General features: G+C 40.4%; 1 protein-coding gene across 3 annotated transcripts; it reads right to left on the bottom strand.

The window, feature by feature from the left end:
* Positions 1–11,243: 11,243 nt before the first annotated feature.
* LOC308059280 (arylsulfatase H-like) lies at positions 11,244–63,848 on the bottom strand. 3 transcript variants are annotated; one of them, XM_080376352.1, is made up of 11 exons: positions 28,645–63,848; positions 25,938–26,039; positions 24,634–24,780; positions 23,548–23,669; positions 22,008–22,130; positions 18,449–18,872; positions 17,571–17,707; positions 16,167–16,301; positions 15,380–15,542; positions 14,971–15,092; positions 11,244–14,369 (listed from the first exon to the last, which is right to left on the bottom strand). In XM_080376352.1, the coding sequence occupies exons 2-11, from the start codon at positions 26,015–26,017 to the stop codon at positions 13,999–14,001; spliced, it is 1,824 nt and encodes a 607-aa protein (XP_080232478.1). In that variant the 5' UTR covers positions 26,018–26,039; positions 28,645–63,848; the 3' UTR covers positions 11,244–13,998. The 3 variants fall into 3 exon arrangements, with proteins under 3 accessions (XP_080232478.1, XP_080232480.1, XP_080232479.1); XM_080376354.1 differs by lacking the exon at positions 28,645–63,848 and adding an exon at positions 28,401–28,610; XM_080376353.1 differs by lacking the exon at positions 28,645–63,848 and adding an exon at positions 28,173–28,374.
* Positions 63,849–70,667: the final 6,819 nt, after the last annotated feature.

Here is a 70,667-nt window from a genome sequence, read left to right as displayed (position 1 = left end):
TGGTTAACTGTTTGACCTCAGTTTGGGGAAAAAAAACCTCCCAAGAAACCTCAAGAACTCACCCCATTAAGCATACAGGAAAATATCACAGATCTGGCACCTTAATTATATGCTAATGACATCCTACCAGGAAGAAAACCTTCAGATGTCTGAAAGAAAAATACATGACTGAGAAGGGTTGTATATGCTCATAGAACATTTTCTGGCAACTATTCCCTCTTTCTTTTTGTCTTTTTCTTTTTTTTTTCTTTTTTTTTTTTTAGCATTTGAAAAACAAACCAAACCAAAAAAGCAAACTGAAGAACTAGGTGAACCTTTGACATTTATGTCTGATTTTCAGCCTCTGGACACGAACTGAAAACAAAACAAATCCTGCTGCAGAGACATTTGTCAAATGTGCAGAATTTCAATGACCCTTCTGTTCATAATATTTTTCTGATTCACTTTTAGCTAAGATTGCAAATGGTCTTTACCCATCACCTTCTGGTGAACTTGTCTGCAAAATACTTATTATTTTCCTAGAAATTTATTTGCTCCACATAGAACCCCTCCCCCCCCCAGCTAGTACAAATATGTAGCAGATTTAGTGAGGGTATACCCAGATATGCAATCCAAGTACCTGGTATGATTTTTGTTGACTTACTGGTTTTCTCAAATTATTATTTCCCAAGGACTTTGCATTACACCTGAATGCTTAGAGAACCCTCTACTGACAGCAGAAGCTAATAACAACTATCTGGACAGTTTTTCTGACTCATATTTACATCCATTCACATGTGGCCACATTTATTGGCACTGAAATTATACTGTATTTGATTGTTGAAAGCTTTTGGCTGGGGATCTTGGTCCGCACACCACTTCAAGCCTTAGTCTGGCTGGTACTGAAAACCAAGCCTGAACCTGCTGATGAGGAAGCCCGTAACTCATCTGCTGGACCCCAAAGAGGCAGGAGGCTGCCTGATGGGCCCAAGTGTTTCCTTCAGAAACCTTTGCAGGCTGGAGATATGTCGCAGGGCTCTGGGGGAGGGGGTAGCTAGGGCAGGGTCCTCACCTTGTGGAGCTCACTGCAGGAACAGAGGGGCTTCATCTCTTGTTTCAAGGTCTGGTAAAATGGTACTGCGCAGACATCAAATGTAAGCAGAGTCAAAGCTGTTTGCATGTGTAATATTTGCAAGAATGAAAGGAAAGGAGTATCTCCAATCAGTATCTGGAAATAATTAGAAAAAAAAAGAAAAGAAAAATCAGGTCAGGAATTACTATTTAACATTCATGGACCAAAAAGATGAAGAAAAGCCTTCATCATTATAAAAGGAATCCCAAAAATGATGGTAGAAAACTTGCCTTTGTCTGCACCATGTGGAAAAAACGCTTGAGGCCAGAACAGCGGGTCCAGTCCTAGGCAGCACAGGGCTCACATAACAAAGGCTGGGCCTGGCTGTGCAGGGAAAATAACAAAAATGGTGATGGCAGAACAGATACTGTTGTGAAACATTTAGTGCGTTTCCAGAGAAGTCACTATTCTGGAATAAAACTATTTCTGTTCATTAAAAGTCCCCCACCCCCCCACCCCCCAGCAATTATTCTAGGATAGCCTGTGTGAGAAACCTAATGTGACACTTGCTGTTCCAGTTATTTTCTCCAAATGGGCAAGTCTCTACTTAAAAGCCTAGTCCTGCTGACTTCCCAGGGACATCTCATACATGGAAATGCTGCAGACTTGAGATCATTACCCTGCTTGTTACAAAACCATGAAATTATTCAGATTTCACTCCCATTTTGTTCCCCCTTTTTCTGGGATGGCTATTTTTGCCTTTCTTTAATACGTGATCTATAATTCTTGGTGAAGGCTATGTAATAATCCCTTTAGGTTTTATTTAACATTTGGGAAATAGTCCTGATACTTGTACAATAAATTGGGGTTTGTTTTCTCCTAGAGGACATAAAATAAGTTTACAAGATTTAATTTATTAATTGAATGAAAAAAAATGTTGTTTGAACTGCACTAAAAATATTAGCCTTGTGTGTGTCACAAGGCATAGCAGTCATGGGACACAACAGCACAGTTTTCAAGAGACATGGAAAGGAGACAGCTGAATCTAACAAAAGGTTTTCTTCATTGCCAAAAGATGTGCTGTTTGCTTCGATATAACCAGGCCATATGGGCTAGCCAAAGGCACATCAAAGCTGTTTGAGGTGCTTTAGCTTTACTTTGAGATGGTCTTGCCAAGATAAGCCTCATCCTCCTGCCACTGGAGTTAACTTTAGTGGGTTTGTTTAAGGATAAAACAGAAGGTCTGGGCTCCTCTTTGATACCTCTCAGGGCTGTCAGCTTTTGTCTGGCAAAAAATATTCCCCTTTTCTGTCTTCCCATTTATTAGAAATGGAACCATCCTGATCTGGGAGCACATTACAGCAATCACTGAGCAGAGCTACACAGCTCAGCATGAGCGACCTCAGCAGTTCCCCTCCACCTAAGGGAGCATGCCCCAGCCCTCCTCCACCATCATCCTCCTCCCTCCTCATCCCAGGCCATTCGTTCTGGTTGCTGTACTTCAGGTAGCCCTGACAGCTGAGCCGAGCTGGCTGGGCAGTTGTCTGATTCAGACTCACCAGCAGAAGACAGCAAAGCAGCAAGCTTTTTTTCCCCAAGTTCATGACCCAGTTAAGTGACTCCCTCACCTGCCAGAGTGAGGGCAGAGGAGAGGGAGGATGGCATGGTGGGGAGCAGGTGAAGAAGGAAGCCAAGATGAGGAATGGAAATTCTTTGTCTGAGCTGGGCTGGCCTTGTGGCCTCTTGTACTTGGAGTTCCTGCAATGCCCAGGAGCGGTGGATTCCAGCACCACATGCTCTTGGACGTGCCACCTTCCATGCCGCATCACTTCTCACTACCCCTGCTCCATCTCTGTTCCTTGTATTGGGGGTGAGATGCAAATGTCTTTCAGAGCACCACAAAGAGCTGGGGACTTTCATATCTAGAGGTGCATTCCTCTCCTAATTCATAGCTAGAGTAGCTCAAGGACAGGTAAAATAGATAGGTAGGTGCTCTTGTGGTGAGGACACGTGGTGCTAGCAGCCCTGTGGGGTAAACCAAGCATATTAAAGGGTAAGATGGCAATTAGACCTTTGTTCTGTGAAATTCATGATCAGTCTTGCATTATTAACCTTTTTAAAAGAAAAATTGCCAGGCGTTATTAACACCTGACAGACCTTGTATAACAAGTTTCTCTGCCTGGGCAAGCTTTTGAGGACAAGTTCTTCCTGCCACCTCCATCCCAGATGAGGAGATGTGGCCCTCACTCCTTATAAGCATTATTTGCTGTTCCTTTTGCCAGTTAATAGGGAAGATACTGTATATACAGAGCCATCCCACCCATAGCATGGCTGTCTCCAGCTGGGGCTAACCTTGCTGCTTCCAGAGGATCTGCGTTAATACTAAGAAAGAAAATGTGTCTGCACGTGCCCGTGAATTCATGGGGAAGCCTGTGTGGGCTTGTGGACGTCTATGGCTGTGCATGCAAGTGTGTCTGCACGCAAGTGTTCACAGGCTTGTTATGTGCAAAATGGCAAGAGAGACACAGACTCTATGCTTGAAGCAGCTGGCGTCTGCATGAGTGAGAATGAACAACAGGAGCTCCTATTCAATCAAGACAAACAAATGGGGTCAGGGAAGTTCTCCCAAAGTCTCTGCTGAACACTTCAGCTCACACAGCAGCACTAAACGCACCGCTCTTCGCTCGCCTCTGCTTGATGGGGCTGCTAACTCTTTCCAGATGAATGTTGTTTATTTAGCTTATTGATTAAACCAGCTGCCGCAGCTAACAGGAACCTCACATTTTCCAGAAAAACAGATATGAAACTTTAAAACTGGTGACCGTTCCCCTCTGCCCCCCTTTCAAGAGGGTATAACTGCTCTTTGTGAAGAGGGCCAGCTTGTGTTACACAAGGCTGCACAGCTATAGAAGCACGAGTCTGAAGAGGAAATGAAACCAAGTTCTGCTTGAAGGAAATTTCTGGAGCTTGGGTGGCTGTTTCTTTTTTTCTTTTAACACAAAATTACTAATTTCCTTTAGTATGAAAACCGAGATGGCATCGAAACTACAGTCACTAAATCAACTTGATTTACAAGAATCTTTAAACTACCTTGCCACATAGATAAGTGACATGATACGCTAGACAAAATGCTTTGGGCTTGAATGGAGGACAATGAGGCATTTCTTTCCCGCTGTTGCAGCACTGCCTGCATTGGGAATACTGCTTTCGGTGACCGTAAGAAGTTACCTGCAGACTGACTTCCCAGGGGGGTCATCACTGGAGCACCCGGTGAGCACTCAAGGGCTAAGGTCCCATCTCCTCGTGGCATAAAGCTGTCTTCCCCTATCTCTGCTTCCCAAGAGGGGAACAGAGAGTGATCTGGAGAAGCCAACCCAGCAACCCAGCAATGTACCTGGAAATTGGCCTCGTCTTTTGTCCCTGTGTGGTGCCCTAGGCACAAAGCCAGCTTTCCTCACTGCTAGCCATGCCTGTGGCCTCTGCTTTTTGGTGGGAGGTGACACAGTTTCTTTCTTTAAGGAAGTTGTTGACACATCTGAGCTCCTGGATCGGTCAAGCCTGATGTAAAACTGCATTGCTCCTGTTTTTACTGAAATCAAAGGCCACTCACTGCCTTAGCTGGCACTCGGGAGGAGGTTGGGGCGCAGCAGGTATTGCACAGCTGCCTCCTGCCCTAGTCTGCCTGCAGCCGCACCCATCCAAACTGTGACCTTATTGTTGGTGGGTCAAGGATTATGTACTGTCTCCAGCAAAGGAAACTGAAAAGTTCTCCTTAATTTTACCAGCAGAAATCAGAGGCTCCGGCTGTTCAGTCTGCTGTTCCCTTCTGCTTAGAACATGCTCATCTTATTGCATCCCTCTGCCATGTGCAAGCAAGGTCTTCGGTTCCCAACCTTCGAATGCCTTCAACTGCCTTTGCAACACAGCTGAAAACCTCTGGAGGACAAAGGGGCAAAAGGATGAGTATTATTATCAGACTGCTGAGTCTGATAATGGCTCTGGAGCCATAAAGCTGTAGAAGTACCTCATGCCCTGCCATCTCAAAGGAGAAGCTGAGCAGAATCTAAACCAAACTGTCAAGAACATAATTTCTTTTTTATGCCCCATCCAAGAGACAATGAGAGCCAAGTAATCAGTTACGCATTAGGATACCCACCACAAAACCAAACATACAGTATAAAAGCTACAGGATTTCTTATGGAGCGATGTCCCTGATCCCCACTCCCTTTGCTGATGCTGCGGTAGCTCCAGCTGCTCTGTGTCCCGCATTACACCCGTAGCAGATGAGAGCTGTCATGTGCTGCAGTTCCTCTGAGGCTATATGAGTCCAGAATGTATAACGATTTAACTCTGCCCACTTTTCCCTCAGTAGGACACCTCATTGCTTCCTCACTGCACTGCTGGATTTCACAAAGCTTATAGCCCACAGTTACCTTGGAGACTCTTACCCTTTCTGAAACTTGGCTGGAATGCCCATCAAAAGTTACTGCAGGGAGAGACAAATTGACAGGCAGAAAGGCAAGCCCATCTCCATAAGTAAAAAGAATCAAACCACGCATGAGGACTGGCATGTTCAAATGCCAGCTTGTAGGAGACTCAAAGCCATGTGACAAGGCAGTGCCACCAGCTCTCCTGCACACCACTCTGATGCTTGGTGAGGCAGTTCTCCATGAAGCAACCACCCTTTGCTTGTTACACTTCCAGAGGGAGGCACTGGGGTTGCTGCAGACAAACGTCAAGCAGCCTGGAAGGAAATTGCCTTCATGTTCCTTCCTGATAGGGAGCTAACCTCAGGGAGTATCCAACTGAAAGCTATATGTTTTGAACGTGCTCCCTTCTGCTAAGGAAACATCCAAGGGAGGACATCTTTCCTGCAGCTTGGAGGAATTCCAGCAGCCTGATAAAACCTGATGGCTGTGATATACAAAAAATCCCAGAGGAAGAGATAGCTCACAGTGATCTCCCTGCTGACTGACACGTGGCAGTGAGCATTGCATATTTCCTCAGGCTCCTACGCTTCAGTATATTTCTTCTCCAAGATTTTTTACCACACAAAGCAGAGAGACAGCAAACAAGTATTTTGCTGAGAGATGCTAATTTATCTGTAATACATCTAATTGAAACCCTGATTGTCCTCATTTCTTTTTCTGCAGGAAGGAAGGATGGGAGTTACAGCTGTGCTATAAACCAGTATGCATTAAATGATTGAATTAGTGAGTATTTTCAAAGTTCACTTAAGCAGCTGCCCAAAGTTCACTTCCCCTGCCTCTGCTGGCAACATTCCTGCTAGTTTCAATGGAAGCAGAGGAGAGCTTCAGAGCTGACACCTCGAACAGCACCGACTTGAGTTACCAGAGCAAGAAAATAGAAATGAGCCTGGATAAAAAGCAAGACTTGCCCATCTAGGTTTAAGTGAGTAAAAGACACAGGTTAACCTAAACACAGTAAAGCAGAGAGAAATAAATGAATGCACTGCACTATTCAATGCTGTTGAAAATCCGTTAAGTTTTTTTCAAGTTTCACACAGGATATCTGAAAATTTTGGCACTTTGCAGATTGTCCTTCTTTTGCAGTATGCTCATATCTAGGCACACGCACACAGGCAGCCAAGCTCACCAACAAATACAGATAAGGTTTCTCTTCTCCCCATTTAGTACCTCCACATGTTGCAACTTTTTCAAATCCCATCCTCAGCATAGAAGTCTGAAAGGCACAGAACTGTGTAAAAACAACCTCTCGGCCATGCCATCTGGGCATGCTTCTTCATCATCATTTTTTCTGTCAGACAGCTCTTACCAGAATAGAGAGCACAAGTGATGGGGACAATGAACAGGCCTGGGTCTTCCCTTACCTTTTTACATGGAAGATCCACCAATCCAAACCAGTAGCACAGTAGTGGAAGAAGAAACCAGGTTTGCATGCAGGTCTCGAACCCTCCTGTGAACCCTAGCACAAGCTATGCACGGGTTTGGATGAAATCTCCCTCACAAAGCTCTTCTTTTCTTTCTGGCAGTGGCACCCAGTCTGCCCTCAGTTCCTTCTGCATGTCCTTTCCACCTATCTGAAAGACTTCTCAAGAGAAAACAGAGTGCAGATTGGTACTACTCCCATCTTGTGCTTTGTGACTGAAGTATGACCTTATTCATTTAGAAACAGGAGATGGATGAAGAAATTAAGGGAACAAAACACAAGCTCTTCACCCCAGAGAAAAATGCCCTCTTCTGTTTCTGAAAATCACTTTTCCATTATAGCATCCTGAGGTTTGAAAGCACAACAGGTTTTGCTTACATTACTCGATTGTTTTCTTGTTAAAATAAGGGGGAAATGTTCTTGCTGGCTTGAAGGGAGCCAAGCCCTTGGCTGGCTGCTGTGAACCAGCACTATTCCTGTACAGATAGACTGATTCCACTAAAACTGCAGCTCCTGAGGACTGGGGTGCATTACAGAGGCAGCAGGTGAAAGGCACACTTATTAAAGGACATATTGTTAAAGCAAATGAAGGCAGATGGCATTTCCATTGCAGGGAACACAAACCTCTGAAGAGCTTCTGAACATCCTGTGAGTTTTAATGACCCATTCAATGCTTTAGTGATTTTGCCCTTCAGTCACAATTCAATAGCTTTAAACGTGCAGGAAACCTACTGTCTGTAAGGGAGTATATTTCTTAGGTCTTTACTAAATAATAACTTAATTTGGCTTGCTTTCTTTTTTCTGTGGTATGATTTTTGCAAGACAGAAATCCAGGAGGAAGGTAATGGACTTCACCAGCATCCACGTACAATTTGAAGCACTAGTGACTCCTGTGAAAGTACTTTTTTTTCAGGCAGTAGCTCTATGCAAGTGTGTATTTTCATCAGTATCAATGTCATCATCTGTGGTAAGGCAGCCTCAAGATGTCTCAGCCGGGCTCAGGGTTTCAGTCTCCCAAGCTTTGGTGACAGCCAGCTAGAGAGCTGTAGCAAATGAAAGGGAGGCAACAAAGAGGAAGGACGGTGAGAAGCATGGATGATTGCATAGGAAATTGTTGGCACAACCTTGTGAAGAGTCTTTGAAAACAATACAGTGGTTTAAAACCAACACACAAACCCAGTAGCCACCCCATCCTCACAGTGGATTTTTGTTATTTGTACACTGAGTGTCCATACAGACTCCCTTGAGGAAAGGAGCATGAGGAGGAATGCACACAAAGCTGTGGTTTAACTTCCTTAACCAGAACAGGGCACAACAGGCTCTGTTATCAGCCTCCAGAGATCAGATGTTTGTCACAAAATTATACCAACTTCAGTTCTTCTCCCTACAGATACAACAACCAGCTGTGGGATCCAGACTCCCAAAATATGTGAAGCCATTTACTGACAGGCTTACCATGGTATTGTCTTTATTTTTAACAATAACATTCAGTTCTTCCAAGCAGAGCAGAAAACATAAGAAAACAACCCAAAACAAAACAATCTTCAAAGATAAGGATGTGATCATTCCCCCAGAAAACCTGTCATGTCACCAGGGCAGAGACGTAATTCTCTTAAGGGCAGAACAGGCAGCAATTTAAGAGCTACTAGGGCTCCTGCTACGGTTATTCTGAAGTATACTTGAGAAACAAAGGAGGAAGCAGAAACTAGGAAATGCCTTTTAGATCACCAGGGAATAAAATCTCACCAGCAGGAAAAGCATCTTGAACAACCGAGGCAGTGCTAGCTCCGTGCCAGTTCATGGTGAGAAGTTGAAGTTGAAGGTCTGGTCCCATGGGAGCCAGCTGGCACTGGCTAGCTTACTGACTCGGGTAAATTCAGCATCTCCTGCCCTGTGTGGCAGCAGCTACTTGCTTGGTCGTATGGCCAAGATTTTTTAAAAAAATCTGGGAAACAGTATATTTTTTCTGGCACATAAGCTATCCAGGTGGGTTTTTTCTGAGCTATCTGGATTAGGTAACAACCTCATCATCATCTTGTTAAGGCTGCTTTCTGCTGTGTTGGATGACTCTGCTCTGTGTCCTGTCAGTGTATTATCTTTCTGTGTATCCTGGTGAAATTTACAAACGCTCTGTTGATTCATAAACTTTTTAAATGGTGCGTCTTCTTGCCAATGTAGAAATGGATCTGCTTCATCTGAATGACATTCCTTGGTGACCCAAAGGCTTTTCCTCTCAGCCTGATGTAAACTTCTGTTAGAAGTTGTTTTACCCCTGAAGGTACCTGATTTAACAACAGTTGCCAAGGGGTTTCTTTAGTTTGGGCCAGTAACTCTCCACAAGGGCAGAGTAATCCAAAGGACACCACTGTTGCGTGTTGCAAACCTTGGAGCCACACTGTGACTGTGCTGGAGCCCTGACCTCCAGCAGATGCCCACCCTTTGCCACCCAGGAAGCACCACCACAGCTCTGCCCATCTTGGCAGACCATATCCTATAGGAAGGCAGCTCCTGCTGACATCATGACCACAGCTGGTCCTGGCAGGAGACTGGGTTTCTGTGGCATATGAAGGCACAGATCCCAAGTCAGTGAAGAAGTGAGGTTGTTTACTGCATACGTAAGTGCTGGTTATATGCAATCACTTGTCTACTCAAGTTCTGCCCTGGAATGTGCCTACGTGTAGCAAAGCACCTGGGAATTTGTCTATGTGTAGCAAAGCAGTTGCTCATTATGAGCTGTTCACGTGCTTGCAGTTTCACTGCCAAATTTGGCCACTTATCTGTTCGCTAACAGTTCTGCCAATTCAGCCTTGTTTCTCTACAAGGTCAAATTATTTTCGTCCCTTACAATTCCCCTTTTGTTGTTTGTTAAATTGGATAAGGTTAAGGCTGTGTCATAGCTACGATCATGTCTCGCATCAGGTTCATCAAGCACTGTAGACATACAGCAACGGCCAAAAACCTTAGTAATATAACAAACCCAAACATTAATATTTTTTGTATCCAAGGACCTAATTCTAGGGTCCAATCCCAACCTTCAAAAGGATTCCATCCAGAATCTTCCTTCAACTTAGATGCCAAATCATACAGCTGTTTCAAACTTTGATGAATTGATACTGAATTATCACTCAAATTCATACAGCACATTCCATCAGACTCCTCATATCCATGCCCATGAGCTAATACCAAAAAATGAGTCTCAGCTCTATTTTGCAAAGTGGCATGTCGTACTGGTTGTACATCAATCAATAATTTTTCAAGGGCCAAACTAGTTGCATTAATCTGTTTGCACTATTCTGGCTTGTTCTCTGGCTCATTGCTGATAGGAAGTCCATGATCAGCTGGTCAAATGAGCCTAGTGGGGATCCACCAAGGCCCTTGATCTGTAGAGGCACAAGCATACCCTTTTCCCCACATTATTAATCCTACCGGAATGCTCCATTGGTTAGTTTCTGGGTCTTTGCAGAGGACCCAGGGCAGTTCCCACCAAGCAGGACAAGAGAAAAGTTTATGCACAGCGCTATGCTTGGAAGAGCAGTTTGAAAAATTGATCACATGTGGAGCTTTCCACAGTTGTTCGGGTGGTGAGGTACCTGGGCTATTCCCCCTTTTTTGTTTTTACAGCATGTCTCTAAGAGACCGATGAGTTCATTCAACAACGGCCTGTCCAGTGGGTGAGTGGGGAATGCCCATCACATGGGTGATGCCCCAGTTTTGCAAGAACAGGTGGGTGCATTGTGCTATATATGCTGGGCCACTGTTGGTTTTAATTTGAGCAGGAACTCCCATGGTCGCAAAACAAGCAACCCAATGACGGCAAGTGTCACGGCTTTTCTCCCCAGTGTGAGCAGTGGCAAAAACATAGTGGGAAAAAGTGTCAACCAAAACATGAATATATTTAAGATTCCCAAATGAGGGAATATGTGTGACATCAGTTTGCCAAATTTCACTGGCTTGGAGGCCATGAGGATTAACACTGGGATAAAGGGGTAAAAGGCTGAAGTTTTGACAGTTGGGACAGCCCCTCACAATCTCCTGGTCCTGTTCTCATGTCAGGCGATACGAACGTTGTAGCACCTTAGCATTTTGGTGAAACGAGTCATGTGAAAGCTTAGCACGTTGATAAGCACTGGGGGTAACAACAGCTGTGGTAAAAAAGTCCTCCACCTTACTGCCTTCAACAATGGGACCAGGCAATGAGGTGTGTGACTGCACATGTAAAACAAAATAGTCATGACAGCGATGCTCCAATAGGAACAAAAGATGCATCAACAAAACAAATAACTGTTGGTTAGAAACTGTTTTTAAAAATGAATGTTGTAATACATGCACTATTCCTACAACATATAAAGAATCTGCAAATAAGTTTAAAGATTGTTTGAACAATGTAAAGGCACAAACAGCTGCAGATAATGCCACTATTTGTGTAGAGCCAGTAACAAAGGTGATGTCTGGGTCCCAGTACCCTCGCTCATTTCTCCATGACACAACACAGCTTTTCCCGAAGGCCCTGAGCCATTGATAAAAACAGTCAGGGCATTTGGGCTAGGTACATGAAAAATATGCAATTTCAATTGTAAGGGTAAATCAGTTAAAGGGTGAAGCAATTTATGCCAAGGAATAGAAAAGGCAGTGGTTCCACTAAAGTCAGCCAAAGCAGACTGTAGTGAGAGGCTTTCTTAACTCAAAAATCAACGTCCTGTTTGGCCAAAGGCATAAAATGGTGGCTGGGCCCTGGCCATAAGTTCCTACAGATGATGTCAATCCTTTTGAATGAGGAGCACCAACATGTCAATAAGAGTTGTCAATGTTTTGGAAAAAGAGTGAGGCAAAAAGATCCGCTCCAAAATTCTCAGTGGATCCTGGTGTCCATTGAAACAAGAGCATAAGGCTGAAATGCATTATAAATCAAAACCAACAAAACAGGCAAAGTTAGTATATGATGACTCTGATGCTCCTGTATGTTGGTAGTTATGGTTTGCAAAGCCTTTCTGCCTCAAAGGTGAGTGTACATGGCGACAACAAATTAGAGTCTCCTTTTAACAGGGTAAGAAAAAGTCCCAGGTCTCATGTAGTTATTCCCAGATATGGTTGCACCCAATTGATAGCACCTGGTAACTTTTGCAGGTCATTGAGTGTTCTGACATTTGTAGCAAGGTAAAGGTTAAGGAAGAATAGCTGTCACAACAATTTTCCATCAGAGATATTTCCATGGCACTTGAGTTTGGACCTTTTCCTCTGCTGTACAGAGGTCGGCACTGCTTAATGATCATCTTAGGTCCATCACAGCCTGAGTGACCAATGAGGATGCCGATGCCGATACTAAAATGTCATCCATATAGTGGTAGATCAAAACCTGTGGGTATATTTTGCGCATAGGACTGAGGCTTTGCTACAGACATTTAACACATGGTGGGGCTGTTTAACACGCCCTGTGGCAACACAGTCCAGTGAAAACGCGTTGAGGGTTCCTGATGATTAATTGCTGGTACTGTAAATGCAAAGTGAGTGCACCGTCAGGCTGTAACAGTATGGTGAAAGTTTTCACAATAAGGCTGAGTGCCTTTCTCATCAATAGCACTGATGAAACATCTGGGTGAATTATAACCGTCTGTGAAATACCTGAAGTCACAGCACAAAATAAAACTTTCTTTTAAGCTGTAAGGCTTTGTTTACCTGCAGATTTCCTGGTGGCTGAATTGTGGGAAAGAAGGGAGGAAATTAAACCAAAATAAACCAAACATTTAGCAAAAGAGATGAACAATAGAAACAGGTCCTAGCATAACAGTTAGAAAACTAGTAAAAACGTGAAATAAAGCAAATGGGCAAATAGTGTCCTCAGATGCCTACTTATTCAGATATATCAGTGTAAATTTGTTTATGTGAAGAAATATATCTTACACCCTACAATGAAAGGCATTGCCTGCAAGGCCACTTTAACAGGAACAACTATTACAGCACAAAGTAGGAAAGAATTGAGGCAAAAGGAAGAACAGCAGCAATGAGATAAATCTAAGTAACTCTAGCTGCTTGGTGGAACGAAAATGTTAACTTGTGAATCAAGAAATACCTTAACTGTGCATGTCTTTTTTTCATAGAAAATTAGTGTTTGTTTGTTTTCATAATTATTGTTGGGCATCTTTCAAAAAGTCCTATTACTTTTTAGCAGGAACCAGTTTATGACTGAGATATGGGCAGCAAGGTAACATGCAATCCTGAAGTTGCTATCAGTGTGGCACTTCTGTGGCCATCAAGGCCACTATGACCTTGCAAGGGCTGCTTAGGGAGCTGGGTGCAATGGGAACTTTGGAAACGGAAAATCCTTTCCCTTTTGTGTTCTCCGACAAAAGAGACTGACTCCAGTCAGGGGAGTCCCACGCTTTGCAGAAAGTAAAGAGAGCCGTTACCCAGCTTGTCATGTTTCCGAGCTTTATGCCTCACCCAGGCAATTTCTCCTGATCTAGAAGCCCCAGACTGATCAGCTGCCACCATCACTGGTGCTGGAAGGGCTAGCTGCAAGGAGAGAAGGAAGTTACCTTTAAAGGTGATTCTGTGAAAAACTGTGGTCAGAACTGTTTTTGAATTATTTTGGAAGCAGTAGTCTGCAAAAAATTATTATAGGGGCGTCTTATGCATCACCAGTAAGGATAACAAAATTAAGGAAGACCTCAGTTCAGGAATCATTTAGAAATTCCTTAGAACAAAAAGCCAAAGCGAAGCTTCTAAGTATACATTCATAAACAACAAAACATGTTACATCATTATTTGTACACTCTGATCTTGGCCTGCTTCAGTGCATTTGAACTATTCATTCAGTTGTCAGCAGATATAAGTTAAAACATGTTCTTCAGATCATTCTGTCTTGATCCCTCCCTGAGAGTGTCCCATCTCAAGCCACATTTACCAAATACTGTGCCATTTATAGGAGCGATTCTCATATAGAGGCTCAATTAAAACAACCAACCAACCCACCAATCAACATCCCCAAAGAAAACGCTCTTGATTTAAGAACACTTTGAGGAAGTAACTGGTTCTTTCCTTTATAGGTTGGCAAGTTTATTATCACCTTCCTTATCACACCAACAAAATGGGAATGTCCCACAGCATGGCTGCAGCCATGGCTTCCACACCACATTGTACACAGAGAGCTGCTCTGGGACTGGAGTCAGTGTTTTCCGATGCTCTTCTATGGCTTTTCCAATCTTCTCTATTACAGTGTCAAAGTGGGGCTCGGTGTCAGCCAACAGAGGTTTGGCTTCAGAAGGGTCTCGCGAGAGATCAAACAGCAATGGAGGGTCATGATGGGTCACGCCTTCCCCAGAACATGGGCAAAATCCTCTATCGTAACAAGCCCCAGCTCCAAGAGGACGGAAGATGGGGGTCACATAATGAGCCTTCCAGATGGCTCCACCTGGCAGGAAAGAAAGAAGGCTTGCAATGATCTTGGTGGTTATCACAAGGCATTAGAAGTGTGAATGTTTTTCTAAAGTTCATTTCTGGTTGCACTTCAGCTGTATGCTTACTAGTTGATATAGCGTCGTAATTTCATCTAAATTTAAGTGCCACAGAATTAAACCAATAATATAAAATGATTTTGAAATTTCCTCAACATTTTCAGCAAATATCAGTTATTTTTCACTTTGTTTTTTATGAAGACATTAAAAAATAATTTGGAGTTTCCATGGCTTGCTTCCTTGTTAAGGTAGCAGAAGGACAGACAAAGAGCTGAGGCAAGGACTTCTCCATGAGACAAGAAGGGCATGGACTCCCCAGGCCTTGCATTCAGATAGGTGGGTGAGACCTACCCTGAGCTCCAGTAGCCTGCCTGGGACACCACAGGCCTTGAAGCCACGAACAAACGGTGCCACGCAACGCAGGCAATGCTAGTAAGTTCTTTACCACCACACACCTGAAACTGCTTGGAAAGCTGCAATCCCAGAAAAAAATGTGTTAGACAAATGTGCCCTCCCATAGACTGAGCCTAATTTTGGGGAAAGAAGTTCTGTACTCACTGTCCTTCTGGTGCCACCGCACAGCATGTAGGTGAATGCCGCAGTAATGAAAGAGGAACTCGTGCTCTGAATGCTCAACTGTTCCTTGCAGTAAAGGCATCAGATCCCGGCCATCAATCACCCTAGCAGAAAAAACAGAGACTGTCTGAGGTAAGGTGCACAGGACTGCATCCCTGCTGCACACTCTTGCTGGAACCGGCAGCTCTGAACAAGGCAGGCACTTGTAGAAGATTGCAGGTAGATGCTGAATCTCAAATGTAGAGAAGAGGTGACGGAGCTGTGGTAACACTTATGTGTCTAGAAAAGGAGCAGGAGTGAAAAAGAAAATGACAGACTTTTAGAATGTGTTTCCAAACTAGAATTTCCATTGTTTGGCGAGAGAAGGAGGAATAAAGACACTTGTTTGTACCTGTCCTGGGGTAGTACCCCTCCAGCCAGATGAACTACTGTAGGATAAATATCCATAAGGCTTGTAGGTTCATCTATGACTGCACCTGCAGGTAACACTCCTGGCCACCTGAATATCCCTGGGACACGGATTCCTCCTTCCCAGCCTCCCATAGCTTTTCCACCTTTCATTAAAAAAAAAAAAAGAAAAAAAAAAGAAAAAAAAGACGTTAATTTAAAATAAAGAGAAACATTACACAAATGTTATTGCATTATCATAAGCTATTACCTTTATGAGCCTTTCTTACCCTTTTGTTTTTACCACTAAGTTCCTTCTCCTCAGCATCAGTGAACGTATGTTCACTATATCCGACTACTCGAGTGACTTAACATACTTACTGCCCTCTATTGTTTTACAAACACTTTGTAAGAACTTAGGGTGGATAAATTCTCAGGCATGAAGTGATTTCCCAACCGCTTTCTTTTACAGTCCTACAACGTACCTGTTGTAGTCAAATCAAGGGTTCAGATACAAGATGCAACTTATATTTAATGAGAAGTTACACAACCTTAACAAAAATTAACTTGCGATCAGTTGTCTCATGAGGAAATGACAGTTTGAGAATTCATGCTTATAAAAAGCACCTGTACAAGCTAGAATTGTCTTAATTTTAAAATGCCTAATTTGATTGATTCTCAATGGTAAAACACTGCTACTACTTGATTGTACAGTCTTATCTAAGCTTTAGGGGTGTCCTGAGTACTTTACTCGTTGTTGCTGGGTTGTCACCGTCCCTGAAAGCTCTTACCTCTGTATATTCCATTCCAGCCACCCAGCTGCCTTTTGCCTTCTTGTCTTTCCAGCCATCCACCATGATCAGAGGCAAAGTAAACTAGCGTAGTATTTTTCAAGCCTTCCTTGTCAATAACACCTAGAACCTGGCCTGTAAAAACAGGAATATGTGTGTATTAAAAAGCAAAAATATTGCTTACACTACATAAATTTTAGTCTCTGACTTGAATTACATTCGTCAATGTAATTTCTTATGTATGTAGGGCTGCTTAGTTTTAAAGAAGAGTTTTTTTAAGATCAAGATTTGTAGTTGTGATTTCACTGTCTGTAAAAGCACAGAAAATGTGTATGTGCTGTAACCCCTCTGTTACTGGTATTATAACAAGAGTGTAACAACCACAGTCACAGACCAGAAGCCTGTATTGTAAAGGGTAGAAGTGCTATGTGCTGTAAAAATATGAAAACAAAGCATAACCCAAGGCCCCCAAAAGTTAGATTCTGCATCAGTGGTGGCTGTCATGAATAATGAAGAAAAATTGTCATACCCTTATCTTATATTGTCTAGCCCACAGTTAGTATTTGCATTAAATTACTGGTTGGATATCATATACATTAATAATGTAGTTCTTTTTTATTTAAAAGTAATTCCTGAGCTGTTTCTGGTGTTCTAAATTATATTTGTGGTGTGTAAGTGTTTGACAGGTAGGACTGAAACCCAATTCTTTCTGTATGTGTACATGATTCTTATCCCTTATGCAAATATGGTTACTTTTCCTCCACTATGACTGGATTATAAATAATTCTCCTTCCCCTGCAAAAAACAGGCTGAAAAATAACATTAATCTAATTTCTGGGGGTATAGTCATTAACATTTACAGACATTTCTGGATTAATGAATGGGGCTGAAAAATAAGCAATACTTGGCTGAACGCAGCACAGAGAAATAGCCTGCTGGTTTACACCTAGAATTCATTTGCTTTTCAGTTTTATCACCTTCTGATGTCTCCTACATAGAAATAGATAGGACATGACCATAAGAAGATGAAGTTACCTGATCTTTAATATCACAGAAAATTAAATAATTCTCACTTATTTAGTAAGAAGAGCAGAAGAGCTCTTTGACAGAAGCCAAGGGGATATGATTAAAACTCATAAACACTAAACAAAAAAAAAAAAAACAAAAAACCCAGACTGAACAGAAAGACTCATTTGGTCTAAGACTGGAGGAAGCAAAATGCCAACACTGTAAGCCAAGAGTGTTCATTCAAGATTGGCAAATGTTCATGAAAAGCTTAGAAGTTTTTTCCTTCTTGTTTTTAATTATCTTCTTTGTTCTTTTAATAACAACTGCATTTTTATTATATATTCAGACCTAGGTATTAGGTAGTTGGAGACATTGTTATTTGCTGTGGTGACTTACCCACCATCCAGTCCATCTCCTCCACGTTGTCTCCATACAAGCCATGGCTGCTCCTCCCAAGAAACTTCTCTGTGGTGAGGAGAGGGGTGTGGGAGTGCAAAAAGGAAAGAAAGAGGAGGAATGGCTTGTGTTTATTTCTAAAAAACAGAAATCAACACTTTATTACTATGGAAGAAGGTTTTCAATTCAAACAGAGGTCAGTTGTAATGGCAAATGGCATTATGATTTGCATATATACATTTCAACAATTGCTTCAGAAACATCTTACTTTGCAAGGTATTAAAACCCAGTGATTAGGATCTGTGTGATAAAATAAAGTTTAGCTTATATAAAATGACCCTCTTTTTTTCCCTGAATCATCGATAGAAAAGTTCCAGATTGAAGCTCCACATTCTGCTATTGCAAACCACCGCTGCGCTACTGAAACAAAGCAGGTTCATCTCCTGCCAGCTGTTTCCCACCTATCAGTCTGTATGGCAAGGCTACATCACAGCTGTAATCCTCCTTCCCCAGCCTACACATGCATTTCTGTCATCAGCTGCCATCCCTTAGAGCTGCAACGTTGGTGTCATTGATAGAAATACGTATTTCCTCAAATAGCCTGGAAATACTGAATCCAACCCATGGAAATGTGGGAACCTTATTAGCTTTAGTGAAGCTAGGAATAATGGACAACCTTAAGCAGCAGCTAATTTTTTTATTTAATAATACTATATAATTGTTCATAGTATTAATAATTAAGAGGCATAATAGTACTTCTAATCCTATGTAATATTACAAAAACCTCACATGGGAAAGTGCCATTTAATAGTTGCAAGACATGAGAGAATCAGAAAATTGTGAAACAGAAAATTGTGATCAAGGGAAATGCACTTTACCTTTCAATAAATGAAATGGACTCTCTCAAGATGAGGGACGTAGTCCTGTCTGTCACCATTGGTTGCTCAGTAACTTCGTGGTTTCTCATCATAATGCAGTTCCAGTAACGTACAAACCCATAACTTGAGAACCAGGATACAAAGAACAGGAGACTAAACCCAGCAAGGCATGTCAGTATTTTCCAGTGGACTGAAATCAAGCCGGTCAGTCTTCCCAGGGCAGCGGTGAGTGTAATGAGGCCAACCACCTGAGTGGAAAGCCAGAGTTTCCTTCTAAAAGCTCTGTCCATCTCTGGTGTTTCCGTTGGTTGGCAGTCACTTATTAGCGTAAAAGGCATCCCATAAAAATAGTCAAAGCCGTGGTTTAAAGGGTGATGACAATGGTCATTGCGGGATTCGCAGTTAACACCTTGATGCCACTTCCCTGAAAGTACAGATTATTAAAATGTAAAGAGATAATATTTAATAAGAGGCTTTTCCTCATACAAAACATTTCTAAAAAAATGGTTGCTTTTTCCCCCTGCTTGTGAGAACTTCTTCATCCTACACATATGTACTGAGTATGTAGTAATATAATGGGATATATCTTATAATTGTTGAAGGTAAACCTCTACAAATTAGAAATTATTGACAGAGTTATTGGTGCTCTGTACACACATTCATGCCCTGCAGTTTTGATCAAATGTAAAAACCTGGACACTAGAAACTAGGAAACTAGAAACCGAGAAAAATTCAGATTCTCAGAACCGAGCAAAAATGTACAGCTTTCGTGGAGACCTGTCAGGTAGAGAAAAGGAGGAAGTCCTTTTGTAAGCACAGAGCAAAATAACATTGCTCTATTGTTTACCTTCAAGGTTATGCAGACTTTCTTCTGGAATGTTTTGAATGGCTAGATGTCAGGACTACGGCAACACTCAGAGACGTGTTGGTGCCAGACTGATAAGGGAAGCTATGGACAGAGTAGTCGAATAACTGGCAGCTCAGCAGTGGGTTTGCCAGACAAACCAGCAGATCCAGAACTTGAGCTCAGGAGATCAGATTTCTCGTGAAGCTGTACATATGTAAGTAACTCTGCTGAAAATAATAACTCCGTATACTGGATGAGAACAAAAGGCTTTTTTTAATAAATATTTTTGCCATTTATTTGTATTTAATCACATTTTAAGAAGTTTAAGCCACGTTCTTTTGAATACTGAAGTCTTTATATATATAAAGGAACATATCCTGACCTTTTGCAATACAATTTAATCTTTATTATGGACATATGTCCACTATTACAATGAATGGCACATCAAAATCACACTTTTGCTTCCCCTCCAGTCTATTCAAACAGACTGGTTAGGCACTTACACAGAGATGTAACAAGTTGGTTCGTTTGGCTCAAACTCTGAGGCTTGTGAATATCTGAGTCAAGTGACCAAAATCTACCTGTCATCAGAGAGATGTAGTTTAATTGCATTTTATGACCTCTGATGTAATGCAGGCCTTGGATACAAGATCTATAGATCAAAATTAGCTTTTAGAATTTTACTTGAACACTAATTTGAAACAAATTCTTATTGTGGAGTAAGGAATTGTGTACTTAGGATACTATCCTAAACAAATGGTTCACTACGTTACCAATTCTGGTAGCCAGCCCTGAGTAGGTTTCAGTAGAACTGCTGTGCATTACAATAGAAGCAGAGCAAACTGCTTCAGAGGCAAAAAAATGCTACTTTGTGGATATAAATATAAAGAAGGGGTAAAAGTTCTGTTCTAGGTAAATGAGTTGCTTTCAGCTAAAATCTCTACTCAGTTTGCCTCTTGACATACTAGAGCCAGCTATAGAATGAAACAGGTTTGTTATCAATAGATATATGCATTGGTCATAAATACAGGTGCAGCTAATGTATCCTTGGACTTCAGATGCACTTCAGCACCTAAATCTCCAGCTGAGCTTGATAAAGCCTTCTGACATGCTACAAAAGACTCAAATCTCCAGAAGATAAACTAAGTGTATAATATAAATACATCTTTGAAGGCATATGTTATACAACACTGGCTTTCTGACTACAAAGAACCTGCAAAGCATTTCCCAACAATAAGTCTGATTAGCACATCAAGCTACAGGTTATTAATAGGATTTAACTTTGCAACTAAACTGGTTGTGCTTAGAGCAAAACAATCACAAACGATTCAAGTGAGACTATTTAGTTCTCATTCAGCTGCAGTGATGTGGGCAGATGTTGTGTAAGATTTCTTGATTCACGACTTGAATATAAAGTTCTTACGGCTTTTTTTGCGTCACTTATCACCAGTGTTTTCCATCATCCCCTATGGCACAATTAATCAGAATCTTTCAATTCAGTTAAAGTAAATGGTGCTTTTTGGTGTCTCTAGTGTGGTTTTAGTTAAGATGCCCACAGGGAAGATGCCAGCCCAGTTTGCTAGCTAGCTTCTAGGAGGTATGCAGCACAACCTCCCTGCAGGACAACTCCCTTGGCAAAGTGGAGAAGAATCTGTTCGTTTCGTTTGTGATTACATGCTGCAACCAAGCTGAAGTGTTTGGCTAATAGACATGGACTTTTTTATGAGCTATTTAAAACAACTGAAATAATATCACCACAAAACTATTAGGAGAAGAAGATTCAGTAATATAGAACTTAAAATGCTTAGAGGGCTTAATTTAGTATTGTCCTGTATGGTTTAGATTTATTTTGCTTAATTTTGCTTAATACAAATCCATTCCTGCAGACACTTCTACTAGTAAATTCAGTTTATTTATGTAGCCAATATTTTTATGTGTCAGACAGATTTTGGATATTGACATTTAGATGCTCAGATGAGGTAGGGCAAATAGCTGAAAATTCAGCTCAGAAACATTTGTGTTTTATCAGTCTGTGGAACTATGTGACATATCTAAGATAAATAATTATTTGAAACGGGATCATGACCAAAAATTACAACTGTATTAGAAAAAAGAAGTCCTATAAAATATAAGGTAAAATGGAATACACATTAATGCTGAAGGAGGCAATGTTTTGTGGGTTGTACTGAAGACTCAGTGAACCACAGTGGCACGCCGTTATTAAAGAAAAATAATTGTTTTGTTTCTGTTTTTGAAATGCCAAATCCTGTGATATTATGAACTTGCTATATTGTTTTAAGTAGCAGCTGTTCCCTTTTGCTGTGAATATTCTCTGAGCTGTATAAAGTGTTGTCGTGATTATTTGAATGGTACTCATGTTTGGTTTTTTTTTACATGAAATCGCATTAAAATAATTACCATATACCTGGTAGAATAGTATTCAAGAAATATTAACATATTCTCTGTTATATATTTTGACAACCACAGCTGTGCTTGAAGCAAGCCAACAGTTAATATTGTTCTCTTTATCCAGATGTCTATTGTTTTAAAAGAGATTCTTTTTGGTCAGGATTTCTTCTTAAAATATATTCTTAAATCAGGAAATAAAATTATTACAACTGAGGTATGAGTAGTTGCTAACAAAAACAAATTATTTGAGTGAGACGTGCAGGTGAAACACATTCTAGGCCATCTTCAGGAGTGTTCACATACCTATTAGTCCTGTGCTGTAGCCTTGCTGCTGCAGTATTTTGGCAAAAGTGGTTTCATTTGGAGGAAGTCCTCCTGAGCCTCCATTCCAAAAAATAACACGGTAGTTGTTTACAGCATCCATCCCTAAAAAACACAGCAATAAACAATCTTAGTAAGTATAACTGATAGACTTGTTTCTTGGTTGCATTGATATTATGGTGTTAAAAGTTTATCCTAATGCTGTTTGTTTGGGGAAATTAATCTAGGACTCTGGACAAGACTAAGAAAAAGTTAAGTCTATTATATAATACCTAGTCTATTAATAATCTCTCTATATTATAATAATAATAATAATAATCTATTATTATACGATTGTATAGGAGTGTTTATATGTCACAGTGGCATCCAGACTGTGTGGAGTGTACTTACTTCTTGTGACTGTGAGGCAGGGAGGAGGGTAGGGAGACTTCAGCCTCCTGTCAACCTCAAATTCCAGTTTGCATAAGACTGCCTGGGGAACTCAAGATTTCCCAGCACAGTGGCATGGCTGGTGTCCAACTTCTGAAACCCACAGAGTAGCTATCTAGCACCACAGTCTTCTCACCTTCAGGGTTACACCCTGTTATTTAGCATTATATGCTGGCATAAACCCATAATACAATGTTATGTGAAGTACGATCTGTCATGCAAATACTGAACATCTCTGGCCCTGTTATAGTGGGAGAGAGTCTGTAAAAAGCTCATGTGTATTTTCAAGCTATCTATCTCAGTGGTAAAATGATAAAAGCAGGACGACATGTCAGCTTCAAAATGCCTTGGAAATGAAGACACTCAATATAATTTGCAATAGGACAAGCATTAGAGAGTTGCGGTTAGAAACATGTAGAGTTATTTGTTTTTCATATCTCTTAATATCAGGGATGCAGTTTGATCGGATAGCATTTTTTCTTCAAAAACAAAACTGGGAAAAATAATATAGCTGTCAAACTGTTATTTCATAGGATGGATGAATTCTGACACATAGGTAACAAAGCTGTACTGTAAACGACTTGTTCTGCACCTCGAATGGAGGCAATGGACACACATTTGCATAGATCTACTCTTCTGCCTGCAGGGCTGAGCTGTTTCTGGTGTCTGATGAGGAGTCACCCACGACAGAAATTATTGTAACTAGTGCTTTAGAAATGTGTTGTTTTTCATGTTCTGTGTAATGACTTTTTTGAATGTAACGGTTTTTATTAACTCCATTCTGACTGCAATCTGTGCAACAGAGCACCAAAAGGCAACCAAAATTGTGAGCTGGAGGGGGCACAAGGTGCTCTGCAGAGCTGGTTCTTTGCTCTGCTTCCCTTCAGGTCAGTTCATTGCACCCCATAAATATAGATGCCACCTCAAAGGTACTAGGCCTAGCTGGCATGTCTTTTTGTGCCTCAATAAAGATGACAAGTCAGTGGCACCCCCTCTGTTTGCACAGCCTCATTTCTTTTGTGCCCGTTGTATAACGTTGTTCCCTTCAGCAATAAAGCAATCTTTAAAGGCTGCTTGGTTTTTCAAGGCAAACCTGATCGGAGAGGATATCTGCCAGTGAGGAAAGCTGCTCTGCTGGGGGTGCAAAGTGGAGCTGCAGCGATGTGTTGGGTCAGTTTCACGCCTTCCTTTGCCAGGCCATCGATGTTTGGTGTCCTAAAAATGCAACCAACACTGTCATATTTCATTCAGAGAGTCTTTAAGGGAATAAGGTTGAGGAATAATACATTTACCTTTATTCTGGAAAGTTTATTCTATTTGAAGATGGCCAGGAATATTTCCTCCCCCCCCTTCTTTATTAACAATTGCTACTTGTAAAATTTTTAAGCCACTCATTCCTTCTTGTTTCCCAAGTCCTGTGAAGGGCCTTGCAGAAACGTGCCCCACTGTTTTTGGAAAGAAAACTCATGCCTTGGAGATGATGCTATGCTGAAGTAGAGGCCCAGCCATGCAGAGCCCCATCAGCTACCTATGATCATCAGCTGCCTATCAGAAATTTACCCATGCCAATCTGGTTGAGATTCTGAGAACTTCGCTGGATGAAGGGAGTGATCATACTGAATTTGGTTTTGTTCAAATAGGTGATAGGCTGGTAGGAAGCCAGCAGGCAACACCATGGCATGATTTTCAAAGAGAAGACAAGTTCTATGTCCTTGGGTCTGAAAAGAGAAGTACTTCCAAGTAACACAGCGTGTTGCAGTGATTTATACATTATTTTGCCGTGAGACTGGGAGGTAATGGCAAAACAGAGTTAAATGAAATAATGAGGCCTGATATGTTGAAAGAGGGGACAACACTTCTATCTTCAGGCATGTGCAAGAGCTTAGCTGTTTCTCAGCGTTGGACAATTAAGGAATACACAAGAACAGCTGACAGTTGACATATTCACACAGTAAAGCAGCTCCACATAGCAGAGCTAGAGCCCTGTGAACGCCCTCTAGGCTGTGATATAATCCTGGTAGTGCTTTACATTTACCATTAATGGCATCCTTGTGAAATCTTTCCATTTCTCCAGGAAACGAAATTAAAGACAACTTGAAGAGCTGATGATGGGCAAAGATTGTAGTCTTACATTAAGTAACACACCAGCTCTGTTCACTTTTATGCTTAGTTTTCTTACCTGATAGTATCATTCCCATAGCAACCTACATCCCCTATGCCGAGATCATCAGCCATCAACAGGACAATGTTTGGCTGTGTGATGGAAAGCTCTGTAAGTGGTGGCTGCAGAAGCAGACCAAAAATCAGGGGTGTGACCAGTGATGTCCTGAAACACAGAAGAAGTCGTATGAAATGATTAATAAAATTGAATGTATTGTTAGCAGTTTGACTGTAAGACAACTAGAGCAAAGGAGTTGTTAAGGGTTAATTCAGGTTACAAGCACTTCGTACGTCCTGCTAAGCACAAATCCTTTTGTTCAGAAAAGGAACTTCACAAAGTTGGCATCTCCACAAGACAGAGGAGCTGACAGGGAGCTCAGCTCGGGCAACGAGCTTCGCAAAATGAGGGGAAAGGTGGTTCCGGCAGGGGGAGATCCCGACTACCGACTCGTTGGCCAGTGACTCAAGAAATCCCTCAGACCCAAATGAAGTTGAGACTGAGCGTGGGAACTAATTAACATGAGAATCGAGAGAATTATTTGACAAATGTGAAACAGAGTACTAAGTAATGAAGTAGTTGGGTAACTTGTAATGAGTGAAGGCTGATGTCTTTGTATGCTAGACTGTAAAAATAGCAAAATTTTGAAAATGGGGGAGCTAGGCATTTGGGGCTTGCCACCTAGCTTCCTACCTAGCACAAACTAGAATAAAGAAATAAGGACTACATCGACTTGGGGTGTGAACTGGTGCTGTGCACTGGGTAACAATCCCGCCTATGGAACAATGGAAGGAAAGAAGCCCATGACCTGGCCATTCCTCACTCCCACGGCACAAGGCTGAAGAGCCTCACACGTGAGCTCAGCTGCACACCAGGTCACTCTCTGCCCAGATGCAGAGGGTGTGTTAAGTTTTGATCATTGACCCAAACAGATGTCATGAAAAGGAAAATGTCAGGACCGCAACTTTAAAATCTTCTTTTCTGATTGTTTCCAATCAGATTTGTTCATTATTTGGGAATTTACATGTGGCAGGTGATTTAAGTGATATAAGTGATTTTGCTTTACTAGCTTGGAATGTTTTTTAGGAGTTGGTCTGACAAATTGAGAATGAGATCAACTTCCTCTGATATCCTTCTCACCCAGACTGGAACCTTTGTGTTGTGAAAAACTTAAGAACAAGAAAAACAAACCAAAAAAAATCACATTGTGAATACACTTTACGTATAAACAATGCTACTCTTTTATAATACAGTATTATGTCATTATTAAACATCTCACTTTAGATCTAAGTATGAAATAATACTAATTCATTAACTTTTCTTACCAATAAGATATTAGCTGCCATATCATTTCTGCATTTGGAGTGTTCAGAATCTGCACAACCAAGAGTGAGAGCCTAGTCATGTTTGCATCTTCCTAGTAATCACTGCAATAAAAATAGATAAAAAACTTAAAGCCTGTCAGCATTCTCTGTTTTATTTACTTCAGTGCATCTCATTCATGAAGAAGAATAAAGGCATTAATGTTATTTTTATTGCTAGTGTCACTTAAAGAAATTTTTCCTTTTTTTTTGTGTAGAGAAGTTTATTTTAAAATAGTAAAATAATTCTCTTTTCTTACATGACTCAGCTGTATGAAAAATGCTTATTATTCAGAAAGGAAGAGAAGAGATTTTAAAATCCAGTCTTCAATATAATTTATTTTTCTGTAATCGCAGAGACAGTAGTAGCCTGCTGCTTCTTCACATAATGTGCCAAATTTCCTTTCAGGCTGGTAAGAGATCTCTTTATTTACAGAAATTCTAGTCATCCTCTTCCAACAATGACATTTTCTTAGAAGACACTGAATTTGTGACCTGTTGCGGTCTGACTCTGAGCTGAGCCTTTCCAGTCTTTGTGTGTGTCAGATCTCGGGGTATGGTGTTATTTCCCCCCTCCCTGCACAGTTTTCTGCAAAGATTCCTCAGGGGCTTTCTCTTCCACTGCCAGGACAAGACAGACTGTTGCAGGCTTTGAAGTAAGGGCCAAATGACCTTGGTTCAAAGGCTTTTAAAAGACTCCTTTCAAATCTATCCCATATCTGCTTGAACTATCCAAAGCATCTGAATTTTTAAAATTACGCTTGTTTCCACATTTTGTTTTCCAGAAATGATAGTATTTAGCAGCTTAGTTAACATCTATAGTTCTCACATTTTATTCATCAACACTGTAAGCCTCAATGGGAGAATTTAAACTTCTAGGCTTAGAAAATTGGCATCCAAACACTCTAAACACTTATTTACAAGCACCAATGCTGATGCAGCATCGCTATCTACAGACAGTTTCCTGCATTTGGATTTGTGCCTTTTCTGCATCCCGAGTAGGTATAGGAAAGACACTGGGGGACACCTCAGCCGTCTTTTATTTATACATGCTGTGTGCCTCCAAAACAGTTGAAATGAAAGGGAGTTGGAAATATTCAGATTTAATTGTGTAATTGGTTGCTACTAACTGCCCGTACTTCACAGCAAAGACACACTGATTCAAGGCACAGCCTGGAGTTCAAGGCTGAGCTTCCTCAGAAGCTGCCTGTGAATTGGCAGGTGATGTATGGAAAATAGTTACCGCGCTGACTGGTACTATCCCTGTCAAGACATTTCCTTAGTGAAAGGTGGTGGGAGACCAGTCAGAGGAACTAGCAGCTCTGGTGGGAGCAAGAGGGACAATGAAAGCAGCCTACTCTGTTCCTCCCCTCTCTGAGAAGCTGGGGGAGCCCAGGTCCCCACAGGGCAGGGTAACTCCTTGCTTGGCCCCTGGCAGCTGGGGCAGCAGCAAGCACCCACCAGGTTCAGCCACAAGCAGCTGGTAGGATGCCTTTCTGGGGACCTCTTTGTGACCACTTTTGCTTAAGGGGCACTTAAGCCAAACTGCAAGCAGACAGTCCCCTTTGCCATCTGAACTGAATTTGGCTTAAAGTAAAACTCTTTCCTCCCTCTCCCATTATTTAATCCCCGCAAAGGAGTTTAGATTTTATCCCTTTCTTCATCCATTTTAATAATCTATGCAGATATAGCTTGCATATCTTTCATATTTTACTTTTCTCCTCTACTGATGGAACTGTTTTTTAATCCGTCTTTACTTTTCTATCAAAATACCTACACGATACCGAAATCCCAATTCAAGCCAGTTTGCATAAAAGTAAATACTCATATTTTTAGATGCACTCAGTACATATTTGTACTGAGTCAGTACATGTTTGTGGTGTCACTCTGGCAATACTCAGTGAAAAGTCTTACCGGTAATTCCATTCAATTTGGTACTGTTCAGTCTAGGAGAAAATCTTTTAAAATTCCTATTTTGTAGACTTGATATAGATAAAATAAAAGCCAGACATGATAAAATGTTGCCCGCAGCTCTCACTTTATATGCACGCTTGTGTGAGAATACTGTTGTTGTAAAGGAAAATGCCTTTTAAAAACTTCCTCAAGACATTTTTATCTAGAGAAGCAAAATAAATTTTCCAAATGCCTGTTAAAACTTTCCCGTGCGTTTCCCAACATAGTAAGGGAGGAATACAGTACCTGGTAAAGTTATGCTCAAAGCAGGCAGCTGATAGACTGGAGCGTGAGCTTAGTTTTAGTTGACTTAAAACCACTCCAAATTTTTCAGCACGACTGCTGCTACAGCGCAGTGTCTAACATCTGTTTCTGAAAGCAGTCCTTAAATCTGCCTTAGCTGCTCATGCGCGCTTTGCCACAGGAAAGCTGTGTAATACCAGAGCTTGCAAGCAGCTGGATGGTCTAACTTACTCTGGAGTCCCTTAAGCTGTACATCCCACCGCTGTTTGCACAATGGTGACATTCATACTGTACGTGAGGGTTGGGGAACACCACAGAGGTAGCTAAAATGTTTTCTTCCTAACCACCATTTCTGAAGGGAAGGAAAGGACCTCCTCCAAGTCTGAGACACTCCCATGAAAGGCACTATAAATAACAGTTCTCCATAAACCCCTCCTTGTTTCCACCAAGAAAAACAGAAAATCACTGTACTTACGAAGCAGCAATTCTTTGTCTGTAGAAATAAAAATCGAGCAGATATCTTCACTTTACCAGCATCCCAAATGCCTGCAGTGATGATAAGGTCATCTCTGCACACACAGTGAGAAACAATTTTAGGGCGTGGGGAGGAAATGCTGGCAAGAGACCTGAATTTGCTTTTTCAGGAGGTGAGTCATTCGGCTTCACTTCTGAGTGCTGCCTGTTTTCTTGTCATCATTCAAAGGGACAAATTAAGGTTACATGCTGGCTAATGCTCGTTTTCTTGATTTTTCATGTTTGAGTCCTGTTGTACCAAGTGTTTTGGGACAGCATGAGATGCTACCAAACAGAAATCTTGGTTTCCTGACAGAGAATTTTCTTGTTTCATTATTAAAAAAAAAAAAAAAAAAGAAAAAGAAGAGTGTTTTTATATCTTACGAGAGAAGGGAGATGTAGTTATGAGTTGGTGGTTCATCACCAATTGCAGCACTCAGGTTGGTTTGCTAGTGGAACACCTCCAAGGCAAGTTACAGCACCACAAGTGATCCCTGCCCTGCTCTCTCCCACGTCAATACTTCCGTGCTGGAGTACTTCCAGCCAGCGCACAAAGAAGTGATGTGTCTGGTTTTCCTTTTTTCTGTGCGTGCTTCCCTATCACCACTCATATTATAACAGCTCAATTTGTACCTTTCCAGTTCCCATTCCCCTTCACTGTGCCTTTAGTGCTTCAGAGTCACTCACACAAACAGGATTTCTTGTTGTCTGATGCCCTCTGCTGCTGTGTATTTGCTAAAAAGAAAGCACCTTCTGAAGTGCTGGGTTTTTCTCTCCAGGTTGCAATCAGTCCCAGCTGGGCCCTGCTGACTGGGAGAGCCCCTTCTGCAGCTGGGGTCTCTTCCGCAGCTCTTATATTCTCCTTGTGTTTTTCCAGCACTTTTTGCCAGTTCTGTAGTGTTTGTAACAGAGAACCACAAACTATAGCTGCTGTGTTATTTACTAAATTCAGAGAATAGCAGGAAAGTGAATGCATGTCTGCAGTTACACTGCAGGAGCACGTCTTCATTGTTTTTCACATAGCCTTCTGACACAGAGCGAGCCAGAGCAGATCACTGCCGTAAGTAGAACACGCTGAAATCTGGCTGCTGGGAATTACTGTCTGGGCATATCTGTGGTGTGATGAAGATAAAGGATGGAGGGTTATTGCTAGTGGTCTAAAGACTTTCTTCTCACAGTGATAACTTGTGCTTCTTTTGATGTTTGATCTTTGAAGGAGGGAAAGGTGAATGCCCTCTTACCGGTGCCACTTAAAGATGGCATTTTTAAAAAGTCTAGGCAAAACTAATTCTGTTTCCAGCCACCGCACTAAGTGGTACTACTTATTTTCTGTGGGGAAATCTTTAGAAAGTCTGTATTTGCTCAGAATATAGAATGAACGTAGAATTTTGCAGAAGCCTGGCATACTCTTGTCTTTTACTCTCTTTTTCTTTAAACCGAGTGCTGGAGGAAGTAACGCTCACTGACCCTTTTAAAGCACTTCGCTCTCTGGAGTTGAAGGCTCGTTATAGAGGTTTGATACTACGATATGATGATTTAGAGGCTCCCTCTAGCGGTTACTCTAGTTTTGGACTCGTTCTATTTCAGAGAACATTCGGTTCACCCTCTACTTCTCTAAAAGGCATTGCACAACGATGGTATTTCTTTGAACTCTGATTTACACTAGGTCTTCAAGGCCTGAATGCCTAGGAGCAGTTGCAGAGCCTTACCTGTCGTCCTGGAGTATGTAATCCAGGTTTGCAACACCGAGAAGGAACCTGGTTCACGCACTCCAGGACTGCTCCGCAATATTAGCCAAATTGCAGTAAGTGGGGATGGGGGGAGAGTCACTTCAGAAGTGCACTCCTGGTCTGGGGTAAAGCAGAAATTCAGACGCCTCAATCCCTGCCTAAGGCTCAGCTTAGAAGCCTGCTGCTCACAAGTCTCAGAGAATGATTCAAGTAACATACACACCATTTAACCTCTCAAGGAAATCTAAAAATCAATGTGTTTTTCCATTTCTGATTAAAAAAATTGCTGTGGTGTCTAAGCATAGCAGTCTGCTTTGGCCACTGTAAATGGTAGGGGCCAGGAACCTGCATGTAGGCATGATCTAGCTCTTCAGCAGAGTGGGATCGGAACTTAGCTAAAAAAATGGAAAACTTTTTTTTCTGGATCTTACTCCCATGATTTTTGGTAGATTTATTTATTTTTTTTTTAAAGTAAAAGCTGTGAATAAGATGTATAAAGAGCACTTACAACAGGTACCATGGCTATAAATTTCCCTTTCATGAATCCCACCTTTTACAAGAGATGTGGTTGTTACCTCTCTTTGGAGTAGTTTATAGCTCGTTCCAGGGTAGTTAAAAGCAAAAAAGGCCATGACCACTCTGTCCAGCTCAGGAAAAACTGCTGTAGATGCCCTTGTAGATGCCTTGTGCTTGCCTGCACAAGAAGGTGCTTAATACAGACTTCCAAGGCTGACCTTGGTCATGGACTTTTTTTGTTGCAGGTTTACAGCTTTTTTTTTGTGGTTTTTTTTTTTTTTTTTTTGTTGCTGTTGGCTTCTTCCTACTCAGAAGGGCACATCCCTTGTGTTGTCCCACTTTTCTGTGGGCCACTCTACAAGGGGACCTGCCTCCACTGAGCACCATATTACCATTCCTGCTGTTGACCTCTCAGGACAATGCAGGCCATGTGTGCATCCATGTCAGCCTGCATGGATGCTGATTTTTAGGAACAGTCCCATGTAAGTTAAATGCTTAATATCAGGCACACGGTGTCTTGTCCTCTCTTCCATCTACTGCAGTGAAGGTAATGATAGCTTAATGTGTGTGAATACATATGCACATTCCAGAATTTATAGAGCTTATTTCAAATATTTCTGGTTTTTTCTCATGCAAAAGAAAAGCAAAATAGATTTAGAACAGATTTTAGGCAGTTGAGGCTGCTAGAGTAAAATTTACACTGAAAATATTAAAAAACAAGAGTGTTTCACAAGTAATAAAATCAATACAGAATGGAGAGATCTAAAAAAACCCAAACAATCAACCTATGGATTTTTTCTGATAAGTTATGAAATGCACAAAAGAGATTTTTATTTTTATAGCTGGAGGAAACAAGGCACATGTCTAGCATGTTCTTTAAAACCCTGCCCTTTAAAACAGCTTAAATCTGTAAAAGGCTGGGATAAAGCACAATAGTGCATGAGGATCTGAAGGTATTACCTGATCCAGTGTTCTACTGCTTTTTGAAGTTTCCAGCACTGCAGCTGTTCCTGCAGATACCAAGAACTATAGCCTCAGTGGGGTGTTATTCCAACCACAGGGGAGCGTTAAAAATCTACAGTATTTCAATTCAGACTGCCTTTTGATGCTGAGACTAAATACATTCACATAGGCAGAGACTATCCAGAAAAATTACTATGAGAATTTTACAAAATATTTTTACTAGTGTGGTAATTTATAACATCACATAACGAAAAACCACAAGCCACCAATGCCACTAAATAAGGACTAGATCAGGCACTCACAGGGTGTCACAGATTTTCAATGTTTTTATAAACTCAAGTAGTATGAATTCAGGAATGCCTGAATATATGCTAATATACTAATATAAATAATGCTAATATACTTTATCTAAGATTTTCCAGATGAAGTATAGGAGGCTTTAGTTTTTGTTGCTTATTAATTAGCAATTAATAATAATGCTTAATAATAATTGGACATGATGTAAAATTCTAGCAAAAATAAACAGCCTGTCAACTTTGAGTTTTTCATATTCAAGTCAATTTTTCTGTCTACTGGAAAGTGATTATTTAAACCCATGGTAGAGGAAATCTATAATATAGCATCCACAAAGACGGAATCTTAGAAGGTAAAAGGTCCAGACTCCTTAAAAAGCTGGGAGCCATACCATAGAGCTACGTACAAATGTGTATGACTTGCAGGGGACAGAACAACACTCATGTTTGTTTGCAAACAGACCCAATGGCAAAGTCAAAAAGAAACCCTGTAACCATTTTAGTAATGGTTACAATTTATAGACATGTTGCTCCTTGTTACTACAGTTCACAAGCCAGCTTCAAACTATCTTCAGCATTTTTCTGGCGAATGCTACACGCTGCAGTTTCTGAGTTTAGCATTTCAAAAGACGTGACACATTTTTCTTTCAAGCCTACTAATTTTAACTGTCACTACTGACGAATCAATGGAGAGAAAAAAGGAGAACACTGACCTGTAAATACAGAGAATTAAAAATAGTTCTTGTTAAATCAAAGTCCTTTTAAATAGTATTTTTTGTATTACAAGCTTGCAGAAGAGAACATGTCTTTCAGAACTGAGGACTGACTTCAGTGTAGATTGTCTTGCCTATTTAAAAATCACGTCACAGAAATTTTCCATTGTAATTACAACAGTTGAGCATCCGAATGGTTCCAGCACAGCAGAAAGGAGACGTGCAGGTTCATCACAGGGATATTGTTTGTGCTCTCAGTGAATGCAACTCTGCTCTGGAAGTCAATGGTGGGAACATTCCTAATAAAGCCACAAAGAAACAGCTTTGCTGTGCTGGTCTACATAGAACAAAAACATGGATTAGGAGGCCTGAAATGTTTTTTTATCAATGGCATTCTTAAGCCAAGATTGTACTACATACTTCTGCTGGCATAGCTGTGTTGGTCAAGGGGGTAAAATGCATTTTTGCCAGTGTATTGTGGGGAAAAAATGGCTAAAACAATGCTAGAAGTGATACTTTTTGGTATAAAATGCATCTTCAGTGGAACTGATTGACTGATACCGTATTCCACTGTGCCGTGTAAGTACTCTGAAAATGGATGTGGTCTCATGCTTTTTGCTCATGAATGTGCTTCCTCTAACATCTCACTTCAACATCTGTAGGCTTGGGGGGTGGAGAGTAGACAAACATATCAAAATACCCTTGGAACTTTTGCTTGCACCTTACATGCTGTGATCTGGAATCTAAATATCGTAGCATCTGTAGCCTTATAAAAATTCTGAATACTATATTTCACCCTCTCTACAACAATTACCTATTAGTTTATGAAGTTAAAGATTTAATTCCATTTCCCCCAGGGGTACATTTTATTTTAATATGTCTGATTTTCCTACCCATTCCTTCCCTCTTGGCTTTTTGTGGTTTGTAATTAGGTACTGTAACCCCCCCCTTTACAAGGACTAGTGAATTAAATTCTACTGCTAGTGTAGCTTGAGGAAGGTCACCAGTACAGAATATACCTGCAAATGTAATTAGAAAGTTTTATCTTTGGTTCCTTCTGTATGTATCTATTGGGTCACTGAGAAATGTTTTTGACATTGTGAATTCTCTTTCATTTTCTTGTTACAGAAGTGTAAGTAGTGACTTTACTGTTGGCATTGTGTTAAGCAGATTTTCAGAAGCAGAATTAGAATTCCCTTCTTTCATTTTTAAAACGTACACGTCTCCAATATTTGGCAAAATACTTCTATAGAAAACAAGTAAAATTTCCTTGTATTTTATATGCCACATATTTACTAACTATAGCACTCATTTTAAAAGTCTCTGTCCTGGAATTTACCAGCTTGGGTTTACCAATAAAGCAGATCAGATTTCCCACAAACTGCAGACTTCCTTCCTCCCCGTATTATGTTACAGGCAGTGGCTAGTTTCAAAATATTAATCAAACCAAGAGTTTCCCCTGTAGTTTTATAACTTAACTGGTCTCTAAGCATAAGTGCTCAGCAATACCAGGCACTTTATTTCTGCTATGCTGCCAAAATCAACGTTTGTCTCTAGGGCTTTTGATCATCAGCAATACGGGCTACATCTATGTCCAGGTTTACCAAGGACCCAAAGAGGCTCCAGGCTCTTCATTCCTGCCCAGATTTCATTCCCCTGCAAACTCTTTCCCCTCCTGTCCCACCTCAGCCTCACAGCACACCCTGACCCAAGCCCCCTTGCTTCAAGTGTTTCCTAACCCTAAATGCTCACTTCACTGCAGAAGACCTGGAGATTCACGTGCTCCCTGGGCAGAGTCTTGACTGACTTTTTCTCCAGCTCTCTCTTCTACACGTACCCCTGCATGGGGACACTGATGTTTCAGAGAGTCTGGGCTGCCCACTCAGCTGCTGTCCCAGTGGTCACTAAAATGTCTGGGACCTGACCATGCTGTGTCCCCTGTCATGGGCTTCTGTCTCTGCCAGCACTGGGGCTGCATTACATCTCTCCTTTCTCTCGCTACCTGTGTCCATTTTCTTCTAGTCTGGTTAAGAAGGAAAGGAATTGTGCTGAGGTTTGAAGCTCAACTTCTTTTAGACAGACAAAACCACTGGAAATGTCACTCTGACTACAGCAGACTCATCTCTCATGTCTGCATTTCCCCATGTAATTTCTGGAGACCTCCTAGAAGGCTGACCTCACTGTTAAAAGCAGCGGTGGGATTTTGAATAACACAACTATTCATTTCTATCCTTTACAGGCTCTGCTTTAGGCAAATTACATCTTAGCAACTCAAATTGACTTGCATTTCTTAAACAGGAGAGTGAATTATTTTTCATATATGTTTAATTATGGTAATAGGTGTATGCATAATATGTGTATCTGCCTATTTGTCTATGCATGCAAGAAAATAAAAAGCAGAATATTAGCACTGAAAACAGGTCCGGTTGCAGTAATCAGAGATTATTTGTTATGCTACAGAGCTAAGTAGTTTGTTAATAGGTATGGAAAATGCATCTGAAGAAATGCTAGTTACCATCGCCAAACAATTTCCTGTGCTGAAGAGAAGATTATATGAACAGTCTTTGGTATTACTTTTACATGCAAGTTTCAGCCATTCATTAATGTGGCAACTGTGTTCCAAAGTGTATTGACAGCTTCCATATGCTCAGATCAGCAAGGAAATCTTATTTTTCATTATTTAGGGGCTGATATTAACAATCAGCTAAAATCTGTTGTATTTACTCCAACATTCTATAAACTCTAAGGCAGAAGTTATCTAAAAGGGCAATAACTGAAGAAGGTAAACCAAGGGAGAAATAGTTAAGATAAAGTTATTTGTGTGCTCCTATAAATTTTAAGTATTTTAACACATTTTGGGTACATAGCATGTGCATGGCAGTTATTTCAGTTACCCCAGCTTGTTGGCTTAATTTAGCCAGAAAGTCAGGTAGGGATTTAAATTATGCAAAATATATAATAAATCCAACTGGAATACACCCAGTACACCAGAACTAAAACTGTTCTGTCAGATGAATGGACACAAACTTTGTACACAATCTTCAGGAAAACAAGCTTTTTAATATAAAAATCAAGTTTGCATTTTTCTGTTTATTGGGTTGAACTGGAACATATGCTTATGTGATCTGGTTAGAAGCCACATGCTTTGTGTAAACCTTAACTTTTCCTGCCTCTGCTAACAACATGTTGTGCATGCATTACACTTTCAATCTGAGATTCTAAGTTAAAATACTGGAAGAAATAAGTAGCAAGCAATTATTTGAGTTTCTATTACCTAATTTATTTTATTACTTTATTTATTTTATTATTCTATTTTCTCATTCCAGGCTGGGTTTGTTAATGCAGACACTTCAGTACTTGTGGAATCCTATTACATTTTTGTCTCTAAAGTGCTTTGCTATCCTATTTCAACATAAAAAGAAAAGTTATCTTTAATTCTGAACTTCCAAACTATCAAATAACTTCTAGCTAAAATTTTGGTGATGTTTTTAAAACTTACTGAAGTTTTTTCTGAGAGTATGTTTTTACCACTAGAGGGTAGAGAAGTACAGTGTTGCCCAGCAAGTAAAAATGCCCTGATCTACACGGAAAACAACTGCTTCATTGCTTTTAGGATCCCGAGGGTCCTCCGTCGTTCTTTTCAACGTGACTGTTCAGCCAGAGTAAAGTTAACAGAATACAGCTCTCATGCAAGAGGTGAATCAAACCCAGATAATTACCTTAATTGCTGGCAGTCTTCTGCCAATGTATTTGAATATCAGGGTTCAATTCAGTCTGAGCGTTAAGTTTGCAACACTGAGCCCAGGTATTCCCTAAGACTGAGAAGTGAAGCCTAGATATGCATTAGGTAGCCTAAACTACTTGTTAACGTACAGAACTACTTTAATAAGCCTGCTTTCTTAAGGCTGGTGAAATGTGTGATACATACCTGTCCTCTGCATCTCTGCTTTGCAATCCAGACCTCTGTGATTGTGATAGCCATTTTTGTGATGCATTTTAAAATCCTCTCAGAGGATTTATCTGTTTTCAAGAATGCAGCATCTGGGAATAGGTGGGTGTTTAAAATACAATTAGGCTGGTTTCTAACCAGCTGGTGATATAATTAAAATATGGTATGTGGTATCGTATGTCTCTTCAGCATCTGAAGGTTAAACTCAGCTTCTTTATTAAACTTCTCTGAAGGTTTATGAACTGTAATAAAAGCATCCATAAGTTATGAACTGGACAACTAAATTCTAAGACAACTTTTTGAACATATACAGCAGAAACAAGATGCACGAAATGGAGGAGGGCTATGTATATCCTTTGCCACTCAGAAGATCTTTCTAACATAACCCAATAAAATTCATCTCCTGCTGTCAAAAAATTCGTCCTCAGGTAAAAAAATTTTGTTGCACATAGCTCAGATATTTTCTAATGGATTTCTTAATTCTTTAGAGGTGTCAATGGTGTACAGGGCTTTAAATGACATCCTGGGCATAGGGTTTGTTCTATATAATTGTCTTCTAATTTCAGCCTTTACATATTTCTGTTCATTCATCAATCTGAATCTGCTAGTTCTGATGTACTAGGTATACTGTAATCTGAGTTATTATATATTTCTCAGAATTAAAATCACCACCTGACTTCCTGGTTAAATGAATTAATTTTCTTAAAGTGGTTTGAAATGCAATACTGATAGCCAAAGAAAGACTTTAGATGTTCCATGGCTTTGTTTTATATTTTTCAGTGACACCACTCACAGCCATCATTGGGGTTTTGCAGAACAGTGCTCCTCTTTGACAGACTTTCTAGTAGGTAGTGCTCTGCAGGGGATTCAGGAGTTCCAGGGGAGCTTAACATATCTCAGATATGAGAATGCTCTCAAAAAATGAAAAATAGATACCAATTACTAGGCTGTCAAGATAAATTTATTAGCTCTCAATAAGATACAATAACTGGAGAGCTTTTTCTTTTCTGTTTTCTCTCATTAATTTGTTTTCTTCTGCAACACAAAAATCCTTCTCGAAAATAACATTTTCCTCTTCCAACAGGTCATCAATTGCTATCTGACTCCTTAAGTAAGAAATGTTAGAAACCAGTGAATCCTGCTTTAGAAGAACCCCAATAATTAAAATATACAAAATAATCCCCCAAATTATATGTAAAATAAAAAAGAATCAGAAGATGCATACATCTTTTCACAAAGCTGAACTGTTATACATCCAGAATAGATCTTGACTTCCTTAGTTTGCTAAAAGCATTAGATGAAAAAAAACCACTTTATTTAAAAACCATCTGCTGTAGAGAATTCCTCATTGAACTTTCATTGCGTGCTGCCATACACACACATCAACAGCTTTGCTTCAGCTCAGGCTGAGGCAAAGAAAAACAAAATGGGAACAGAGGCAGGCCCATTGTGAATAAATGGTCTGAACCCTGTTTATTCCTCATGTCTTATCATAGAACCGTAGAATCGTTTAGATTGAAGAAGACTTTTAAGATCAAGTCCACCACTAAACTGTGTCCCTAAATGCCACTTCAGCCTTTTTTTTTTCTTTTAAATGCCTCAGTGGATGGTGACTCACCCACTTCCCTGGGCAGCCTGTTCCAATGCTTGACAACCCTTTTGGTGAATAAATTTTTCCTAGTATCCTATGTAAACCTCCTCCTTGGCACGGGCTGTCTGATAAGAGTCGGAGGGGGAGGTCTAGTGCAAACCTCTGTGTGCGGAGCACCACCTACAGCCTTAGCACTTACAGCCCTGGCTCTAGGTGCTCTGAAGAAGAAAGGGGAACTTCAAACTAGATGTGGGGAAAGTTTATTCCCACCTGCTGTATCCAGTCAGCTGCACCGACACCAGCTCTGTTCCTGAAGCAGGGCCAGAGGAAAGCAGTTGCTCCATGACAGTGTGTTAATGTTGCTGGAAATGAAGCAAAGGGGGTGACACAGAGGCTATTTGGGAAGGGAGGCAAGAGTCTTTTTGGCTTCCTTGCAGTCTGAGCCAGTGGATAAGGAGACGGACCCAGAGAAAGCTGAGAACTTGCTCTACGCTGTGCATATTGAGGGTGTGCGTTCACCTCAGGCAGCATTCGAGTGACTGGCATCCAGCTCAGAGAGTGCATATTAGTCTTTGCTTCAATTACTATTTCCTCATTAGTGGTATGCACTTGGCTTCATCCTTCTTGTGGGCTGAGGCTTCTAGAGGCATGTCCTCTAATTCTTTGTACTGCAGCTGATGAACTGATCCATGTGAGTTGTGGGTGGTAGTAGTGGGGGAAGTGCTCTTTTCTGGGCACACACAGAAACTGTAGGAGATGCTGGAGAACCAATAACTCTCAAGCATGGCTCATCTAGGACCTTTTCACAAAGCGACAGCTTAGCTATTACCCAAACTGGGTGAGATAATCATGCGGAGGCATTGTATCTTCTGTCTGTCTTGAACTGACTGCTGCATTGACTACATGCTTGGATAGGTGGCAAAGGAAATATTTGGCCTAATGCCTTGCTTTTATAATAAACACTGGTAATTCCAGGGAAGTTTTAGAAAAGTAGGAGAGTGGTGATGTGGTGGTGATGTTTAAAAATGCACCCAAAGATTGACCTGAGCAAGCCTAGGCCAGCAACACTAACATTAGCTGTCAAACCAACCTGACGTTTTCCTTGGCAGTTACCAGATTGAGAGATGATAGCAATTGCAGGATTACAATCTACCTATTGTTTTGAAAGCATTTATATAATGTAGAATAAATTCTAATTTAAAAAGTAAGTACTTCACAATACCAGCAAAACACATATGACATGGGTTAAGGACAGACTAACTGGCATATTATGAATAAGGTAGTCATTGCTGAAGAAATTTTATTCTAAGACTTGTGTTTATAAATATCTGACTTAGATCTAGCACAATTGACATTGTCTGCATGACTTGGAGCAAAAAGTTACTGCTAAACACATTTGCTCCAAGGACTGATGTAATCATCAAGACAAGACAGTCCTACGTTGGAATTTGAATTGCTTGATAAGCTGGGCATTCACATGTTGGACTGCAAAAGGCAAGCTATCAAGTAGGGAGCATGTCCTGGAAAGGGTGGCTGTGAAAAGGAGCTGGTGATAGTGTCCTTTTAACTGGTCATGAATTGCCAGAATGATAGTGTAGAGGAAGGATTATGTGATTATTAAGTTTATACACACAAAGGGGTAGCAGAGTGCTAGAAAACTGTTCTTCTGACATCTACTTTCTCTAAAGATTTTTTAAACAATGGAAGAGGTACAGATAAATAATTTAGGATCACAGAACACAGTTTACAGTGGGAGACTTGAAAAAACGTGGTTAAACATTGTACCAAGAGGTGATTCCTCATGAATATGGAGGTTTCGGGGCGGGGTGGATGGGTGGGGCAGGGTGAAGAATACTAGAGTCACTAATATATTAATGGTGAAAGACTTAACAGATACCACTGGATAGCAGCAGAATCTGGATGGACACTTGCAAACAAGAGGTAAGCCACCAGTTTTGCTCTCAGTTTGGAACAAATTCTTGATGAAGGCATAGACTTCTCTCTTAACGTGTTCAGCTCAAACTTGGATGTCTTTCTGGAAAAAAGTTTTAGACCAACAAGTTATTGAGCTTAAGACAGTAATAAGTGGATGAAATGTAAGGTCTTTTGATATTCTGCAGATCAGAGTAGACGATGTAATGGTTGGTCCCTATTCACATACAATTCTGAGTCTCTGAAAAGGCTGTTACCCTACATGTTCTAGTAGTTCAGTGTAGACAAGACAGTCTAGACTGAAGCACCCACCAGGAACCAGTGATTTTAAGCAGTTTTGCAGGATTCCTTTTCATTAAAAAATAAAACCCACTGGTTCAGTAACAGAAGAAAAGCCAAACGGGCCTTAAAGAAGGAATGACCTTCTTGGACCATTTGTCTTTGGCAGGCTTATAATCATGCCTAAATAACAAGTAAGGTGTTGTCCAGTCAGGGAGCAATTGAAAGCTACTGCTGCTCTTCTGAAATAGTTTTCATTTTGTTCTTCCAACTTATGGTACTTTTTTTTCAGTCAAGTCAGTTGTGGCTTGTTCCTGAGCATATGAGAAAGCAATTATGCCAGATTTCCTGTGCCAATACAAGAAGTTCACTATTAAAACAGCCTATATTTTGTTCTCCATTCATAAAATCAACCCTTCCCCATGATTGATAGTGCAGATTAGTACAAATATCTGCAGTTTTGGTTTCAAACAAATGTCTCCTTTCTTTCTTTGTCTCTCTTTTATATTAATATATGACTTTCAATAATCCAGTGTAGAAAAATCATAGTGAATCTTTCAAGTGGCTCCTATAACTGCGTGTGTGACTTTATGTGAACTATAAATCCTGTTATGTTACTTATCTTTTTAAAATTATTTTGGCCGTAGCTTTAAGGCGCTGCTCAAGAACAGGATGTACTAACATTATAGAGAGCACTTCTGCCTTAGGTTTTACAAGATGCAGTCAGCACTGCTGAACACCTAAATTCTGAGGGCCTGGGACTTTCTGAATAATATCTTTTTGTGGAATGCATTTTTTTTTTTCCAGGGGCAATAAGTCTAAATCTTCCATTTATTTTCAATGTAAGTACTAGACTTGTATGTATAAATAGAGAAATTGACATAACCTTTCAGCTTTTCAACAATCTGCAGATATAAAGTGGAAGCACAGTTACAGCTTTATGTGTTGTACTGGTGTAAAGACATCGTACAAAGGGACTCCATATTTCTTATGCTAATCCAGTTCTTATACTAAGCCATATTTGTCTGTATTTTGCGACTTTACTTAGGAATCTAAATTTCTGTGGATAAAATAATTCCTTGGCTTTCCTCCAGGCTCTGACTCCTCTAACCAGCATTTCCTTCTGCAAGTTTCATGCAGTATATTCTTTAGGCAAATCTGAACACACACAGAAACACAGACTGATTCCAGTGAGCCATTACGGTCCATCTGACATGGCTGAGCCCCTTCACATGACTGCAAGTATCTGGTGGTTTATTATTAGAGACCTCAAATAATCCTCAAATTTAAATGCTTGCAGATTTTAATCTTTGATTCTTTTTAGGCACCTGACTGAATAAACAGTTCAGTTGTTAGAGGTCAGGAGCTTTTGCACCTCCAGTTGGTGTTAATGTGGCAAAACAAGCTTTATGTGCTACAAAAGTAGTATATAAATAAAGCCTTCTGTTCCTCTGCCATGCTCTTTATAGCAGCAACACTTACATACGCAGGTTCTTCCCCTTTTAGAAGTAGAAATTTCTATCACAGCAATGCTGTTATGGAGCAAAATTTACACAGAAATCTCAGCCAATGATCTAGTTACCTGGGAAATCATATAAATAGCTTGGATGATTTAAACATTGTCTTGAAATAAGGCTTGGTGAGTAAATAATAATGCTCACACTCCCACCCCCTCACCCCCCCTACCCCCCTAGGTTCCACTATTTCAGCCAATGTTTTTCTAGGTGCTTTGCTATTTATTAACACTATTGAGCTGTAGCTCTCGAATCCTTGTGTTGTATTTTTGTTGTTGGGTTTTTTTTTTCCCCCCAAGGAAAATTTAGACCTCCAGAGGAGTTCTTGGTAGCAAAATAAGGGGAATGTATTAAACTGTAAGGCTGTTCTTGCTGTTGAAGTGCTTACACTGCATTAGCAGTATTTTTGCTGGAACCATATCCTACAGTTTAGAAACAGCAGTTCTCTGAATTTCATATTTCAAAATGTCTTTTCAGCCTGACAAGCAAATAGGATCTGCAATCTGCAAGGATTCTTGAAGGCTGGCAATGGGCACAAGGTGAAGGAAGGTGGTCAACGGTCTCTCAGCAAGGTAATGGAGACAACGTGATGAGGCCTCTGTGCCTTACGAGGATAACCTTACTTGGATGTAGTCTTTTCCCTATTTTCAAGAAAGTTAGACCTGGAATGGCTTCCATTCCATGTTCTATGACACTAGCTCTCTTTTTTTGAGCTCTTGTTCTTAAGTATCATGAAAATGGTGTCCCTTATTGTATTCCTCCTATATGCTGGTGCAATATGGATTGTTTTGAAATGCTGTACTTAATTTTTCTGTCACATGCAATTATATGAAAAAAGAACAAATATAAAGGAAAGGCAGGGAAGAGAGGGCAGTAATTGAGCAACATTTCTTTTTCCTGCCTCACTCCAATCAAGGGATGTGTTTTCCTCCGTTAGGCACATTTTACTTTTTTCCATACAATAGAATTTACATTCACCCATTAAGAAAAATACATATGTGACCTAGGGGTGTATGTGGCAGCAAGTCAGGAATAATTTAGTCATGAGAACATATCTGAAGAGAAGTACATTGCCACTGGAAAATGTGCTGGTGACATTAGGAGAACACTGATGCATTTGTATTAAATGTTGTTGTAATAATACAGAGTAGCTAATATGTTATCAAGCATATGGATGAGAAAGAACCAAAATTAGGAAGTGACATGTTACCAACAGCTGATGATGAAGTTATACTTGGACTAAGACTAAAAATTACTTTGACAGCACATTGCATTTACATGAGTGCTGAATTAATCACTGCTTCTGGCTAATGCATTTACCAGACTTTGTGACAATAAGGATGAAACATAGATTCCTTTGTGTTTTTTTCTTCCTTGCATTTACATGGAAAAATGTATTACGTCACCCTAAACTCTCAGCTCAGCCAGTCTGCAATGCCAAATGACTTACAGAATATTCAACCCAGATTCTTCAGGAAGTTATCTACCAAATTTTACATGCTTACTTACTGACAAAACTAATATACTAGTCACTTGGTAGATTCTTGTTTGCAATTCTAGAAATACTATGGGTAATACTGAAAGAGAGAAAAAATAAGTGCAGAAAGGTACCTAAAATGGGTAATAAGATAACAGAAATTGAGATCTTTAAAGCAGTCATATGAGATGGTAAGACAGTATAATAAAGCATGATGTAAGGCCGTTTTACAAGAGGGAAATTACATACAGCTAGCATTATCTTGTGTGGAAATACGAATTCTAAATATATCATACTACACATTTCTGTAAGAAAAGAATCTTTGCATACTTAAAATAACAGGTGAAATTCGGTCAAAAACCCAGCTACAAGGTTGTGTGGGCTCTGTCTACATTAGCAAGGATCAGGGACCAACGTACATGCTGTCTGCTGGACCTGCAGTGGGAGGCTACAACCTCACAACACACTTCAAGATATTTTTTTTTTTTTTCCTTCAGACCAACTTCAGACTGCTCCCAGAGACTGAATACTGGAGCTCCTGGAGTACAGTAGGTGCGCTCATGCAGTGTATCTTTCAGTTTAACTTCACCTGAAAGAAGTCCAGTTTGTGCATGCCAGCTTCACTGACTCCACCATGTGAAATGATGTGCCATGTACATGAAAGTAGGAGGGGAATTGCTTCAAAAGAGTAGATTATCCATTAAAAGAAAAAGCATGACCTGATCCATTCATGAGTACAATACAGGGGAATGAATGTAGGGCATGCAAGTAACAAGACAGTGTATTCTTTAATGTGCAGGAGTCATTTCTAAACCAACGCCAAACATTTTGATTTCAGAGCTACAACATACTTAACAATTTCTGATGTGTTCACTTAGTGGCCTGGGGCTGTGTGGAAAATATATTTGTTCAGGATTGAAATCTTATGCTGTCAATTCTGTCAATTACAGAATTGCTTTTTGTAATACTAATTAAAACAAGGAGCCTCAGTAAAATGCGCTTGACTCTGAAATACATTAGTCTAGAAGAATCTAAAAACCAGCTAAACACTGAGCTATACAACTTCAGGCCATAACTTAGGGCAGGTGTGCTTAGGTGGGGCTTGATGAACTCCAGCTTGTCCCGCTGGCTCTCCAGGCGGCTGCATGCCCACCGCGGAGGCAGACGGCTCCCGCAGCACAACGCAGGGCTCTGGCAGAGCCATGCTGCTTCGCCACAGGCACAGTCTGTCTGGTTACAAACTTCTGCTGAACTGCATGGCCTTCGGGTCAACACTGGCTCAAGTTCAGCAGCCTGGGATGGGCAGGGTTCCTTAGGGCTTACCTGCACCTGGGTGGGCAGGTACGCTCCTAGGCTTGGGCATACCCAGCCAGCGGATCAAGTTTCTCAAAACTACAAATGAAAACCTGGTTTGCAAAGACAGTACTGTTAGTAGATCAGAGGGTGTTTTTTTTTCCTCTCAGCAAAGGTGGTGGTGTGGTTGCCGTATCCTTGAGTGCCTCCACAGTCCTGGCTGTCCCTGGCCAACCCCCCGGGGCTTTCCCCCACCCTGCCTATGTCCCAGGGCCCCCTGCCACCCTCCCAGGACCATCAGCCCCTGTCCCAGTGGTGCCACAGCAGGGCTGCCTCCCCCACAAACAGCCCTGCCCCACCTGGCCATGGCCCCCCTGAGCCAGGCCCCCCTGTGGGCACAGCCTCATCCAGTCCCCAGGGAGGTGCCCGACGCCTGGGGCTGGGGCTGCCCCGGTGCCCCCAGAGGAGAGTCAGGTGAAACTTGTGGGTTGAGATAAGAACAGTTCAGTAATTGAAATGAAGTAAAATATTATAACAGTGATAGCAATGAAAAGGGAGATAACAAAAGGAGAGAGAGGAACAAACCCCAAGAAAAGCAAGTGCTGCAGAACACAGTTGCTCACCACCCACTGACTGATGCTCTGTCAGCTCCTGAGCAAGGATCAACACCCCCTGGCCAATTCCCTCCAGGTTTTGTACTGAGCATTGTGTTCCATGGTATGGAATATCCCTTTGGTTGGTTCAGGTCAGCTCTCCCAGCCCTGCTCCCTCTCGGCTTGTGCACCTCCTTGTTGGCAGAGCATGGGAAACTGAAAAGTCCTTGACGTAGGGTAAGCACTACTCAGCAACAGCTAAAGCATCAGCATGTTATCAACATTATTCTCATACTAAATCCAAAACAGCACTGTACCAGCTACTAAGGAGAAAATTAACTCTATCCCATCTGAAACCAGGACAAAATCACACACTTTAAGCAGACATTAAATACTGTCCTTCCAAGTCATTGAAAGGTGAAGAAATAATAGTAAAGGGCTGTAGACTTGCATGTGTCCCCATCCCTGCATGCATACAGAGTGTGGAGTCGGTGACTGTAAAAAATAAACAGAAAACAGAGTGTATGAGAAGTCAGGCATATGAAGTCTTTTCTTTTAGTGGTTCAGAAGAAGGTTTAGTTTTGGGTACCTCAAGGTGCTCACCGTGAGCTCAACCTCTCAGAGAACAAGGCTGGAGGGCATGAACCAAACCGGCTAGTGCAAACATGACCAGGACATGCACTTTCTGAATTTCAGGTGCTGTGGCTGCTGATGTTATGATAGACTAAGGAAATGGTTATCCTTTCACCCAGTCAAGAATTGTTATTGTGGCGATAAAGTTTGAAAGGGTTGAGACATTGCCATTTTCCTAAAGGCCAGGAGAGCTCAGGCAATGTAGTACTTTGTGTTGTGAACATGAACCCCACAACTCTGAACAAAGGTTGGGGGAGAAGATGGATATATATAAACATGTGTATGTTCAACATCTAGATAAGACACTGTAAATATGTTTTTGGACTCTTGCAGACAGATATGCAACAGCAACAAAATATAGAAATATCTTGTGGACAATAGTAGGCCAATACATTCTGGTAACAAGTAGGCATGATATTGACTAAATTTCTTAGTATTATTAAACTGTTTTTTATGTGAATTTAATACTTTAGTCACAAGCTGCATGTTATTTCCTTTTTGAATCTTGACTGATAACTGTAAATTATGGTGCACTGAGATATACATGTGCAGTGGTTGTTGGAATCAAATCAGTTTAAGTTTTCCTGCAGTTCCTAAACCAGAATGTGGGCTGGTGTTTCACCGAGCAATGAAACCAAAGGGCAGCAAATCAAGGACAGCACGCTTCAGCATTTTACTTGCATGCTACCAGTGCATGCTACAGTTCCCTTTTGGAAGGGAATTTGTGTTAGTTCTGATAATCTTGCCGGCACTCTTTTTATTCTCCCCCAGCTCCTCCTCTAACCTCAGCTGTCTTGTTTTGCCACAAGTCTTAACCTGTTCTGTGATGCTCCTACCCTCCCTTATTCCCAGAAGGATACACATTAAAGATGAAGTATTTCCTGCTTATACAAAATCTGTAAATAACTTTGGGATCCTTTAGAATGAAAAAGGATATTTGACAGCTGTTTTAACTCATGTAATTTTCTTCTTAAAAGGAAACCCATTGTCCTAATCTGCAATGTTATTGTAGAAAAAAAGATTTTATGATAATTAAGGTAGATTGCCCAATCAAGGTTGATTATGTAAGGAGAGTTAAACCAGCCTGTGTTATTAAATAACTAGGTAAACAGTTCACATTCAGTATTTGAATTTACAGATAGTGTCTCTATGCAGTTCTCTAGGATTTTTTCAAAATAAATTTCTGTAGTTCGTTATTTCCACACCAGAGTTTTCATTAAGCTCTTAAAATAATACATAAAATTATGAGTAACCCTAAAGTCAAAGTATCAAACACCTCAACTTTACAGTAAGTTATTTCATAGAACAGTTAGACATGTAAAATCTCCGTGAAACTACAGAAGAACACAAAGAAGTTGTACAAGCTGCTTTTTTCTGTTTCTCTGCAAGATATCTCAAGATAATGAAAGTGGGAGATAGGTAATTTTAATATTTACTCAGAAATTAAAACGCTTATATCTGAGTAACATGTGTCCATAGCTGAGGTGTGGTTAAGTTTTAGATGAAAATATTTTTGTTCAGGATCAGGATGACGAGGATGATGAAATCTTATTTTAGCCGCTCAGGGAAGTCTTGGGCCAATGGAACCTGGTCTTCATGGGTGACTTCAGTTACCCAGACACTTACTGGGAAAACAACACAGTGGTGCACAAGTTGTCCATCAGGTTTCTGGAATGTGTTGAGGACCATTTCCTGCCACAGAAGCTGTACATGCTGACAAGGAACAACTCATTGCTTGATTTACTGCTCACAAACCAAGAATACTTGACAACATAACCACCAATGTTAGCCTTGCATACAGTGATCACAACATTGAGGAAATTAAGATCCTGCTAAGCACACTGAAGACCAGTAGCAGTACAAAGACCCAGAATTTTAGAGGAGCCAGCTTCACTATGCTCAGAGCCCAGCTGCATGGGGTTCCATAAGAAGCACCTTCTCCAAACCCAGGCTGTTCTATGGTTCTGTGTTTGGTAAACTTAATCAGTGTAATACACTATTTTGTAATGCTGTGTACAACAGACCAGCACTTTGTGATTCATCTGTCCAGAGGAGACCATTTCTCTTCCCCTCTACAAACTGGCAGAAAAGTATATGTGGTAGGAGGCGGATTCATTACTAGGTCAGCTGAATTTCTAGAACTTACAGTGAAGGTAATGGAACAAAAAGTGGCATTATTCATAAATCCTGTCTATATAAATTTCAGGTAGGTAGACAGTGAAAAGGAATTTCTGATTTAAGGACAATGATGTCCCAGGACCAATCAGTTACAAGCTTGCTTTAGGAGGGTAACTTCTAGAACAACCTTCCCACAATAACGAGATCTATGAATACTTTAAAGATATGTTTAGATAAATTTATTTATTTTTTAAAATTGTTATATGACGTATCTGCCCATAAAAGCAGAGAATCAAACTCAAAGACCAAGAAAGTTCTTCCATTCTCATGTGCAAAGTTAGCTAATATATTGCTAAAACTGTCATATATTTTAAAGTTGTATTCATAGCTATTAATTAAAATAAAAGATTAAGTAAATTGTGAATACTGTCTAGCAGGAAAAAATTGTAATAACTTCTCTAGTGTATGTCCAAGTATATGCCACTGAAGGAATAACTTATGAAAAACTTAAAGGAGAAGATTTATTTATCTGCCATGTTCTTTCTGCTGCATGAAGAAACAGAAGGAAGCTCTTTTGCCATGAGACCCAACTGCCAGCTGCTACCAGAGGTACCTACCAGAGCTATTTGTGGAACTTCCTTTGCTGAAGGGCACATGTAAAAATGAATGTGCAATCTGTGGTTTTAGTTTTTACCAATGTGCGTAACTGACCAGAAGAAGACTGTTTTTTGGTACCTCTAAAAATGTTTAGTCAATTGCAGATTCGCATACATTCCCATGGATTTAAAATCAGCTTAACAATTCTTAATGTCCTTTTAGGCACAGAATATTAACACCATTTTTCCTCTTTGCCTCTCCAAAGCAAAATAAAAAGAGAGGACGCTTAGTCTGGGAGCGTAAAGAAAATGGCTAAAGGATTTCCCTTGTAGAAAATGCTTGTTGTCCCTGCTGTCAGCTTTCCTTTTTTGGAAGATAGTGTTGCTGTTGGAGAAGAGTCACTGCAAGGAAACAGTGAGCTCTGAAAGCCTGTTCCTTGGCCGGGAAAGTGGGAGTTGGCTTCAACCCAAACAAGAGGAAGCTCCCCTGTGTGCAGAGGGACTACTGCTGAAGGATATTACATGCTACCTAAAGAAGGCTACAGTTGCTCATCGCAGTACTGGAGCAAATTAGTAACCTCTTGTGGCTGAGGAAAAATCATACTCAGAAGAGAAATGTTGTGATTTTGAGAACTGATACATTTACGGTTTGTCTTTCCCTGCTGTTTTATGTGCTTTAGCACTGTTTGATACCAGTGATGTTAGAGCATGGAACAAAGAAGGGAAATCATTAGTTTGCTTTATTTTAAGAGTCCCCACTGAATTCTGTACCTGTGATGATCAGTGAAGTATCTACCACTCAAATAAGAAGCAATTAAAAAAAGGAGCATGAGATTAATAGAACTGAGGAGTGGGCCTGTGAGAACCTCATGAGATTCAACAAGGCCAAGTGGAAGGTCTTGCACCTGGATCAGGGCAATCCCCAGTATCAGTGCACGCTGGTGGATGAAGGGGTTGAGAGCAGCCCTGCAGAGAACGACTTGGCAGATAGTAGTGGGTGAAAAATCGGGCATCCACTGGCAATGTGCACTTGCAGCCCAGAGATCCTCTCATATCCTGGGCTGCATAAAAAGCATGGCCAGCAGGTTGAGGGAAGTGATTCTTCCCCTCTGCTCTGGTGAAACCCCACCTGGAGTATAGCATCTAGCTTTGGGTTCCCCAGTATAGGGGAAACATGGGCCTGTTGGAGCATGTCCAGAGGAGGGCCATAAATACAATCAGAGAGCTGGAACACTTCTATGAGGAAAGGCTAAGTGATTTGACATTGCTTAGCCTGGATAAGAGAAGGCTCCAAGGAGAGCTTATTGCAGCCTTTCAGTAAGAAGGCTCATAAAAAAGACAGAGAAGGACTTCTTATGAAGGTCTGTAGTGACAGGACAAGGGGTGAATTTCAGTTTAAAATGGAAAGAGGGTGGATTGAGATTGGACATAAGAAAGATGTTTTTTATGACAAGGGTGGTGAGACACTGGAACAGGTTTCCTGGTAAGTTGTGGATGCCCCACCACTGGAAATGTTCAAGGTTAGGCTGGATGGGGTTTTAAGCTACTTGATCCGGTGAAAGATGTCCCTGCCTATTGCAGGGGGATCAGACTAGATGACCTTTAAAGTTCCCATCCAACCCAATCCATTCTGTGATTCTGATACAACTTGACTCCTTCATTTATTTCTTTACTATATTTGGGAACATTTACTTTTCATTGTTAAGAACTTAGTTTGAAGATTGTGTTGAAGAAGAACCCAAGAAAAGTAAGAGTCTCTGTTACACAATGGGCAAACTGTTATGGAAAACAGTAGACTACAAACTACAAAGAAGCAACAGAAACTTATTTCGCTTTATTAGATACTATGGATACAGGTAGTAAAGACTGCTATATATGCATTGTAATTATATTAATTGTTAATATTATAATGATGAATATAAATGCATTCTGCCTATTAATATAATGCAGATTAATGCAAATGTAATAATAGATGGGATAAAAGAATGCCCGTGCTTACTGGTACTTGTGTAAAATGAGACCCATAAACAAATCGATTGCAGCCTTGGCTGCATTCTGAGGCTGATAAACAGCTGATGTAGAGATTGATGCAGAGGTGTCATCAGTCACAGTTAACAGCTGTTGTGTTACAGTGAAAAGGGGACAGAGTTGATCAGAAAAATGACTGTGCAAGTTGCAGTGTGAAGGAGCTGCACTAAGTCTCTGCCTCCTGAAGGCAGACATTGAAAAGTTTCAAGGTTGTCAAGTAGAAAGATGTTGCCCTATGGGCTGTTCCTGCAGGTGTAACAACTGAGGCATTTCTTAAGTATTCTAAGTGAAGTGTACACAGCTGAAAAGACGATTTTCATAAATAAACCTAGCTGTTTTTAAGAGAACTTATGTTATTTTCCTAAGACATTTCCAACTTTATAATGAGAGTTTAACATTGTGTTTGCTTGAGCATGCTGTATTGTTCTTTATCCATGCACTCGTACAATAGAACTGCTGCCAGGCAAAGATGAGGAATTAAGTTATGTTGCCTATTTGGAGGGAAAAAATCCAAAATACAACCATGTGTGTGCATAAACCTTGTGGATCTCACACACTGACACACATAAATGCCTCGGGGCTGTGGCATATTTTCTGCCAAGCCCGGGGAGCCTGGGTGCTGGTTTTGCCAGGTCCTGGAAAGCCATCTCCCCCATCAGGCCCAAATCAATCCCCTCCTGTGAGACACAGGTGCTAGTGAGATGGCTAACTCTAGGCAGGCTCCTTGCTTATCACACCAGCGTAGCAGCTTTTATTGCTGGATTCTGTACAGGCTATAGATTCTCCAAATTAAAAATGGGATGTATTATCCCTGCTCCAAGGCAACTGAAGACTTTTGACTACCAAAGATTTATACCAATAAACACTGTACAGTGAAGGAGCGATTTCCCCCCACCTCCTGAGATTTGAAAGACTATTTTACCATCATTAATTTAAAGGAAAATTACTTCAAACTGCATCCCTTGGAGACAGACTTTAGTGGCCACACATTTACAAATGATACTAAAGAGAAATACACGTATTTATTTTTCATCCAAGATCTGCTCAGAAAAAAATTTATAGATTTGGACAATTATGAATTATTACTTGTATTTCATATATGGCTGCACAACTTCATGGCCTTTTCATGCAGAGATGCTACTAACTGTTTTGTTGGTTGCAGACTTTGACTTTCAACTTTGAATAGAGCGATGCAATGCTGGATAAGAAATAGGCATTTTCCACTCCATTTGATTCCTCTGGGATTCTGTGAGGGGAAAAAGAAAGATGACATCTCAAGCTATTTTTAAGAAAAGATGCACAACTTTTGTGTCTGGAAAAAGCTATATGGTTCTTATTATCTCATGACTTGTAGCATTACTTTAAAGAAGAATAATAAGCTCTTCAGTGTAATATATTGTGGACAGTCTGGTTGTTTCCTAATTCCCTAAGTTGCATTAGACTCTACTTGACTTTGGTTAGGCTTTGTGTCTATTACATTAGCAATGAAACAGTTACTTTAGCATTTCCTTTTGCAGCTTTCCATTACAATCTATGTGAAATCCAGATGTATTTGTTTTCTTCCAAAGAGTTACCTTGGGAAACAAAATCATGGCTAACAAATCTGAATGTGTTGGATCAGATCCCAGTCCAGCACTATGGGAAACCCAAATTCCATTACCTCAGAAAACTGAGCCCAAAATCCATTAAAAACCATTTATATGCCAAATAACCATGCTTATTGATCATACCAAAATCCATTACTTTTGCTTGACAAGAGGAGTTAACACAGTTGAGGCAGTGGAATAATAAATTGACTGTATATCTAGTCTTCAAACTCATTTTTTTCTGCTTCTATATTTAAGAAACAGTCAGGAAAAAATAGGCTGTTCTGGACTGAAGATTTTGTACATTGGATTTTATCCCTTTATGCCCCAGAAATTTTGTTCCCACTAAATTCTAGCTTACATACCTGAAAATAGATCCTTGCAATGGAAAACCTGACTAAATCCTAGCTGTGTTATGACACTACTAAAGTACTATTATATTGAAATTAGTTTTTAAAAATGTAACGATTTAAAATGCAGAAGATAAAACTAGAGATAAGTCAATACTCTCTGACCAAATTATGCAGAGGCAAAGTTACTTCCCCTCCTTTTTCCTCAACAGCACAGAGGATCTGCACTTGTCTATGTGATCATTAGTGAAATTTTTGCTGTTGCTGTTTTGATCACGATGAACACGTCAGTTGCTGGTACTACAATGTACCAGCATTGTACTTCTTCTCAAAGAAGACCTGCTGAAGAGTCAGCTGCTTGCTGTTAGTAGAAGCAAAACCTCACAGCATGACTGAACTCTAGCACGCACTCAGCACATAGAGCTGACATGCTTCTCAGCCTCCCTTTCAATATTTTTGTGTTTCCAAACTGTCTAGAGATTGGGTTTTCCAAGTGCTATTTTCCAGAACAGAAACAGTAAACCAGCTAAAAATGCATACCAAGCATCTTCTTCAGCAGTTCTGAGGTATACGGTATCTTTTATTTCTTGATAGTAAGTGGTTCATGCTGAGCATTGCAATATCTTACAAAACAAAAACCTTAATCTATTTAATACTGTATCACCAGTCATTGTTTGTGCAACTGTCCAGTCAACCAGTCACTTTTTTATCTTCCAATTCCATTAACCTTTTTCCCATCTTCCTACAGGGAACCATAGCATTTTACTATCTTTCTATAAAAGATATTAAAGTCACTGAAGTTTTATTATTACCACTTCCAGTAAGCTACAAGTTTGATTCTTACTTTTCTCAATAATGCTATACTATTTATTCACCCTTGTGGAAATCAAAAGCCAAAGGCCAGATCTTCAGTGAGTGTAAATGACCATATGCCAAGGAAATTTAGAGATCCAAGGACTTATTCTACCTGCAAGTACAAAAAGTCCATACAAACTAACTTATTTGTAAAAAATATTGGAAGGATTTTTTTAAAATGTTATTTGATTATTCCCCTTTTGAGTTTAGTGTGTATTATTTCAAAATATGCAAGCTTCTGTCCTTCACACTGGAATTCTTCACAAACAAGATTAACATCCAAAACAGAGGTGATTATCTGATAATGAAGAAATCAGTTTATTTCTGACTCTTTCCTCCTACCTCCTTTAGATTACTTCAAGTTACTCTGTCAAGATACTATGTTTCTCTTCTGGAGAGCAGAAAACATGAATGCAACATGATGAATTAATATTGTGCAAACTTTTGTTAAATGTAAGGGCTTTTGGGTCAAGGACTATATTTTTGTTTTTTGTCATGCCCAGAAAATTGCTTGAAAATTTCTTTATTAAAGAGGAAGAAAGAAAAATCAGTATATAAATTAGAAGCAGAAAATGAATAGCAAGGTTGAAAGAGAGTGTTGGAAGGATCTAACAAACCAGTTTTTGGCTTGTGACCAATTGTCTTTTTTGTGACTAGTCAGTTGACCTAAATTAAACTCATTAATATGAAATATTCTGGATTTGTTACACACTTATTTCCAGAAAAAAGGAATTATTAGAATACAATGTCAACTATGTATCCTAAAGCTTAGTTTAGTTTGCATTGTCTGTTTGCAAATAGTTTTCTTCTAGAAGCAGGATACTGGTTATTCCCACAGCTAATTAGTATTAAAGGACTTTGAAACATTGCGGGTTTTGACTGTCCAATTAGTTTAATTTTCTTACCAGTATTTGGCATAGTATATTAATTTTCATTTCTCTTCACTAATTCTTTTAAAAGATGTGAACGTATACTGCACCTGGGGTAAGAAGGGTATGTGGCATTAATGAAACATGTATAGTCTACAGTATATTTTTGTAATGTACGTGTTGAACTTTTGCAAGATAAGTAGCTCCTACTGTTGAAATAACTGGAAAAGAATGTGCAACTAGTTGAGTTTTTGAAGGTGAAGATTAGAAGAAAAAAGTTCACACCTTGTGGCTGAACTACACCTCTAAGTGCTTGTTGATATGAGCAAATCTTAGAGCTTTCATCTCTATAATTTCCTTCAATAGAAATTTCTTAAAGGCAGAGGAACATGAGAGGTAGCATGGCTATGCTGTAAGGTCTCAGGACTGAAAAGGCTTAGTATGGGTTGTTGTACCCAACCATCTGTTCCAGTGCCTGTGAGCTAGCTGTCAGTTTGCCTCTGAGCAGCAGAGTGCACGAAGGCACGGGTCTTGTTTAGCAGAATCTTATGAGGCCTTCCTGACAAGGGAAATAAAGGGGCGTCTAAGGCAGACAAATGAAGAAACTGTCGGGGTTGCAGACTGAATGGAGAAACACCTTCAGCTGCCTTATTCAGCTGCTGGGCTTTTCTCTGGAAAGGTATCAGAAAGTGAGCCGTCTTTGGCAGACATGAAGAGGAACAGATAGAGTGTAAGCTGACTTCATTTGTGGTGTGCTCCTGCTTTTCTGCTGAGTCTCTACATGCTGCTGTTTAGAATAAAGTGGCTCTATTGAATTCCAGCATAAGACAGCCCTGTGGTAACTGGATGGAAATCTGTCAAGAGTTTCTTTTGAATTCTTAGAAGTCTAGGGTCAGGGGGAGTATGTCAGCAAATTCTCTGAGAAGTTTAATTATTCTGGTCCCTGTGTCTGGCCCTTGCAAGAAACCCTGGAGCTCTGAGTTCCCCAATAGATGGAGGAGAAACACGGCAGTTATTGTCTGGCAGAAGACCCTTGTTGTTTTTTCATTAGAAGGCTCTAGTGTTTCAAAACAATCACTTCCAGTTCTCCATATGGGCCATATATAAAGAATGGGCTTCTTGCCTGACACTTGGAAATAGCCTTGCAGTAGCAGCAGTGGGAAAATTCTTTTGGTTAAAGTTACAGATAAGAAAAATGTTAATTTTATGACCTAAAATGAATAAATGGTAAAATTTAGCTTTAACCAAGAGTACTGATACCATAGAACCTCATAAAAAACCTCGTCCCTTTCACAACTGGAAACAGTACTCCTTAAGGTAGACTTTTCCAGTTGTCAATGGCTTTCTAATGCTACTGCTGGTCAGCATACTTTAGTGGAGGAGATGCAGTTTAATGGCAAGTTTGCTTTGGGTCAGGATGCTTAAAGGTGGGGAAGTATGAAGGGAAGATCTGTCACTATCAATTTCGCCACATTTCAACGATCACATTTTGGAGGAATTAATCTAGAGCTTTTTTGTCATTATTACTTTGGTGAGTGAAAGACATTATTCCTAGTATTGGATAGGTTTTCATCTGAAGTATGTGTTATTTTCTTTACCAAAGCTCATTTTCCAAAGCTTTACTGTTAGACTATACAGAATTAACGTCTCTAAAATCAAACAGAAAGGGTTTTCTGTAGCTGGCTGAGGTAGCAATGAAAACACCTACATTCTCTTCTTCTTAATTTTGGGTACACTTTCACCTCTCTCTCCCTGATCTAGATTTGCTTGGCTGAGCTAAACAGTGTTAACTGCTAAGAACTGAATGGAGAAATTAATAAAACATACATCTGGGGGAAGAAGAATAGAGTCCTGTCTTTTCTCTAGGGAAATACTGGTTTTCTTTACAGGTGCAGGTGGTCCAAGATCATGAACTTCTAATGTCTTTTCCATTAGACTACATGGTGGTCTGGTTTGCAAATATAAGAAAAATAAGGGAGAAATTGCTACTTTCTTCTTTTTTATATGTATACTAGCATAAGTGATCATGGGAAACACAGGAACTCAGCTGACAGATTCTGGTTCCCAAATGAACTTTCTGGTATGAAATGATTGAATACAACATATTTCATAGGAAAAAGAGATGGGTGGCTCTGACTAGATGGAGCACACAAGTGGAACACTTTCATTCCTACCTCTGAAAACTTGCCTGTAACTTCTCTTATACCAGAACCCACCAACTACATTTTCTAACCATTTGCCTTTGAATGTCTCTTGATTTTTAGATCTCAACACTCTTTACAGGGATGGTCCTTCTTCTGCTTCAGCACTCAACGTTGTCTATTTCTCAGCAGTTTTTGCCATGTTCCTTCCTTAAGGGCATGTGGAAGAGGAGACCCCCTGCTTCACTAAGGTGATGTGATCAAGGGCATTTCCGTGAAAATGGGGATAACAAGTAAAGGGGGAAGTGATGAGATCATACAGAGACACAGAACTGTACGACAAAGATAATGGGAGACAGTGGGAAGAAACAAACTTCTCTGGTCACACCAGCCATCAGGAAATTGCAGGCTTTGCCTCTGATAAGGATGCAAAGTTGGGTGTCCCAGGTATTTGGGGGGTGTCAGTGGGACTATGCAAAACTTATGAGGGAGCCTGTAGGGAATGGGGAGGAGCAAAGGGGTAAGAGGTGGACAGGGCTGTGTTACGGAGGGTCTGGCTGTGTGCAGACTGTGGTAGGTTAGCATGATTGTCTGACCCAGCCCTGTGCCTCATCACCCCAGCCTGGCCTGTCTTCTTAAATCCTGTGGTAGCTCTCCCTGCACCACTTTACTTGCTGTCCATGGGGGTGTGAGAGGTGCAGGGAACAGATGCTGACTGCTGGAGAGTGATGAGTGGATTCGGGGCCAGACATTGGAGTCAGACAGGGTTGCAGGCACCCTGGACCGGTGGTGCCAGCAGCTGGAGCTTGTGGGGTCTCAGGGACACTTACTGGAGCAGATGAGAGACTTGACTGCAGCCCCTGGGGCAGAAACAGTGTGTGTCCCAAAAACCAGCTATGGCGGGACCAGGTGAATGAAGCACTGGGCTTTATGCCAGTGGCTGGAGTGGGGCTGTGGTCACATCCCATGTGGTTGTTGTTGGCTGATGGGGTGGGTGTCCATATCTCCCCCAAACTGGGTGTGTGTGGGATGCTTGTAGATCAATTGCAGCAAACTCTATGCTGGACCTGCTGGTGAGCAAGAAGCCCTGGGTCCAGGCCGGGACACCAGGCTGGTGGAGGAGCTGTGATGGTAGTCAGGGGATCTGTGAAATATACTTGTGACCCTGGAAGATGTTTGTGTCTGTCTCTGAGATACACACTCAGCTTTACTGCTGATTGAACCTGCACAGGGGAAAGCTGCAGCCATGTCCATAACCTGGGCAGAGAGCAGGTATGAGTGGGCTCCCAGGCTCTGGTGCTGAAAAAGGCAGCAGCCACTTATAATGTCCTGTAACAATTTCTTGTATACAGAAGAAGAATGCAATATTTGGGGATTTTAAAAGTAATTTTCCTACTGCTTTCTGAGTAACCTTGGACTGACACGTGCAAAAAATTAGGTCAAAAAGGAGCTTGTTTGGGGAAATTATAAGCCAGAAAGCAGAAAGGAGGTGTTGGGAATCATCCAACTTGCAGAGCTATACACAAATAAACACATTTTAAAAGCTGTATGAATAATATGAGTAATATGAATAAACAAATAATTTTACTATTACTATTACTTGGCATTCTTAGCCAAGTGTGGTCTCTTCATGTTTGACCTAAGCAGACCCGCTGTGTCAGCAGGACGTCGGTATCCCATAATGGGGTTTTGGAGTTATCAAAAAAACGAAACCCTTTTGAGTCTTTGAAGATGAAATAAAGTTGTCTGTTTTTCAAACCTTTTTCCTACTATCTGTGGTATGAAAACATGATGAAAAGCAGGTTTTTGCAACAAACCAAGGGAGCACTCAGGCAAGTTGGAAGGAGTGAGAGATTTAAGATTTCTGGTGACAGTGCTTATTGTTATCTCAGACTCTCAGGAAGAGCTGAACAACAGGCACAGCTCTTGGAAAAATAAGTTACTTTTAATGTACGGCAGTCACAGTAGCATCCTAGCTTTATAGCTAATGAAGGATGACCTTAATTGAGAATTAAAAAAATATTTGAACATACAACCAAGCTATGCAATACGTTTTTTTTATAAACAAAATGAAAGGAGCCATGTGGGACAGCTTGCTCTTGAAACTGTATTAAGGACAAAGGTTTGGTATTCTGGAGCCTAAAGTATGTGTGTGTGTTTTGGGGAGCAAGATTCAAAATTTTGCTTATTATCTGGCCTGTTTTCCAGTCCAATGTCACTACATAATTACAGTAAAATAGACTTTAAGGCAGAATCAGTGCTGTGGTGCTCACTATACTAACTCACTTTGCATGCCTGGGGAATGAGTTAAAGATATTTGAGTTATGACAATCAGATTTTCCAACTGTTTCCATGGTCAAGTCTGTGAGAATTGCCACTCAGAAGCTTAGTGTGGATGACAGAGAAGACATTTCCTTCCATCTTGGAAAAAAATCTTAGAGGAACACATTCAGATTTTGATATCCTTGGCACTGTGCTGATTGACAAGTGAGCTGGGTTTTCATTAGAGAAGGACATACTATTGGATAGCTTAGGACCCATTTTAAAATACTCAGGACCTAATGCCATGAGGTTTTGAAATCAGTAAGAGTGGAGAATGCTTGGCATCCCTGGAATTATGCATTGCCTCAAAAATTATTCAAGCTACAGTGTTTTCTTTGTTATATTCTACATGTAAAGTGTTAATTTTCACTAGAGTACCTTTCTAAGGAAATGAATCATGGCATGTGCTGATGTTTAAAACTATACAAGGTGTCCAGGTTTTGGGTTGGCTTTGTCTTTAAGTGCTTGTTTATTTCTGAACACTATGACTAGGTTTTCAACCCAAAACTCTATTAAAAGAAAACAAAAAAAGCCGTTTCATGCTTTTTAAAAGTTTGCCTGAAACTTCAAAATTCTTGAAAGCCAGCTCTCTGCCCTGTCAATCTTCATGAGCTTCTCCATTTTAAAGAAAAGTGACCATAGTTTGCATCCATTTGTATTTAAATAAAGCACCTCCAGGAGGAAAAGCTACACTGTGGAGAGAGTTGTATTTACATGGGAAACAAATCTAGCTGACAGCCGTAGCCTAATGGCTGGCAAAGAGCCCTTCAAAGATTTGTCTCCTATACAACCAAACTGCACTGTTTTCCAGAAAAATATATTTTCCTCCTTGAGTGACCTGCTGTTTGTACAAATTAGTGTCAAGGATGGATTTCAGCGCTGCGATGACAGCTTTGGAACACATAGTGCAGTTTACATGTCAAATAAAGTTATACGGACATTCTTCACTTTCACAGCAATCATTCACAAAACTCAGGAACATCAACAGATTTATAGCCTTCAGAGTGTGAACATGTTTGGATGAGCAGTGTCATGCTAGGTCACTCATCCTTAATAATACTGTTTCACATTTGTGCCACAAACAAAACCAGCTCAGGGCAAAATGACACGTTACACTGACTGTTGCTGCTTTCCATGCAGAAGGGCAAAGAGAAGGCGTCAGACCCTCTAGCTGGCTTCATTTGCAAAGCGCTCAATGTAAATTAAAGATTATTAAAGATCCCCCACAAAATGCGACATGCAGTGAAAATATTTTGTCATCCTTAGTTTGGCGGTTTGCTGTTTTAGATTTGGAGGGCAGCTGCGATTTTCTGTCACAGGGTATCCCTAAGAAAGGAAAGGAGAGGTCAGTAGAAATGCAAGAAGTTACAATGTTCTTTTATAAGATGTGCAAATTTGGTTTTAACTATTTTATTCACAGAATCATTTAGTTTGGAAAACACTCTTAAGATCATTAATTCCAACTGTTAAAGTTGCACTACCAAGTCCACCAGGAAGCCATGGCCATGTAAACCAATACACACTTTAAGCTGAAACACAATGCTTCCTAGGTGAGGTGGGTCTCACTGCTGGGGCTTTCTCCCCGCTCCCAGCCTCACATGCAGCCCTTTTCCTGCCCAGTCCCCAGGTCACTCTTGTCACCCCTCAGGTTCTGCAGCAGTCATCTGGCCACATTGCTGGCTCAGGTTCCACTTTTCATGTCAGCAGCCTCAGGCTGGTGAGGTTAGTAGCACCTTAGGTGGGAACCAGTGGTGCAGGGCTTACCTTCAGTGAAGCTTTTTCTTTCATTCAAAGAGCATCTCCCCCTTCTCTAAGTAGGGAAATATAAACCCTAAGATTTTGTATTCTTCTTTAGTGACAAGAATACACAGTTGAGTTACAAAATAATCACTGCTGGTTTATGCATATAACGATGTGAGACGCTATCCTCAATTGGGTGATTCTGGAGAACTGCAGAGATTCCTGGGGAAGCTGGGTCTTCCCTTCCTTTCTTCCTGCGTGGAATTGGTCTTCTGTTACTAGTCATTCCACTCTCACAGAAGGGCAATATGAATACCCTTGGGGTATCTTTACATTTCTTTGCTGGAACATTATTAAATAGCTCCTCAACCAGCAGCTAATTATTTTTAAAATGTGAAATTACTAGTTTGCATGTTAAGCTTAAAAAGGACTTTTTCCTCGTGGCACTTTTTTTTTTTTTTTTTTTTTTTTTTAATTCTAGTAATGCTCAGACAGATTTCCTGGACTGCAAGGGACCACATTTCTCCAAAATCTTGCATTTGCTAACCAGGGTGTTCATTTTCCTGACAGAAAATGCAAGAAGCCATGGTTGATTCTTGCTGCTTGTTGCAAAGACTGAGTAAACTAAGAAGTTGAAGAAAACAATATGAATAAAGTACACAAAAGTACATAAACAACATGACATTACGTTGTGCATGAAAGACAGTTAAACACTGTTAACACATTGAAGGTGACACTCCAGTGTGCATCCACGAGCACTTCTTCCTTGTCTAACATGTCAGTGGCTTCTGCAAACAACTGGGATGCCAGTTTCAGCCTGGAGCTGTGGTTTGCAGCCATCACTGCCTGAGAGCCGTGTGGCATTATTTTGGTGATATCAGAGCCACATTGCCACCTACCCAGCTTCAGCAACATCAGAGATGTGTTTTCCCACATACTCCTGGAATTGCAGATAGCAGGTCTTATGCCACCATTTTCAGCTTCCCACCTTTGAGGCTAAAATGTGCATTTGATATCCAGATCATAAACGTTTTTTGAATACTTGGAAATATTACTGGAGATCAGTATTTGTTATGATTAATTTAGTGGTGCCAGGAGGTATGACAATATACTTATAATTATCAGAACAGCTCACTATCCTTCTCTGCTTATCATCCTGCCCAGTCTTCAAATGTCATTTAAGCCTATATCCCAGTTTGTAGGTGGAAGGGTAGTTAAGCAATCGTGCTGTGGTGTTACCTCATAAAACAATTTCATCTGCATGAAATTGCTCTTGGATCACCATTAGACTTTACAAGAAACATAAAGAAGGCCAGGTGAAAAAATATACCCTACAAAACCTGACTTACACAAGAGTCTTATTCACCAGTGACAAAATCTATTTCTTTTTTTCTATAAAAAGAAAGCAATTATGGGAAGGGCAAAAACTAAGTGTGAGAGACTTTGTGCATGAATGAAAGATTTATTTCTACTTCTAAACTGGATTTATTTTGAAGGAAACATACTTCATTTTATGTATTATCTGGAAACTCATCATATATCTAGAATGAAATATTTATGCATTAGTTTGTGTAAGTGGGCAGGCAGTCACACACCGGTTGGCCTTCTGCTACAGCACACTTTTCAGATGCAATAGTCTTTGGAGAACCTAAGGCCTACCGTACAGATAGAAATATCCATTTGGTGGAAATATCACACATAGCTCACCTGACTCTTTACTGTCCCTTTTAAGCCAGATATTCCTCCAAGGCAATGGCTACAGAAAAGATACAGCAGTTATAGTAGTTACAGATTAGCCTGCCTGGTCAGAAAGAATGCATCTGATGGTCTCGTTTTCTTGCTTTGTTTTGAGACCTCTTAAAGTGTACACATGTCATGTGGGCTGAAGATTTCTGTGGCAGCTGAATGGATTTGCCTTTTCTTAGGTTTGTTTAGTTTGGAGAGGGAGAAGAATGAGCAGGACTATAAATCAGTCCCTTCCCACCCAGCTCATTTTGTTTGTTCTTGGCCCCATCTGGGCTCCATTAGCTGCAGAGCACCAGAGCTGCAATCAGCAAAGCATGGGGTACTGCAGAGCTCCTTACTGTTCAGCCTCAGAACAAATGCTCTCAGGGGAAACTAGGTCATAAAATAATTTCCTGAACCTGTATTGTATAAGAAACTGGAAGCAAGCATGTGTTTTAAAATAGGGCTCTGTTATGATATTTCACTTTTTTCCCTTTTTTTTCCCTTCTGTCTCTGGTAAAATAGTGTTGAATTCTTTATATTTTAAATCCCATAATAGATATCAGGGCTGTATTATAACAGGGCTTTGTAATTGGGTTTGAAATGCCTTGTTATTGTCTGCAGTGATATTAACAATCTAATCAGATACTGCTAGTGTCTTAGCCATATGTGTATTGTATACTTGGATTTCTAATCAGATGCATTAGCCAAGAATACAAAAATCTCATTCATCTGAAGTGTTTGAATAGAATACAAAAAGAAGTGCAGAATAGCTAATTTTAATATTCACATATAGTGTTTCGTCTAACTTTATGGCAAACCATACTATTGTTCTTATTTGAATCTAATCAGCTGAACTGGGTATTAAAAGCCTGGGCTCAGTCAGGATTTTGAGGAAGGACATTGTTCTACAAAAGGCACAGTTACTGTAAATTGCATCTGTATGAAAATCATTGTAAGCTGTTGTATGATATCAGACCTCGTAAGCATGCCTGCAGTTCTTCTGACATGCATTGAGCAAGAGCAGCTGATCTTGCTAAAATCAGTTAATTGTAGAGTCAGTTGGAAGGAAACCTTGGAGGTCACCTAGTCCAACTATCACAAGTCTAGCACCAGCCCTACATGAGGTTAGCCATAGCTTTGTTTAATCAAATCTTGAAAATCACCAGTGTTGGAGATTCCTCAGTCTCTTCAGATATCCTCTTCCAATGCTGCACGTTTCATTCATGTGTATGAAAATTTTTATCCCAATATTTGACTTGAACCTCTGAAACCTTCTAAGTTCCTCTTGTAGACAAAGCTCAGATGCAAAAATCTGAAGCAGAAATCAAGTCTTCTGATTTTCAATGTACTGGGACTGTGCTGGTATTGTATGACTGGGACTATGCTGGTATTGTATGGCAGGTACATATATTTTACGTTGTTTCATTTATTTCTGATGTATCATACTTTGTTGCTTGTTTTTCTAAAACATTATAAATTAGAATATCATAGTCATCATCACAAAGCAAAACTCTTGCATTTTGTCCTAGAGGAGCTGAAAATATTTTGTTTATGCATCAGACATAAACCTTCATGGCTCCAATTCAAGTGAACTGCTCAGGTGAAAAAAATCAGAGTTTGAACTCAATTAATTGGATAAATACTCAATAAAGCAACTCTTGCGTCAGTATAGTACTTCAGAAATATGGTGATCACTGTCAAGTTGTACTAAAATAAAACATAGAATAGAATCAGAATAATTTTGGTTACCAAAGACCTTTAAGATCATCAAGTCCAACGTTAACCTAGCACTGCAAAGTCCACCACTAAAGTATGTCCCTAAGCACCACATCTACATGTTTTTTTAATACCTCCAGGGATGGTGACTCAACCTGGGCAGCCTGTTTCAATGCTTGAAACCCTTTCACTCAATTAATTTTTTCCTAATGTCCAATCTAAACCTCCTCTGGCACAACTTGAGGCCATTTCCTTTCATCCTATCACTTGTTACTTGGGAAAAGAGACCGACAACACACCTCACTACAACCTCCTTCCAGGTAGCAGAGGAAAGCAGTAAGGTCTCCCCTGAGCCTCCTTTTCTCCAGGCTAAACAACCCCAGTTCCCTCAGCTGCTTCTCAGAAGACTTGTGCTCCAGACCTCTCACCAGTTTCACTGACCTTCTTCAGACACACTCCAGCACCTCAATGTCCCTCTTGCAGTGAGGGGCGCAACACTGAACAAGAGTATTTGAGGTACAGCCTCACCAGTGCCAAGTACAGAGGGATGATCACTTTCCTAGTCCTGGTGGCCACACTATCATCTGGTACAAGCCAGGATGCTGTTGGCCACCTGGGCACACTGCTGGCTCATGTTCAGGTAGCTGTCAGCCAGCACCCCCAGCTCCTTTTCTCCAGGCACTTCCCAGCCGCTCTGCCCCAGGCCTGTAGCGCTGCGTGGGGCTGCTGTGACCCAGGGGCAGGACCCGGCACTTCTCCTTGTTGAACCTCATATAATTGGCTTGGTTGATTGATCCAGCCTGTCCAGATCCCTCTGCAGAGCCTTCCTGCCCTCCAGCAGGTCAGCACTCCTGCCCAGCTTGGTGTCTCCTGCAAACTTACTGAAGGTGCACTCAATCCCCTCATCCAGATCATTGATAAAGATATTAAACAGGACTGGCCCCAGTACTGAGCCCTGGGCAACACCAGTTGTGGCTGGCTGCCACTAGATCTAACTCCACTCACCACCACTTTTTGTGCCTGGCCATCCAGCCAATATTTTACCCAGCAAAGGGTATGCTTGTCCAAGTCATATCTGTATAAATACAGTAAAAATGCAAAAATACAAGTTTGGAAATGTTGTCACAGGGATATCAAAGACTTTAGTGATTTAGCAAAAACTTTCATGTTCTTAAGCTTTTCAATAAATGTGGATTTTCCCAAGGAAAAGGGAAGCACTTCATTTAGCAAATTAATCAAAACCCTAGGAAATATTTGGCTAAACCCCAGCATTAACAAAAAAAAATTCAGACACCTCAAATAATTCAGTATGGTTTGCTGAATAAATCGGGAAATTATACAGCTAGAAATAAGATGGCTTTTAATGATGACAAAATTTATTTCTTCATGTGTTTGCTGATTTGTGTAGTGATCACTGCAGAGTTTGAAAACGTGCAATGAAACAACATTTTGACTATTGTGTTGTAATAAATCAACAGCTCTAATAAATCTCTAATTTAAATTAGAGAGAAATTTTTCAATGTTTTTTCCATCAGGACAATCTTTATCAGCCTTTAAAAAAAATGAGATAAACATACTTTAAGCAAATAATCAGAAGTAAATGTTACAAACTGGAAATTTTCATGCTACAAGTATTTTACCTCACCCCCCACCCCCCGCTACCTTTTCAACAAAAAAATATAAATCCTGGCCCCCAACATGCTTTTGGGTGCAAAACTGATGATTAGAAAAATATATTTCTCCATCTGAAGCACTTTCTGTTTATTTCCTTGTTATTCCAGATGGCTTCATCATTTTATGGGAAAATAATGGCAGTTGTGTCAGTAGTGGAATACCCATAACTATGACGGATATTCTCTCCATAAAAAACTGTCAGGTCTGAATATTTTATCAAAGAATAGCAGGACAAAGCCAGACTGAACTTGTATGTTGTTGTTCTTAATATACCCCATTCCAATGGTCAGAAAGATCTGACCTGCATGTTGTTAATATGGAATGGAAAAATGAAGTGGATGAATATCTGTTTGTGGTAGTGGAAAAGACTGAAAGCAGGACAAGGTCATTTTGTCCATAAAAAGAGGAGTGTGAGGAAATACATCTCAAGAATAAGACAGGAGACTCTGAACAGCCTGTAGAACTGGCAAGTGCTACCTGCCAAGCTGGGATGCATTAAGTGTTTAGATTCAGCTCCTCTTGCCCAGTGTTCTATCCCAGATGTATATTCGTCATATGTGTTATTTTTGGAGGTAGTTGTATGTATCCGTGTAACGAAACTTTTTAAAAAAGGACTGAATTAGCTAACACTTTTTAGACATAATCTCTTTTTTTGATTCTGCACATATTTTTACAAGTATGTTTTTCAGCTTTCTGTGACAACATGAGCACTGCTGGAAAACGGTTATGGCCATGAGCTGAAAGGGCATGCTAGGTAATGGCATGCACACATACATGTTCCCAAACGCAAGTTACCTCTCGGTTTAAAGTTACACAGGTCAGACAAACCAGTAAGATTCACTTAATAGAAGATTGTGAACTAGCAATTGCATGATAAAAGCTTTGGGAACATATGAAGAGAGCAGGGTATCTGCTTTGCCAGTACCAGAATTGTCCATGATACACTGATTGCTCACAAGGTCTGTAAGTGAAAAATGCAAAAAGTTCTCCATAATGCTGGCTTAAAAGGACAGGCCAGATCCTCACATTAGCTTGAGGTTTTGATCTCGTAGGAATTTAGGCTTTGGGTGTTTGATGATAACTCTTTAATTTAAAATGAGATATAGAAAGAAAAGTTAGTGATAATTAGCATCTCCATTGGAAAGTGAATTGATTAAAGCCTGAAAATATTTTATTTTGATTACTTGGAAGAGTTATATTTCACAATTTGTTTCTGTAGCCTTCCTTTTCTTACATTCAAACAGTGCTCTTTTAAACCCTCTTTTAAAGCAAGGTAGTGTTATGAATACCTTGTCTTGGCTCACTCCTGTCTGCAAATGGCATTCAGTTCTTGTATTAATTTCTTATGCTTGTCTTGTTTAACCTAATGGTATTTAGGTACGAGAACACTGCTTTACAAAAGCCCACAAAGAAGCAGTAATAATAGTCATTAAGAGAAAGTGGCTGTCATGTGCTTTTTCGAAAAATGGTAACAAGCAGATGACATGCTCTTGAAGTGACAAGTTCATAAAGGGTCCCAGTCCACTGACAGCAAAGCATCTGAGGAAGAAAGTGAGCACTGGAGTTCAATGAAATGGGTGCTACAGAAAGGAAGAGAGGAATGGGGACCCTGACACAGGACAGCAAGGAGGAAGAAAAGCAGAGAAGTGCTGAAATGATATAGCAGTGTGGTCTAATTAAACGCAGATGGGCATATTGGTAAAAATTGACTTAAATTTCACTCTCCTCTTTTTTATTTTTTTCCTTTCCTTCCCCCCCCCTCCCCCCCCCCCCCCCCCCCCTTTTTTTTTCCCACCAAAGCTTAAGTCAAGAGGAATGGAGAATATTGTGAGTTTGACATCCAAATTACATGTATCACAGAATCAGCAGATGATGGGATTCATATCTAAAAGGTCACTTCCATTTCATTCTAATTTTCCATGGTTTTGTTGGAGCAGCACAGGCCCTTCTGCCTAAGGTGTTATTTGACCACTCATTTTCTCAGTGTTTCAAATCCTGCAGTTTCTTTGTTTGAAATGGGTCTATGTTTAGAACTTATTTCTACTTTTAGGAAACTCTTCTGTGCATTAATTTTTGTATTATGAGCACAGACCTCCTAGTTAATAAATGGAGCCATGTGCTGTTGCAAAGGTGGCATCAAGGAGCCCCATTTCACTGGGGCTTGCAGCAGCTGCAGAGTACCAGAGTGCAAGGCTGGCCCTCCTGCCTCCATCCCACTCTGCCAGCAGTAAAAAACCATAGTCTTTCTGATTCATTCTGCTCTGGTTTGGGATCTCCAGGCAAACTGTTTTTTGGATGAACCCTTAAATGTTGTCCAGCTTCTCTCTGATGCCAAGACTACACTAGTGACTAACTAACTAAATCTGATCATAAGGACCCTTTTAGAAGAGCCCTGTGGCAGTACCTAGGCACTCCGGACCTTTTTGTTTTCCTCAGTATAACAATCAGATCTGTCTGATTTCTTTATGATTTTACAAGGCCCCATTTTGCAAGTCCTGCGAGCACTTTTTGTTTGAATCGATCTTCTCTAGGTCTTTAATTGAGGGTAGGGCTTAAAATACCTTTTATGGAAGATATGATTAATATTAAATGCTACATAGGAAAAACCCCACAAAACTTTAGTGAACAGTATTAGCAAAGACGTACTTAGCTGTCTTCCAGCTGGGCAGAATTAGACAACATTATTTGTGACTAATACTTAACAGTTGAAAAGTTCAACTTGGACATTTTCCTTCAGGGATAGTTGTGATAATTCCAGTCCTGCTTTCTTATTCCTCTAACTGATCTCAGATTGCTAAAGAATACAAAGTTTATTTAAAGGAAGTTAATTCCACTGTTAGAATTTCCTAATAAATTTGTTAATGGCAGGTTAGAAATAATTTTGGATTTTTGGATTACTTTTGGCTCTTTTCTTGCAGAACTGTTCATCTCACTTTAATGCTAATTATGACAGCTACCTCGGGCACAGCCACAAAGTGTTGCAAAGATCCAGTGTCAGCTGCAATATCTGGCGATGCTGTAAAAGAAGCCTGCACATGTTTGAATGGCTCTAACAGCAGAAATATATCAGCTTGATAAGAGGTCAGGTTCTATTGGACTGCTTACACCACTGAAAATTTTGGGGAAAGACACCAATTTTCCAAGCTGTGCATACAAGAAATAAAAAATTCTTCCCAAGCTTTTAATCTGTGCAAAGGACAGCCTCAAGCCACCTCTCCCATGTGTGTCCTCACTGTGTCACGTGGAACATGCGTCAAGAGCAGGGATTTTGTTATTTTGATGAGTCACTGGTCTGTAAGGATTGGCCTGTATGTCAAGAGTTACTTGAATTAAAAAGTGAACCTTAGGGTATTAGAAATGACTTTTTTTGTCCTCAGATGTGTATTTGGAGAACTGTAGGCATGTTACAACTGTAATCTTCATGCAGGCTAATGGAAAGTTTTCCATATGCATCATTTTTTACAATAATAGGATTTGTAATAGAAATGTCACTATAGCAACATTAGCTTTCAGCCAGCTGGTAATTTTATAACTCAACTTTATGTGTTACTACATAGCATAATGGGTGAAATACCATCATCAGTAAATAATTATGCAAAAGGAAAATATAAAATTATAGGTTACTGTACGCGTATCACAAATACATAGATGTTAATGTACTGGGAGAGGGCATTTTATAAGGCTTGAGTAAACAATTCCAGCACTTATTTCCCATCTTTTTAATGTAGAGTGTGTGCAGATGGGACTTGATGCCCCGGTGTATTTAGGCATCAGAACAAACCCAAACTTTTTGGTTCACCATAGAACCAAGACCTGCGGTAAAATGCTTTGGCACCCTTTATGGTATGAGCAGGAAAACTGATAGCACAGAGAAAAGAACTCACCAAATTTGACAGAAAATAAAGCACTGAGGGTGAGTGGGGCTTCAATATTTTTTTTCTTTGGTGTTGTGGTGGGATGATCCTGGCTAGCAGCTGAGCGCCCACACAGTTGTTTGCTCACTCCCCTGCAGCTGGATGTGGGAGACAATTAGAAGGGTAAAAGCAAGAAAAATTCATGAATCAAGATTAAGACAGTTTAATAAGATAAGAAAGAAAAACAAAATAAAGTAAAAAAACCCCAACTAATGCAAAGGCCGTAACTCACCACCTCTCACCAGCTGACTGATAGCCAGTTTCTGAACAACAGCTACTTGGAATAACTACACCCCAAATGGCCCCACTTTTATTGCCAAGTATAGTGTCATATGGTGCGTAATATCTCTTTGGCCAATTTGGGTCAGTTTTTCCAGCTGTGTCTCTGTCCAGCCTCCTATCCACCCCTAGCCTACACACTGCTGGGGTAGGACGGGAAATGGAGAAGGCTTTGACACAGTGCAAGCACTGCTCAACAACACCTGAAACACTGCTGTGTTATCAACACTGTATTGGTCACAAATTTAAAACATAGCACCATATGGGCTACTATAAAGAAAGCTAACTCCACCCCCGTCAGAACCAGTACAGGTGTTTAGGTACTTTCCCTATGCTCTGTGCTTTCTGTGATACACACCTCTCGTTCCTAGAGGTTCCATGTCCTCTTTCCAAATTAGACCAGAAACAATACCTTAAAAATCAATCTATGCCAAGACATTTTAAGGTAGCAGTGAGTGAGTTGTTAACCCCTAATATAGCTGAACAGAATAGTAGAGTGTAATTGTGGAGAAACCAACATGACAACCAACGCACCACACAACTGCAGTCAAGAGGCAGGATGCATGGAAGAACGAAGGACCTTAGTGGATTTA

The sequence above is a fragment of the Falco punctatus genome (assembly GCF_963210335.1).
Source record: "Falco punctatus genome assembly, chromosome: 2".
Lineage (NCBI taxonomy): Eukaryota > Metazoa > Chordata > Aves > Falconiformes > Falconidae > Falco > Falco punctatus.
This window is presented reverse-complemented; position numbering and strand designations above follow the sequence as displayed.

Coding starts and splice junctions, on each gene's coding strand:
- LOC308059280 (XM_080376352.1), bottom strand. CDS start 26,017: ATGACTAGGCTCTCACTCTTGGTTGTGCAGATTCTGAACACTCCAAAT. Junction 18,873..22,007: donor CTACAGCACAGGACTAATAG/GTATGTGAACAC, acceptor CTGTACTTTCAG/GGAAGTGGCATCAAGGTGTT. Junction 15,093..15,379: donor GGGGTACTACCCCAGGACAG/GTACAAACAAGT, acceptor TTTTTCTGCTAG/GGTGATTGATGGCCGGGATC.